This window comes from Hippocampus bargibanti, linkage group LG11, assembly GCF_051943395.1.
Source record: "Hippocampus bargibanti isolate YZ-2025 linkage group LG11, ASM5194339v1, whole genome shotgun sequence".
Lineage (NCBI taxonomy): Eukaryota > Metazoa > Chordata > Actinopteri > Syngnathiformes > Syngnathidae > Hippocampus > Hippocampus bargibanti.
Genome location: NC_142744.1, coordinates 22162333 through 22234421, shown reverse-complemented (window position 1 = coordinate 22234421; position 72089 = coordinate 22162333). Strand labels below are relative to the sequence as shown.

At 45.1% G+C, this 72089-nt stretch overlaps 1 protein-coding gene, 1 long non-coding RNA gene and 1 pseudogene across 6 annotated transcripts in view; 2 read left to right on the top strand and 1 right to left on the bottom strand.

The window, feature by feature from the left end:
* The first annotated feature begins 15382 nt into the window (after positions 1-15382).
* On the top strand, positions 15383-58551 carry LOC148891941 (class I histocompatibility antigen, F10 alpha chain-like). 5 transcript variants are annotated; one of them, XM_089007471.1, is made up of 8 exons: positions 15383-15525; positions 15603-15721; positions 29479-29745; positions 43152-43430; positions 49841-50143; positions 54083-54292; positions 55912-55988; positions 58413-58551. In XM_089007471.1, exons 2-7 carry the CDS (start codon positions 15670-15672, stop codon positions 55959-55961), a joined length of 1161 nt encoding a protein of 386 aa, XP_088863597.1. In that variant the 5' UTR covers positions 15383-15525; positions 15603-15669; the 3' UTR covers positions 55962-55988; positions 58413-58551. The 5 variants fall into 5 exon arrangements, with proteins under 5 accessions (XP_088863597.1, XP_088863599.1, XP_088863602.1 ...); XM_089007476.1 differs by adding an exon at positions 22025-22144 and having other exon boundaries at positions 15445-15721; XM_089007472.1 differs by lacking the exon at positions 58413-58551 and adding an exon at positions 56082-58353 and having other exon boundaries at positions 15445-15721.
* LOC148891942 (uncharacterized) lies at positions 29910-33417 on the top strand (annotated as a pseudogene).
* Positions 58552-69379: 10828 nt separating the features above from the next.
* Positions 69380-72089, bottom strand: part of LOC148891940 (uncharacterized) — a 5265-nt gene continuing 2555 nt past the window's right edge. Inside the window, exons 2-3 of the long non-coding RNA XR_016116521.1 lie at positions 70151-70216; positions 69380-69438 (exon numbers count right to left, since the gene is read on the bottom strand). This is a non-coding gene — a long non-coding RNA (uncharacterized LOC148891940). The remainder of the gene's footprint in view (positions 69439-70150; positions 70217-72089) is intronic.

Genomic DNA, 72089 nt, shown 5'->3' with positions numbered 1-72089 from the left:
CCTATAGTGTAGCCCAGGTAGTTGGTCTCGCCAAATGCCAACCTGCACTTTTTCGGGTTCGCTGCGAGACCTGCTTTTCTGAGGGAGTCAATCACAGCTTGCACTCGGGGTAAGTGACTCTCCCAGTCGGGACTCTGTATGACGACATCATCTAAGTATGCTGCTGCGTACCTCTTGTGGGGGGTGAGAATCCGGTCCATTAGGCGCTGAAACGTGGCAGGTGCTCCATGGAGACCAAACGGGAGCCTGGTGTATTGGTAGAGCCCCTCAGGTGTGGCGAAGGCTGTCTTCTCCTTTGATGCCGGGGTCAGGGGCACCTGCCAATAACCCTTTGTGAGGTCGAGAGTGGTGATGAAGCGTCCCTGTCCCAGGGAGTCAATAAGATCATCAACACGAGGCATCGGATTCGCATCAAATTCAGACACCTCATTCAACTTCCGATAGTCATTGCAGAATCGTATTGACCCGTCTGGCTTGGGAACCAACACGATCGGACTTGCCCAGGCACTTTGGTCCTCCTCAATTACTCCAAGTTCCAGCATCTTCCGTATCTCCTCCTGAATAGCTGCCTTACGGGCCTCCGGCACCCGGTATGGACGTTGGTGGACTGTTTTTCCCGGTGTGTGCGTATCTCGTGTTGCACAACGTCCGTGTGTCCAGGTAGGGAGGAGAAGACGTCTTGGTTACGCTCAACTAATTCGAGGGTCATCTGGCGTTGGTGTGGGGACAAATTTGGACCCGTCTGGACGTCTTCTCTGGCCGGTTCCTTCACCTCGCTGGGGGGTAGGCAACTAAACAGCGCCTCTCTGGCATGCCATTTCTTTAGGAGGTTAACGTGATAAATCTGCTCAGGTTTCCTCTTACCAGGTTGCCTCACCTTGTAGTTTACCTCCCCCACGCGTTCGATGACCTCAAAGGGCCCCTGCCAGGATGCCAGGAACTTGCACTCCACGGTTGGTACCAAGACCAGCACTCGGTCCCCTGGCTTGAACTCTCGAGGCTGGGCAGGTCTATTGTAGGAGGCTTGCTGCTGTCATTGGGCCGCTTCCATGTGCTCTCGCACTATCGGATAAATGGCCATCATCCTTTCCCTCGTGTCCCCCACATGCTCGATGAGGGTACGTTGTCGGCACGGCTGCTCTTCCCACGCCTCTTTGGCGATATCCAGCAGTCCCCGGGGTCTGTAAGAGTACAACAGCTCAAAGGGTGAGAAACCGGTAGAACACTGTGGTACCTCCCTCACGGCAAACATCAAGTATGGGAGCAGTTCATCCCAGTTTCGGCCATCTTCTTTGATAACTTTCCTCATCATGGCCTTGAGTGTTTTGTTAAATCGCTCTACCAATCCATCTGTCTGTGGGTGGTAGATGGAGGTTCTCAGCTGCTTGACCTTGAGCAGGGCACACAGGTCCTTCATGACCTTGGACATAAAGGGGGTTCCCTGGTCGGTCAGTATCTCCTTTGGGATCCCTACCTGGCTGGCGAGAGCAAACAGTTCCTTTGCGATCTGCTTTGTGGTAGCCTTTCTGAGGGGGACAGCTTCTGGGAACCGGGTGGCATAATCCATCATTACTAAAATATACTGGTGTCCCCTAGCACTTTTTGGTAGGGGTCCGACTATGTCCAGCCCAAGCCTCTGAAAAAGGGTCTCAATGATGGGTAAGGGAATTAGCGGGTTTCTGTATGTGGGCTTGGGCGCCACCTGTTGGCACTCGGGGCAAGAACGACAATAGTTCTCCACATCCTTGTGCACCCCTGGCCAGAAGAACCGTTGCAAGATTCTCTCTTTTGTCTTTTCCACCCCTAGGTGTCCCCCTAGCAGGTGTGTGTGCCAAGTCCAGTACTGTAGCTCGGTGTGGTTGTGGTACAAGAAGTAGTTCGCGTACTTCATCATTTTGCTTCGTAACCTGGTATAATAGCCCCCGATCAACCGCAAAATGGGGGTATGTGGTGCTTGTCCTTTCCCCCAGTACTACACCCTCTAAAACCTGCACATTCTTCATGGCGTTGGCAAGGGTAGGATCCTGTAATTGGGCTGTACCATACCGGCCTGTTAGAGGAAGCAGCTTCTGGGTCCCTGGGTTCTCATCACCACTGGAAGCCGGGAGATTTTCTGGCGCTGGAGTTTCCTCGGCGGTCTCTGGGCCAGACTCCGTCTCCGGTGGTGCATTTGCTGTCCCTAGGAGGGCCCAGGCTGGGGAGAGTGAATTAGAGGGGTAGGCTTGGGTATTCACTACACACGACTTACCTCTCGCCTTCCGAGGTAGTCGGGCCAGTCTTTCCTGTGTTTCTCTCCACAGTGGGTGAAAGGCCGGGCAGTCGCGTCCAATCAGGAGGGGGACAGGGAGAGAGTCAACCACACCGGCTACCGTGCGGATGATTCCCTTGGTTGTGGTCATGGTGAGTTCAGTAGTGTGGTACTCTCTGGTGTCTCCGTGGACGCAGGAGACTGCAAGGGTTTTCTCTGGAGACAAACTGGTTGGATCCACCAGCGTTTGGCGCACCAAGGTGACCAGGCTTCCGGAGTCCAGCAGGGCTTCAACATCCTGTTGATTCACCGTCACTGGACAGGTGGGGGGTCTTGTTAGTGAGCTTTCACTACTCCCCAGGAGGGAGGCATAGTGAGCAGGGTGGGCACTAGAAGAGTCAGCGGTCGGCATGGACTCTTCCGCTGGTTTTCCACACTGCCATGAGATGTGTCCCGTCTCTCCGCATCTGTGGCATCGTCTGGTTTCGGTGCCACTGGGCGTCCGCCACTGCCTGGGTGGACTTCTGACCCTACCTGGAGCAATCTTGGCGGGCTTGGGCAACTTTGGGCGGGCCATTTCAGTCCGGGATGGGGATGTGTTGCCGGTTTCCCTCTTGGTCGTTCGCAGCATCTCCGCTGTGGCCTGGTACTGCTCCACCGCTGCCACTGTTTGACCCGCAGTAGTCAGCGACTGCTGACTGATTATCCTTTTGGCCTCATAGGGCAGGGCTCGTAAGTAGCGATCCACGACAATGGCCTCGACCACCTCAGCTGCCGTGCTCCTTTCCGGCTCCAGCCACTTCCGTGCGATGCGGGGCAATTCGTGCATCTGTGCCCGTGGAGGTTGGTCTGGCTGGAAAGTCCAGGTGTGGAAGCGCTGTGCCATCCCGAACTTGGTGAGCCCATGTCTGCTGAGAATTTCAGCTTTTAAATAGTCATAGTTTTCTGCTCTGTCTGCGGTCAAGTCCAGGACAGCATTCAGCGATTCCCCTGTCAGGAAGGGTGCAAGCAATCCCACCCACTGCTGCTTGGGCCACTTTTCTCGAGTGGCGGTTGCTTCAAACGTATGCAAGTACGCCTCAACATCATCCGTCGCCCCCATCTTGGCTAAAAAATCCCCCGCCTTCACCCGGGGAATATTCTTGGCGGCCATTTGTTTCTGCAAGAGCAATTCCTCTGCCCTCAGTTCATTGGCTCTCTTTTGCTCCTCCAGGAGAGCCAAATTGGCCCGATATTGGGCTTCCTGACTTGCAAGCAGGGTTTTCAAAATGTCTTCCATTGTTGTAATTGAGGATTTTTCAATTTAGAAAAACATAACACAACCCATCAATGTCCATGCACTTACTAACGCTTGTCCAATGCCCGTATCCTCCACCATATGTGATATCATGAGAGGCTAGCTCTCAGCGGGACGGGACAAGAAGTGCAATGGACGACAGGTTTGGATACAAACAAAAGGTTTTAATGAAGGGTTCCAGGGGGAATTCACAAGCAACAAAGGTTCAAATAGTGTCTCTTCCAATACTTGTCAAAATAAAGTCTCTTCTGATACTTAAATCCAAATAAAGTCTCTTCTGCTACTTAAATCCAAATAAAGTCTCTTCTGAGGTAAAACTGAAGACGGAGTTCTTTACAAGAGTCTCTAGGCCTCACCCCTCTTGACGTCCTCGTCATGTAGCCTAGCCACCTTAGCTAGGTTCAAATCCAGTGTCCAGTCGTGTGGTCCCAACCGGCAATGAGTTCCACGCAGCAATCAACTTCTCCACAGAGCACAGCAATCGAGCTTGTCTTTCCCCAAAACTGCACACTCAGAGGCTCTCTGCCTTAAGAGCCCTGCTTTCCAATCAAGCCCTGATCAGCTGCAGGTGTGTGGGTTTAATTGCTGCCTTCCACCAGGTGGGGCCAAGACTCTCTCTAGGTGGAGCCATCTTAGGGGGATGTATTTGCCCTCCAGGACACAGCCTCTCGTGACATCACTATATATATATATATATATATATATATATATATATATATATATATATATATATATATATATATATTGTCCAAGGTAATAGGACAATTATCCTTCAAATTGATCTCTCTGTTGGCTGATTTACGTCTTTAATTGATATTCTAAAAAGATAAATTGTGGCTGGATGAATGCACAATTGTTATTTATTTTTTTTAGAATGGTTGTCTCGTTCTGTCAAAGAATCATAGAAACTTTTTTTCAAGCCCTTCCAGACACCAGCAACATTGCTGGCTTGCAGCTGCTTGTCCATTTTCATCCTGTAGGCATTTTTCCCCTCTCTGATCTTTCTCATCAGTTGAATCTGCACGGCCCTCAGTTCCTCTCTTTTGCCTGACACAAAAACCCTTTTCTTTTTCTTCAGGAGGGCCTTTATGTCGGGATTAATCCATGGTTTGTTGTTGGAAAAACAGCACAGTCCTGGTGGGTGTGGTGTTTCTCTCACACAAGTTTTTGTCATCAGTGATGGTGTAAGTGAATTAATTAATGTCGTCCCCATTAATCTCAGTGAAGAGCTCCCACCTGGTTTACTCAAAGCTGCAGCGCCTCTTCAGCTTCTGTGGGCCATCTTCTGACCGTGTGCCTCACAACTGGTTGCTGTGCACCAGGGGGTTGTACAGAGGCTGGAGCTACACCATTTGTGGTCTGCTCTACCAAGTGAGGGGAGGGGTACGGTCTGTATGCTTCCTTGGCATTAGCATAAAACCAGTCCAAGATGTTATTGTCTCTGGTAGCACAGGTGACACAATGTGAATGTTGGGTGGGAGGACTGCAGGGAGACATGATTGAAATCCCCAAGGGGGTGAGCAGGGCGCTGGGAGACTGAGTTTCCAGCCTGTTCACGACAGTCATCAGGGCATCAGAGGCTCCGTCACCATTTGCCGTTGGGGGAATGTACACTGTCAGAGCTATGGCGTATGAGAAATTCCATGGCAGAGAATGCGGCTGGAGGATAATGTCCAGCAGCTCATTGTCCCGATTGCATTCACAAATAGCAATTCCCTCTCCTTTCTGCTTCACCGCTCCCTACATTCCTGTCCGCACATACGAATTGGAAGCCCTCCAACTCAGCATGTGTGTCCGGTGTGATTGTCGATAGCCATGTTTCCGTGACGAGTAGAAAACTGACCTCCTGGTACTCCGTCTGGTGTTGCGTTTGCGCCGCAACCTCGTCCATCTTGATTTATATGATCTTACATTCCATAATGAATGAATTGCACACTTGTTATACTACCAATAGAGCAGCTGAACACTTTAAAATGGTTCACTGATTTTCTGCACCAATAATGTTTTCCAGTGGAATGTGTGGGAACGAGGTGTCCTGGCAGGCTGGAACGGCTGGAGCAAAATGTCAGGTGCAATGTGTGATAGAAGGGTTTCAGTTAGGAGGAAAGGAAAGGTGTATAAAACGGTGTTGAGACCAGCCATGATGTTTGGATTGGAGACAGTGCCACTGAATAAAAGACAGGAAGCAGAGCTGGGGTTAGCAGAGCTGAAGATGTTGAGGTTTTCTTTTCGGATGAAAATTTTAGTTCGCTGACAAAGCCTCTTGGATGAGAAGCGAAACGTCCAACACCTTCAAAGAAGTACAGATGAGTGCTGAAGAAACCTTTTCATCAATGGACCATTCTTCTACGACTGAGAGCTTACACAGATGTTTGTTTGTGGTGAAGTTTCTAAGGGACACCAAAGAGAAGTGAATTGCAATAGTCTATCCGGGAGGTGACAAGACCATGAACAAGGATAGCAGTGGTGTGAGGGGTGAGGGATGGGCGAAGACGCTTAATATTGCGTAGGTGGTACTATGCAGATCGGGTTATGTTATTTACATGGGAGTGGAAAGACAGTGTGCTTTCAAGGATGACACCTAGGCTTTTGACCTGATGAGAGGAAGAAACCGTCAAATTGTCAATAGAGAGAGACAAAATGTTAGCTTTGCTCAAGGTTGATTTGGCACCAACGAGGAGAATTTCAGTTTTTTTCACTGTTAAATTTGAGGATTTTATGGATAAAACAGGATTTAATTTCAGAGAGGCAGAGTCAAGGGAAAAAGGTGGAAGAGAGGCGTTGGTTTTGCTGGAGAGATAGAGCTGGGTGTCATCCGCAAAGCAATGAAATTGTAGACCAAATTTACAGAGAATATTGCCAAGGGGAAAAAGGTAGGTGATAAAGAGGAGCGGTCCCAGGACAGAGCCTTGGGGCACACCTGAAGATACAGGAGAGGATTGTGAAGTGAAGTAGTTAATTTGGATGAACTGAGAGTGGCCAGAGAGATAAGAGTGGAACCAGCGTAGGGGTGTGTCAGTGATCACTATGGAGGATGGGATAAGTAATGGTGTCAAAAGCTGCAGTGAGGTCAAGAAGGACGAGGATGGAGATTAAACCGGTGTCAACTGCCAAAAGATGATAATTCGTGACTTTTAAGAGAGCTGATTCTGTACTGTCGTGGGGACGGAAACCAGATTGGAATATTTTGCAGAGATCATTCTGGGAGAGGTGAGAGTGTAACTGGGAGTACACAACTTTTTTCTAGGATTTTGGAAATAAAAGGAAGGTGAGAAATGGGGCAAAGGTTATTGAAGTCATTGGGATCAGAGCCAGGCTTTTTAAGAATTGGTGTGACAGCCGCTGTTTTGAGGGGGACAGGGATGATTCGTGAGGACCTCAAGGAGCGACTAATGGCTGAAATGAATGGAAGGAGAGATGGCAAGCAGGATTTGACCAGAACTGTTGGGAGGGGATCTAATTGACAGGAAGATTTTATTGGATTTAGTTATGGGGTTCGAGATTGTAGAGGTATGAGGGAGATCAAAAGAAGATAAGAGATGAAAGGGGGTAGGAAGGACTCGTGCCGGCAGGAGACGCAGTCATCAATGACATATGTCTGTATTCTGTGCCCCTCTGCCAAGCCATTTATTGAGAATACATGCAAATTAAAGTGATACATTAGTAAAACATAATTGTCTTGATTATAATGCCACACCTCTGGGCGTTGTGAGCACCAACAGCTGCAAGCAGTAAAACATATATATTTTAATTGGTTGTCTTTTCCATGAACTGATAAGTTTGTAACCTGGCGCTTGTGCAGGATGTTCAAGCCGTAAATAACTTCGGTGATAAAGGAGGATCCCAAGCCCGAAATTCTGTGCAAGGCCGGACCTCCGAGATGGAGCCGACCGTTCACCTTGCCGTGTCTGTTTCACTCAGATTTACTGTGGCCATCTGCGCTTTGACTGTGGGCCCATTGTTTAGTTGGCCAACTAAGCACGGCACTTTTAAACATAACTTCTTATTCTCCATCAATGATTCTGTTATAAAGAGAAAAGCGAGCCTGAGTATTTCCAGTATTTGAGTCAATGAGTCCAGAGTAGTGATTGTGATTGTGATTGCTTGAGGGATACTGTTCTTGTAGAGAAAAAGTTGATCCATGTAAATATCTTTGTGAACAGTGAGTCTGGTTCTTCGATAAAGTCTTTCAAGTTGCCGTGTTTTCGGTTTCATTGAGCGGAGATGAGCGTTCAACAAGGGTTCAAAATGAGTAAATAGAACAGAGCGGGATTTGACAGGAGCGAGCGTGTTGAGTATATCGTTGAGGTCCAAGTTGTAGCGGGAAACCAGTTCGTCAGGAGAGGAGCTTGGGTCCAGAGATAATGAGGTGAACGTTGAAGCAAGGGAGTGTGGGTTGATGCCTTTGATGTTACGAAAGTTGACAGTACGGGGTGTTTTGATGCTGGAGAGTGTGATGGAAACTTTGCAGTTGGAGGAAGACAATCCAGAGTAGCATATGAGGTCAAGTGTCTGACCTTTTATGTGTGTAGGAACGTCCACAAGTTGGCTGAAGCCAAGGCTATCAAGTGAAGAAGTGAAGTCAATGGTTAGCAGAATAGATGGATTATCTATGTGTATGTTGAAGTCACCCAGGATAATTATCTTCCGTGAGAGAGAGGATAGGTGGGTGAGAATTGTAGAAAATTTGTTTGAAAAGTCACAGTGTGGTTTGGGGGGGCGGTAAATAGTGGCGACGATCGTGGTAGTTGGACCAGAAATTTGGCATGCAATGAATTCAAATGAACACGTTTCAGGGAGTGAGACTGGTAGGACTTTTCATCTGTCATGATAAAAAATGGCTAGGCCACCTCCACGGCTAGAATGGTGAGGTTTTGGAATATACACAAATCCCGGAGGAGTAGAGTCATTTAGCTGCAAAAAGTCACCGGGAGTTTGCCACGTTTCGTTAAGGCAAATAAAGTCAAGCTTATGGTCTATGAGGATGTCCTGGATTAGTTCCCCCTTTCCAGTAAGCGAGCGAATGTTTAGTAGGCCAAAGATGACAGCGGGGCAGTCCTTTGTGATGGTGGTGTCTCACCTTGCAAGGCTGTCTAACGCGCTGTGATCCACGGATCGGTGGTTATTCCTGCGACGCCGGCGTCGGGCTGACCAAAGGGAGGTGAAGTCCTTCGAGCCATCGACGGGGAATCTCCGACAAGACCAACGGTGGATGTATTTCCGTGGAGGACGACGGGCGATGTCAGCGAAGTGGAGAATCGGCGGGGAGCTCGTCCATTTTGAGCGGATAGCAAGGAGCTCGGCTCCTTGAATATTTGAGCCGTCCTTCCGTGGGTCGATGTGGTGGTGGTTAATCGACGATGGTGGAAGGCTCATTCAGCGGGAGTAGAGTGGCTCTGTCGGAGGATACTGGGGCCATCGTTCAACTGGTGGATGGATTGAACGGGCGGTTAGAGCCGACAGGTAGGATGTCGCAAATGATCGCTAATCGCAAGCAAATAATCGCTAATAGCAATCAAAACGGTCGAGATGGTTGATTGAAGGTTCAAAAACTGCAACGGGATGAGATCGATGTAATCCGATGGTGGCAGAAAATGGTGGCAAACTGGAATCTATATGCACAAACAACAGTCAGAACCCATCCCCCCACCTGAAGGCGGATGGAAGCAACCCTATCGTCTACCGGGGTGAATCCCAACGTACAGGCGGCGAGCCGGGGGACATTTAGTATGCCGACACGTGCTCTATGCCTCTCACCGTTGGCAACTCCAGAATGGAAGAGATCCCAACTTGTCTCGAAAGGGCTGGTACCAGAACCCAGGCTGTGTGTACAGCGCCCCATCTTCACTGTACACAGTGTTAGTGGTGCACTGCTTTCCCCTCCTGAGACGCCGGATGATGGACCACAATTTCTTCGAAGAGGTCCAGAAGTCGGTTTCCATGGCCTCGCCGAACTCTTCCCATGCCTGAGTTTTTGCCTTGGCGACTACCGAGGCTGCATTCCGCTTGGCTAATCGATACCTGTCAGCTGTCTCAGGGGTCCCACAGGCCATATAGGCCCGATAGGACTCCTTCAGCTTTACGGCATCCCTTACGACTGGTGTCCACCAGCGAGTAACGAGGGTTGCCACCTTACGGCCACAACTTCGATTGGCCGCCTCAGCAAGGGAGGTACGGAACATGGTCCATTCAGACTCAATGTCCGCCACGTCCCCCGGGACATGTGAAAAGTTCTGCCGGAGGTGGGAGTTGAAACTCCTTCAGACAGGGGATTCTGCCAGACGTTCCCAACAAACCCTCACAACACGTTTGGGTCTGCCAAGTCAGACTGACATCTTCCCCCACCAACGGAGTCTCCTCGCCACCAGGTGGTTATCGGAGGCAGTGATCCTCCCAATCACGTCCCTCCAGGTCTCACTGTCATTGCCCACATGAGCATTGAAATCACCCAACAGAACAAGGGAGTCCCCAGGGGGAGTGCTCTCCAGCACACCCTCTAAGCTAAGGTCTCCAAAAAGGATGGGTACACTGACCTGCTGTTTGGTGCATATGCACAAACAACAGTCAGAACCCGTCCCCCCACCCGAAGGCGGAGGGAAGCAACCCTTTCGTCTACCGGGGTGAATCCCAACGTACAGGTGGCGAGCCGGGTGGCAATAAGTATGCCGACACCTGCTCTATGCCTCTCACCGTGGGCAACTCCAGAGTGGAAGAGAGTCCAACCCCTCTCGAGAGGGCTGGTACCAGAACCCAGGCTGTGTGTGGAGCCAAGCCCAACTATGTCTAGTCTGAACTTTTGGAATTCACGACGGACATTCAGCACGTGGCCGGCAAATGTAACCCTGTGGCCGATTGCTTGTCAAGCGTGATCATGTGTCCAGTCCAGCTCGGGGTGTATTTTTCAGAGATGGCCACCGCCCAATCTGAGGATCCGGACATCCATGAACTCAAGGCAGCAGGCACAGCCCTGAAACTTGAGGAGGTGGCACTGTGTGAAGGGGGTCCCGCTCTCCTCTGCGATGTGTCTACGGGTCGCACTCGTCTCGTGGTTCCGCAGGAGTGGCGTCGGCGAATTTTTGATTGTATTCCTTCCCTCTCACACCTTGGCGTTCGGGCATCAGTCTAACTACTTGAGGCCAAGTTTGTCTGGCCTGGGTTACGGAAGGACGTCAGGAAGTGAGCAGCTGCATGCGTGGCATGTCAGCGCGCCAAAGTCCACAGGCACACCCGGGGAAGCCTGGAAACTTTTCCAATTCCGGCCAGGAGATTTGACCATATCGATGTGGATCTGGTCGGGCCCCTCCCTCCTTTGCAGGGTTGCACACATCTCTTCACTATGGTCGATCGGACCACTAGGTGGCCGGAAGCAGTCCCCCTGTCCTCCACGACCTCGGCAGGTATACCACGCGCATTTCTGTCATCCTCGGTCGCGCGTTTCGGCACGCCATCCGACAACACTTCGGACAGGGGCCCCCAGTTTTTGTCCGAGCTCTGGTCGGCCATGGCGCAGTCCTTGGGTGTGCAGATACACCGCACTATGGCCTACCACCCGCAGGCTAACGGGATGTGTGAATGTTTCCACTGGTCACTTAAAGCCTCGCTACGGGCCGCACTATCGGACGGTAACTGGATCGGGCAGCTGCCGTGGGTCCTGCTCGGGTTACATTCGGCCCTAAAAGAAGACCTTAACGCCGCTCCGACAGAGTTAGTGCTCGGTCAGCCATACGCGTTCCTGGGGAATTTCTGCCTGAAGCTTCGTGTGCACCTTCTTTCCACCTTTTGCCAGGAGAGCCCCTGACTCCAGCACTATTTCACCACTGCGTCGCCAAAATATTCGTTCCGTCTGCTCTTAGGTCAGCCCGTTTTGTCTTTGTGCGTCACGATGCCCACCGCTCTCCCCTCCGACCGCCGTACGATGGCCCGTTTAGAGTGCTCGAACACGGTGAAAAGAGTTTTTTTGCTCAATATGGGTGGGCGAAGGGAGGACATTTCAATAGACAGACTCAAACCGGCTAATTTAGTTGCAGGCGAGGACATTTCGCCGGCCCAGGTCCCATGTCGCGGACGCCCTCCGAAAACTCCAGCCTCACCGCAGCATGCCAGGGTTGAGTGTCGTTCTCCCACTCAGGTCTCACCCGGATCACCTGCCCGAATGATTTCACCTTCACCACCGAACGACGGACTGCGTAGTCGTTGGGGCAGGCTGGTCAAGCCCCCTGCAACATTTTCACCTTGACCTTCCTTCTGAGTGTTCTGGGGGGGCTGTAGCATGCCAGGGTTGAGTGTCGTTCTCCCACTCAGGTCTCACCCGGATCACCTGCCCGAATGATTTCACCTTCACCACCGAACGACGGACTGCGTAGTCGTTGGGGCAGGCTGGTCAAGCCCCCTGCAACATTTTCACCTTGACCTTCCTTCTGAGTGTTCTGGGGGGGCTGTATGGCGGGCACTAGGACCAGGCATCGCACCCCGCAGGTGCACAGGAGGGGGCGGGTTTATGTTACATATATTTCACAGCATTTTCTGTTTGAGTTAGATCCACTTGTTAGCCGTTGGAATAAACACATCTCCACATTCCGTCGTGTGTGCTCTTTCCCCAACGGCTACACTGGTATGATTATTTGAGACGATGTTTTCCTGCTTGGAATAGCATACATTGGGTTGAGAGCATGAGTTAATTTCTGTCATCAACGATGGAAAACGGCTGAAAATCACTTGCAATCATTGTACCAAGTTCTTCATCGAGTTCTGTTATAGCTTTTTTGTATAGAGTTGCTCAAGGAGCTCTGGGTTGTATGTATGTCTTAGAAGTTGTGACATTTCAGCAGCAGCATCAGATGCAGACACACCAGTAACTTTAGTTATAGCAGGTTCCCTTGCTTGTCTTTTATTTAAAATTGTACTGATGGGTGGACTGTGCCTGTGCAGGTTATTTGTGGATCCTGATCAATGGGATATTTTAACCTTGCACAGTCTACCACAGACATGGGCAAACTATGGCCCGCGGGCCACATTCGGCTTTTTAATCCAGCCCGCCGAATGTGTCCAAATTATAGTAAAAACAGTGTTTGATAGTCTGAAAATGTTAGCAGACAAGTCAGACGAGAAATCGCAAAAAAAAACATTGTCGCAAAGTATGTAGGTTTTTCTTAAATTAAGGCCGTACCAACCACAAACGCTACGTTGCTTAATTTACGGAAAATATGTGTGGCGGAAGGTTTTATTGAAGTTGTCTTTTACAGTCTTTGTGCACAATGCGTTGTTTGCGCTGCGTTGTCTCCTACGAGCCACTGAGCGCCTTTCATAACACTCAAGTACACTTTACAGTCACGGTTTAATGTAAATTTACTTTTTATAGCGACACGAATTTTGTTAGCTTCTTTTGAATCTTTCTTCTGGGGCTAAGGTTCTGTGCATCTACTTTGGAAAATGATATGCAAACGCACGACTTTGCTTCGGACTTTCCCAAGCGTTCTTGGGAAAGTCCGAAGCAGGAAGCAAGCTTCTGATTGGCTGCCGTGCCGAGTATGCAAATTTCAACTGTAGGTAGCCTATGTTTGTGTGCTTGGCAACGATACACGTGTACTGTTTGCGCGTGAAGGCGAGCGAGGGCGTCCGTGGCGAGTTTGTCGAGTGCGCGGTCAGGACAATCCATCCATGATTTTGCGGAGTTTAACACAAGTAGATATTATTGAGCTTGAGTATTTCGTTGTGTAACAATATGTATTGAATGTTGAATGTGATTTCTTTTTTGAATAAATGTTGATTTCTTTAACTTTCCACTTTCGATTGAAACTTATTAAAAACAGACGCAATCTTGACAAATCACAGTGCGTATGTTATTTTAAACAATTTACATTTCCTCCTCCCAGTATCTGCAAAACGTATGTAAATGCCATATCTTGCACATTCCTTGAGACAAATTTATGAACTGATAAGGGCTTTTTTCACATTTGAAAGACTGTTAATAAATCAATCAAAAAACTTCCTTGTCATCCCTTTGCTGATGTGAAGTGTACATTTCTCCACTGCGAGACTAATAAAGGCAAATCCAATCCAAATTGGGTTGTAGTGTTCTTACTGTGCTATGAGGTTTGCACACACTAGATTTAAAGGACAACCGACATCACTTCTTTGTTTCCTAACTGACATCAGAAAAATGGTTTATAGCATCTAAAATACCCAAAACATGCAGTATAATATTTTTAGTCAAATGAAAAACACCAATAAAAATGACTTAAAAAAAATCTAAACCCGAAGTGGCTAGTTTCAGAAGGTCCCGCCCCCTTGTTCGTGGTGTCACGCCAAGACGTCTTGCCTTGCTCGAGAATCAAAACAATGGCTCCAGATTCAGAGAAGATGCTTTCTTGTTACTCATCCAGTTATGAATATGATTGAAATAATTCTTAAGAGGGAAGCATAAATGTTTGCAATCGATTAAAGAATTTATTCCGTGTCATTTTGAGGCATAGGGGGTGAGGGGGGATGTCGCACCCAAAAAGGCAGAAGATGGCGACAATCTTCCGTGTGGAAATGGCTCAACATTTTTGTCACAACACACAAGGATTCACCATCGCGTTATTTATGTGTTTTCCTTCTAATTTTGCCATCAACACGGATCAACACAAGGTTTTCAGACCAAATAAAGTACCGCAAAATACATTGCGTGATCAAAGGACTGCTACAGTGTGTCCTTTCGGTCAGGGGCGTTCCTTCAGTGACTTGACGTGAGGACTCGTCACCAACTCAAAAACAAGTCTTCCGGAATATTCAGCGCGAGTCTTAAAATGTAAAATATAGCTATATGCGGTGGAATCTTTGTAAAATACACTCAATAGAAGTCATTTGAAGCGATTTGACAAATTATGGACACAACTTGTCCAGAGACGTCGGTTGTCCTTTAATGCGTTAGTATATCCGGCCCAAACATTCCCTCCAAATGCTCCCGTCAAATTTTAGAACCCATTGTGGCCCGCGAGTCAATAAGTTTGCCCACCCCTGGTCTACACTGCCTTTATTAACTATCAATAAAGTTGAGATGAGTCCATATTTCACTGCATTTTCTATCCATTTTCTCACCTTTTCACTTTCCACCGTGTTGTTTTTTCATTGTAATGCTATCGAGCTCTTGTTTCCCGTTCTCACCTTTTACATGTGCTAGTGCTCAGTGTGCCGCGGTTTCTCTCACCCAGGGGTCTCAAACTCAATTTACCCAGGGGCCGCTAGAGGCAGAGTCTGGGCCGCATCATGATTTCCACAAGAAAAGCACAGATAAAACATTCCAATGTTCTCAAAATCTTTATTTTAACACACAAAAAATGAATTAAATAAATAAATGGTAAAATGAATACAAAATAAATTAACCAGTTATAAATAAATAAAATAATTATAATGATCATAAGGCAGATACAGACGACTGAGAAAACCACAGGAAAACTAATTAGTTTAATACAGTTTCAAATGTCTGTATTAACAGTTCTTTAACCTTTGGCTTTCTTCACATAAATAAAATATTGAACATGTCCTAAACATGGCTTCTCTTGCCTACTTGTTCAGCTTCACACAAGTTTCATTCGTATCAATCATTCGGGCCGCACTAACATTAATCTTTCATATCAAGGCGGGCCGCAAAATATTATTTCGGGGACCGCAGTTGGTCCGCCGGCCGTGAGTTTGAGACCCCTGCTCTAACCCCCTCCCCCTTCTCCTTACTGCAGCATGTGTCTGTCATCCCCCATCCCTCCTCTACCACGGATCTTGACCAATCACGTGAGGCTTTAACAGAAGACAGCGTGGGAAATGGAGAAAACAGTCGTCTCCCATAAAAGGCTCCCAGTGAGGAGTCGGCTCCCGTTGTTTACTTCAAAGATCCGGATCTTAGAACCGGCTCGTTCGCGAACGACACATCACTCGCTAGCACTGACTAGCACTCGCAGCTCCAATAGCAGAACTTTGTTGCCGTAGTTTGTTGTCGTGCAAGGTGGGAAATCGAAACGATAAACACCACTTCATGATCTCATCCATTGACCCTGACCATTGTAAACGTTCTTTATACAGACGATGGCTTTTGTTTAATATCTTAAATTCTTCCACGCGATATCGACGTATGCTGTGAGCTTGCAACATGGACAAAGTGGCTTCATTTGTGCTCGTATGGAGTCACGTCGTTTCTGCCGGTAAGATCACAAAACAAAATAAGAGTTATTGGAATAGATTTCCTGCTATCACGTATTAGCATGTTGCAAAAATTTGTCCAATCAAGTGCCAGAGGTTTTCGTCATTTTCACTGAAATTGCAGGACTCACAGAATATTGAGTTTTAGGACCACATAAACATTCAACACAGCGTTAGAAACCTGATATTTGCCAGATTTTCCCCAACAAGCAGAGAAAATGAGCTTTTTCTGCAGAGAAGCAAATTCGAGCAGAAACGTGATCAAGGACCATATTTTTAACTTCGAGGAACACCTCAAACACCTGGTCAGTTTACTTCGATGAAACAACAAAAGAAAAAAATACTCTGGATGACAAAACTACATTTATTTAGATTTATAACAGATTCAGAACCAGATACACAGAACAAAAATCTATTTATAGATGTGTGCATGTGTTTGAGCTATGTACAAGTGTGTGCGTGAGCTATATACAGATGAGTGCGCGCGCGTGTGTTAAATACTGTCGTTCCATCTGCCTTTTCGCAATCTCTGTGGGAGTTTGGGGGGAATACTCCGTTTCGACCAGGCTCTGTAAAAATATTTATTAACATAATCATACTATACCAGTGGTTCTTAACCTTGAACTACAGAACCCCACCAGTTTCATATGTGCATTCGCTGAACCCCTCGTGATTGAAAAATATGATTTTTTTTCTAATTCAAGACATAGATATGTTTTACTGCTACACAAACTGAGCTGCACATGAACATCACCTTGTTCAAAGAAAACAACACAATGCATAAACTTTGCTACTAGGTACAAATCCAAGAGCAGGCAGAGTGTCCCTTTCATCGCATCTAGCTCTCTTCACCTTGAATTCAGCAAGTGTCGTTATGTGGCCAGACAGCAAACAGGTGAAAAAAATGATAAAAGTTCACTTAGCCAGATCCAGGAAGGATATTTTGAGTTTTCTTTATTTGAAGTTGTGGTGGATGTCGGTTTTCAGCAGACCACAGGTAACTGTGCTCTCCAGGCTGTCCTTTCTCCCTCTTCTTCCTCCTCGAAGTGACTTCATCAGTCTGTCGATGAGAAGGTTTCTTCAGCCGTCATCTGTACAAAAGTGAAGGTTTCGGACGTTTCGCCTCCTATCCAAGAGGCTTCGTCAGCGAACTAAAGTCTGACTGGTCGTATCGGCCCCATTTATATATCCCTAATGTCCAGACAGAATTGGATCAAAAATTTGTCAGACAGAGATCTCTCAGAGACAGAAAAGGCGGTACTTACCAAAGGTTTAAATTTCTCAGTGACTCCTAAAACTATACCTACAATAGATTACATCACAGCTACTGAATCTGCTATTAAAAATAACAAACTTTCGTATGCAGAGGCAGATGATCTACGCATTAAAATATCAGCTCTTCTCAGTAGTGCCAAACTTCCTCCGTCCAACATAACATTAGAAGAGAGAAAGGCGTTAACTACTCTACAAAAAGACAAAAATATTACTATTTTGCCAGCAGACAAGGGCAGATGCACAGTGCTTCTCAACACATTGGATTATGAAGACAAAATAAATAGGTTAATCAGTGATTCTAACACGTATGAGCAACTAAAAAGGGACCCTTCCAATAGATACAAGAAAGAAATGATTGACTGTCTCCAAAAGTTATAGAAAGGAAAACATATAGACAAACATATGTATTTTAGATTATACCCGGGAGAGGCCACGCCATGTATCTATGGCCTGCCAAAAATACATAAAGAAGGGTTCCCCCTCAGACCCATTGTTTGTAGCATTGACTCCTCTACATACAATGTAGCCAAATATTTAAAAACGATTTTAGCTCCGTTGGTTGGTAACACAAAATATCACGTAGAGAACACCACAGAGTTTGTAGAGAGGATCAAAGACCTCATATTGGAACCTGAGGAAACTTTGGCATCATACGATGTGACTTCTCTCTTTACATCTGTCCCAACCCCAGCAGCAGTCTCAGTGGTGAGGACGAGACTACTGGCGGATGTTTCTCTGCATGAAAGAACCAAACTTAAACCGGATCACATCTGCCAATTATTAGAAATCTGCCTTAATACTACGTATTTTCAATTTCGGGAAAAAATTTATAAACAAATTCATGGTTGTGCTATGGGCTCACCAGTTTCACCCATAGTGGCTAATCTTTACATGGAAGAGATGGAGAAACAGGCCCTCACATCCTTCCCAGGGACAAAACCTAGACACTGGTTTAGATATGTGGACGATACTTTTGTCATAATTAAGAAACAAGAAATTCAATCCTTCACAGATCACCTCAACTCTGTAGACTTCAACATTAAATTTACTCGTGAGGACATTCAAGAGAACCAACTAGCCTTCTTGGATTGTAAAGTAATTATAAAAGAGGACAGAGCGCTAAAAACAGAAGTCTTTAGGAAGGCTACGCACACTGACCAATACTTACTTTTTGACTCTAACCACCCTTTACAACATAAACTAGGAGTTATCAGAACCCTCCAGCATAGGGCTAAACTAATACCAACTAGCACTGAAGGTAGAGAAAAGGAGTCTAAACATATCAGGAGCGCACTCACTAACTGTGGGTACCCTCAGTGGTCATTTAACAAATGTCAGAAAGAAAGAATAGGGAATGAAACCAATAATTCTCAAGATACAAAAAGGAGAGGAGTAGCAGTACCGTACATTGCAGGAGTTTCTGAAAAATTACAAAGAGTCCTTTGGCAACATAAAATTCCTACTTATTTCAAACCGATAAACACGTTAAGGCAAAAATTAGTGCATCCAAAAGATAGGCTACCAAATGAAAAACAAAGTAATGTAGTTTATTCCATACATTGTAAGAATGAAAATTGTAAAGAGCAGTACATTGGGGAGACTCAACAAATTCTCAAAAAAAGACTTTATCAACATCGCAGGGATAATATAAGTGGACCTCAATCGGCAGTACATTTGCACCTAAAAGCTAGCAACCACTCATTTGATGACAATGAGGTTAAAATCTTAGCGAAAAACATAGATGGTTTGAAAGGGGGGTAAAAGAAGCGATTCTTATAAAACAACAAAATCCTTCATTAAACCGGTCTGGTGGGGTGAGGTTCAATTTGGATCGTTCATACAATAGCCTGCTTAGGCAAAACAGGTTAGGCAACTTTCGTAATGCTGATGAGGGTCGTTATGCTGATGAGGTGATACCGGTGGGAGTGGGGGTAATAGGCCAGTCGTTAGTCAGGAATGTAGGAACAATCAGTGGGGCCACAGGGAAGGGTCCTCTGCCCCCCCAACCTGAGAGTAGGGACCTATCATAGCGGTGTCCGGCGCCACCATGTCTGGAGCATCTAAAATACCCAAAACATGCAGTATACAGATACAGACGACTGAGAAAACCACAGGAAAACTAATTAGTTTAATACAGTTTCAAATGTCTGTATTAACAGTTCTTTAACCTTTGGCTTTCTTCACATAAATAAAATATTGAACATGTCCTAAACATGGCTTCTCTTGCCTACTTGTTCAGCTTCACACAAGTTTCATTCGTATCAATCATTCGGGCCGCACTAACATTAATCTTTCATATCAAGGCGGGCCGCAAAATATTATTTCGGGGACCGCAGTTGGTCCGCCGGCCGTGAGTTTGAGACCCCTGCTCTAACCCCCTCCCCCTTCTCCTTACTGCAGCATGTGTCTGTCATCCCCCATCCCTCCTCTACCACGGATCTTGACCAATCACGTGAGGCTTTAACAGAAGACAGCGTGGGAAATGGAGAAAACAGTCGTCTCCCATAAAAGGCTCCCAGTGAGGAGTCGGCTCCCGTTGTTTACTTCAAAGATCCAGTGGTCATTTAACAAATGTCAGAAAGAAAGAATAGGGAATGAAACCAATAATTCTCAAGATACAAAAAGGAGAGGAGTAGCAGTACCGTACATTGCAGGAGTTTCTGAAAAATTACAAAGAGTCCTTTGGCAACATAAAATTCCTACTTATTTCAAACCGATAAACACGTTAAGGCAAAAATTAGTGCATCCAAAAGATAGGCTACCAAATGAAAAACAAAGTAATGTAGTTTATTCCATACATTGTAAGAATGAAAATTGTAAAGAGCAGTACATTGGGGAGACTCAACAAATTCTCAAAAAAAGACTTTATCAACATCGCAGGGATAATATAAGTGGACCTCAATCGGCAGTACATTTGCACCTAAAAGCTAGCAACCACTCATTTGATGACAATGAGGTTAAAATCTTAGCGAAAAACATAGATGGTTTGAAAGGGGGGTAAAAGAAGCGATTCTTATAAAACAACAAAATCCTTCATTAAACCGGTCTGGTGGGGTGAGGTTCAATTTGGATCGTTCATACAATAGCCTGCTTAGGCAAAACAGGTTAGGCAACTTTCGTAATGCTGATGAGGGTCGTTATGTTGATGAGGTGATACCGGTGGGAGTGGGGGTAATAGGCCAGTCGTTAGTCAGGAATGTAGGAACAATCAGTGGGGCCACAGGGAAGGGTCCTCTGCCCCCCCAACCTGAGAGTAGGGACCTATCATAGCGGTGTCCGGCGCCACCATGTCTGGACATTAGGGATATATAAATGGGGCCGATACGACCAGTCAGACTTTAGTTCGCTGACGAAGCCTCTTGGATAGGAGGCGAAACGTCCGAAACCTTCACTTTTGTACAGATGACGGCTGAAGAAACCTTCTCATCGATGGACCACTCCTGTACGACTGCGAGCATCATGGGGTAGGAGTGGGACACAGCAGTGGTCGTCTTTGAATGTCTGCACGCGGCCACCACAGACTAATAGTCCAGAGTCCTGGTCTTTGTAGGCCACCAGCCTTTTCGTGGTTGAATTTGGGAAGTTTACGCCCTCTTGTGCTGAAAAAAATGTCTCGCAGGGCATCTTTCCTTTCTTCCACAGAGATGGCTCCTTTGGAGGAGACTGCCTCCCACTTTGGGCCGTCCAAGGCTTGAACTTGTTGAGAGAACTTTTTTGCCGCCCTCCAGACCATTGCAACTGTTTTGACCAGTCTGGTCAGCACACTGAACCGTTTGACATCCAAAAGGTTTTGGACAACTGACCCTCTTGGCGGTCTCCTCTTTTCTGTTTGGGTGTGATTGGACTCTTTTTCCAGAGACTGTTTCTAAGCTTGGGACCTTGTCAACACAGCAGCAAATGTTTTTCTCTGCAACTTGTTGATGCTCTCTCTGGCGGTGGTTGCTAGTTCCTTGGCAAATTTGGTTGGCCATTCACTTTCTGGTAGGCTCAAGAACAGGGGTCCATTTTGCCACTCTGGATGTGCATCCAGATCCTGAGGGCTTGCTCCTCTGGTGATGACATCTGCAATGTTTTGTGACCCAGGGATCCACCACCAGTCCTTTACTGCTGTGCTGCTTTGAATCTCTCCGATCCGATTAGCAAAAAAATGTCTGATAGCCATAGCTTTCCCGTTGTATTGCTCCAAGGACTATTTGACTGTCAACAAAATGAAACCACTTTCTGGCTTGGATTTGGCTGTGCAGTTCGAAGAATTTTCTGAGTCGTGAGGCAAGCACTGCCCCACACATTTCTGCTTTGACAGCATCACCTTTGTGGTCCAAGGGAGTTAATTTTGCTTTGGATTCGACCAGTCTAATGATGGGACCCTGGTCTGTGGTCCATTTCAAATACATCACTGTGCCATAAGCATGCTCACTTCCATCAGAGAATGTGACCGCAGAGGGTGGTTCAGTAATGAAGCATTTGGGAGTTAGAGCCCTAGTGAACATTATCGTACTGAGTTGCTGGTACTCCTCGAAAAGATCGATTGCATCATCTCTGAGTCCATCTAAGAGTGCAATGTCCCATGTGTCTTTGACTGGACAGCTTTCAGCCTTTGCCTCTTGAAATGCCCTCCGCACCAGAATGGCTCCCTTTTGCTTGGTAGGAGTCACAAGGCCAACTGGATCGTACAGTCCTCACACTTGACTGAGAAGTTCTCTTCGCGTCAAAGGGTTGGGTGTCATGGCTCTGATCTCGTCTTTCAGAAGGTGTTCACGCAGCCGCATCTTTTGTTTCCTCTTAGAGAAGTTGATTCCAATTCTGACATGGAGCTGACATATCGTCTTCAACTCTGTAGCTCAGACCATGTGCTTTGTTGTCATCATTGCCCATCTGATTTGGTAGGATGATGGTCTTTGTCCTTTCCTCATTGGATTGGATTGGATTGGATTGGATTGGATTGGATATGCCTTTATTAGTCTCACAGTGGAGAAATTTACATTTCACAGCAGCAAAGTGATGAAAGGAATGAAAGCATTACATTACAGCGCTCCTTCCTCCCACTTTGCCCAGAGAAGACCCATGGCTTCAGCTCAAAACCTCCGGCCTTCAGGATCCTCTCCACATTGGCTGTGATGGCGTTTAGCTGGACAAGGTTGTTGTGTGAAGTAAGGATGTCGTCAACGTAGCTGTCGTTATGAATCACTAGACGTTCCTCTTCGAGGTGGGCAAAGAGAGGGAGGTTTGCAGTTTCACGCATTGCCAGTTGCGCTATGCACCCTGCAGGTTTGTCTCCTATGTTCACTCTTGAAATCGCATATTTCCCCAGGTCCTCATTCTCAGTATCTCATCAGAGGAATCTGTGAAGATGCACTTCTTGGTCTTCCAGCCAGACGGAGTTCTTTTTTATGTCTCCCAGGGCAGCATGAACTCCACATCTGAATCTGAGCAGTACAGCTCGAATCTGGTTAAGGACATCAGGGCCTTTCACCAGCAGGTCATTCATGCTGACACCTCTGCACCTTTGACTGCTATTCCAGACAATTCTTATTGGAGTTGTAACCGAGTGTGGGTTTGGAGCAATGAGGTGACTGAGATACCAAACTGGTCCATCCCAACTGGTGATGGTGCCTTTGGGTAGTTTGAGGGCTGCTTTTCTATTTACCATATCATGGATTTGTGCAGCATAAGCCACCTTCCACTCCGTTCTGTTGGCCAATTGTTTTTCTGTTCTCAGGAATGTAGCCTCAACAATTTTTCCATTGTTTGGAAAGGAAATGGGGTCCTCCACCCAGGGATACCTGTCATGCCAGTCTGGCTCTTTGCTGTGGTGGTCCTCTGCGACATAGGTGAGGCCGTCCCTTACTACTTCAAGTTCCCGTTCTTCTGCGAGAGTCATCTCTTTGCCGCCTGGTGGACATTTTCCGCAGCGGCATCCTCCACACTTTGGATCACATGCTGCACCAATACTGTCCCATTTCCACCACTCTAGGAAGTCCCGGTAGGTGGTTGAAGTGCTTGACCTCTGGAGCTTGGCGTGAACATGAGTGTTGGGAGGGTTTGTTCTAGCTGGGCAAGTGAGTTCTTCGTACTTTAAGGTAGCAGACCTCATTGATCTTGCAAAGTGAGCCCTGGACATGTGGGCGGACACAGTAAGGTCTTCAAAGAGTCCAGGATGAGAGCCTCCGACTGTCATCCCCAATGGCCCGTCCCACAGCACAAGGTCTCCAATAACTCTGATCCGTTTAGGTGCTAGCTGGCCCTCTCTGTGGCTTATAAGCAGATTGACTTCATCTGGTCTTGTCAGAGCTCCAAGTGGGACATCCGGAAAGGGTTTCTGTAGCCGTTTGGAGTCAACACTTTTGTAAATATTGCAATATTGCAATATTGTCTAGACCATAACAGACCAATTGATGCGATTTAAGAGTGCCTTTTGGAGTCCTCACTCTGATCTTCAAGAGGTACCGCTTTGTCTCCACAATGGTCTTCATTCCTCCAACAGCGTGTACGATGAGAGTGATATGTCTTCGCTCCTGAGGTTCAGTTTGTCTGCAGTCGTGTGGGTGATGTAATTGGTGTCAGACGCCAGGTCAATCAGTGTTCCAATCTTTTGTCCAGCATTTGCGGTGACTTCCAATAACATCATCATCACTGGCAGTTCCTGCAATCCACTTCCTTCTAAAAGTCCTGATTTAGCTTTTGTGTTTAACATCTTGGTTGCAGCATTGGAGAAGGCATCATGAAACTGCCTTGCCACCTCTGGGGAAAGCCTCTTGACAAAGTCTTCTTGTTCCTCTGTGTACGTTTTCCTGCTTTTGCCATCCATGGAGCCAGGTTTGCTCTTCTTCTGTGCTGAGCTGCTTTTCTTGTTCGGACAGAGGTAGAAATGATGCTCAGGTGCATGTTCATCCTTGCAGGCATGGTTGGTGCATAGGAAGTCATCTTTGCAGTCTGAACTGACATTATGGACATCAAGACATCTGTTGCATGCTCCCAGCTTCTTAACAGCAGCTTTCTTGTCTGCAAGCTGCAATGCCCGGAACTGCATGCAGTAGTAGAGTTTCTTCCTGTGCTTCCCATCTCCGCAGACAACACAGCCATTGCGGTCATCACATGCCCTGGTGGTTTTTCGTCCTGGCATATCTTGGCTCAGGCTTCGATTGTCCCTTATTTGGTTCCTCATCCAATTGTTCCAGCTGCTCATAAATACTCTCTTGCCCTTTCAGGAAGTCCAACAAACCGTCAAACCTGTTGACTGGAGTTACAGCATTACTGGGATCTGCTGCATACATGAGCTATTCCTTTCTGAGAGGTGCTGGGAGTTTCCCCTCAATCAACCTGGTCATGAGTGGGTTTTTGATAGCGCCAGTGTCCCCGAGCTCACTGAGATCTTGAAGTGCTTTCTCCACAGCTTGGATTAGCTCCACTACTCTTCGTGGCTGGTTGCTTTTGACGGTTTGTATTCTCTGCAGCTTCTCCACAATCTCTATAGCAATGGACGTCCGGTTGCCACAGCGATACTCCAGAACACGAAGATGTCATCAGCAGTGATATGGGTGGTGAGAAGAAGGTCTTTCCTGATCTTGTCTTCAACACTGTCCAGCAATTGGGCCCTTTGCACTTCCCTGGAACCGGTTGGCTCACCTTGTCTTTGGAGCGCTTCCCAGTCCCTTTTCCACCTGTGGAAGTCACGTTTGATTCCGGTGAATTTAGGAAGGGTTGTTGGCTTCAACTTGATGGCTGGTACGGGGTGACTGGACGTAATTGGTTCCTTCGTGACCTCTTCCTTTACCCCGTCTTGTATGAAGTCAGCCTTTTTGGAGACAAGCTTGGTGGCTTGAATTTCCAGGGCTTTTAAGGTTGTCAGGATTTCAGCTACTGTATCTTCAGGAATCCATTGTCTCCACCGGCTATATACCTCTTTTGCAGTCTTCATTAATCCTTCAAGGTGGTTCAGCAAGAACTGGTATCCATCCAGGTTCATATCCTCAGGGTCCACAGCAGTGGTGCGTCTGCACTCCTCCTCTGTTGTCAGAAGAGCTATGGATACTTCATTTTTTCCAAACTTGTTCCACAAGACCTTCTGAAATAAACCTTTGACACACATTCTATTGAAGTATTGTCCAGATCTTCTTGCTGCACTTCAGTGAGTTCTGTTTCCCCATCTCTTAGCTGTATCAGGAGTTTGGCCTCTACCTTGTCATTGGCTTCCATAACTGTGTCAGCTGCTGCGATGAGCGTCTTAAAACTGTCTCTGAGCTCCTCCTCAGACAAGTCATCATGGTTCCTTGTGAGGCTGTTAACCAGGCGGGTGAATGATGCTTTTGCAGTTGTCCTCTCAGTCTTAAGCTGGTCAACTGCCTTCTTGTCGGCCATACTCACAATTCAGGTGGAGTTGGAGGGAACTGGGTGAATTTAAGCTGTTTAATCTTTAGTCAGGGGGCCAGGACTATCCTGGTTTCCAGAACTTCTTTTTTTTCACTGTTTTTTCACTGTTGGCCAGTGGGGGGGGGGGGTTTACTGTGGTCCAGTGGGGGGAACCGGTTTTTCACTGTGGATTTTCACTGCGGTTTTTCACTGTGAAGTTATGTTGGTTTTTTGAGTTCTCCCCCTAACTTGAAAAGGGTTTTGACTGTGTTAACAGGTTCTCTCACCGTCAGCCACCCTGGTCTTTACACAGTTGAACTCCACTGTCTTGGTAAACTCCTAGAGCAGTACTTGAACCGAACCGAACGCTGAGCAGTGTAGCAACTGACTATTTTAATGAGTGGTTTCTTCTGGTGAGAGCCTTCCTGATTTCTGAATGGCTTTCAGCTGCTGGCACACCTGCCTTCATTCCAGCTCTCTCCTCTGGGGGAAAAATGGTGCCACTCATCTTTGGACTACAGCTTCGGCCATATTTGTAGTTTACCAAGTGTGATGTCACGAGAGGCTGTGTCCTGGAGGGCAAATACATCCCCCTAAGATGGCTCCACCCAGAGAGAGTCTTGGCCCCATCTGGTGGAAGGCAGCAATTAAAACCACACACCTGCAGCTGATCAGGGCGGGATTGGCAGGCAAGGCTCTTAAGGCAGAGAGCCTCTGAGTGTGCAGCTTGGGGAAAGACTAGCTCGATTGCTGTGCTCTGTGAAGAAGTTGATTGCTGCGTCGAACTCATTGCCAGTTGGGACCACACGACAGGACACTGGATTTGGACCTTGCTAAGGTGGCTAGGCTACATGAGGAGGACGTCAAGAGGGGTGAGGCCTAGAGACTCTTGGAAAAGAACTCTGTCTTCAGTTTTACCTCAGAAGAGACTTTATTTTGATTTAAGTATTGGAAGAGACACTATTCAAACCTCTGTTGCTTGTGAATCCCCCCTGAAACCTTTGATTAAAACCTTTGTTTGTATCCAAACCTGTCGTCCATTGCACTTCTTGTCCTGTCCCGCTGAGAGCCAGCCTCTCATGATATCACACAAGACACTCATCTTTGGGCTACAGCTTCGGCCATATTTGTAGTTTGCCAAGACAATGCCTTTCTGTGCTTTGCTCATGTATTGATCCATGTGTCCACTTATCTTAGCCGCAATGATGCCTGACATCAGCTTCCATGTTGTGGAGAGCCAGGTTATTGGCGGATAGTTGTAGGTGTGGGCCATATCTGGGCCTGGTGCCGTCCAGTTTTTCATGCCTGAGACTCTTTCTTGTATATCTGCCGCTGTGATAGTAACTGGGTTCTGTTCAGGGAAGTTGCTGTGCTCCTCTTTCAGAGTCACCAGCCATTGTCCACTGCTGTTATGTGCGACCTCCTTCTCCCATATGCCTTTCCAGTATCTTTCAGTTTCCAGCTTTGGAGGGTCTGCTCTGCTCTTCGAACCCTGCCACTGAGCGTACACTTTCGCAGGTTGTGTTGCGAACAGCCTGTTTATTCTTCTGGCCCCATTCTCTTTTGTGTACCTCTTTAGGCGACTGGACAAGGCCTGGAGCCTTTGTTTGGGAGTTTCGAGTGCTTCAGGTATGGTTATCTGCATGTACCTCTTGGGTATTGGCCTTTTATTCACACCTCTCTGGGTCTCCGTCAATTGACTCACAACTTTCCGAGCCGCCTTGATCTTAGCCTCCAACCGTCTTTTCCATGGTGGGTAACAAATCTCGTGCCTCTCATGGTGGCTCTTGTAGCCAAGCATCTCTAGGATCACTGATGCTGAGGCGTATATCAGCTCATTGGTTTCCGTGATCGTTCCGGTCGGGATCGTTCTCAGTGCTGCATTCACAGTTTCCATGAGACTTTCAGGTGGTACATTACATAGCCGTTGTAATTGGTTTCTTAGTTGCCCAGTTTTCATTCTTGCCATGATCTTATCTCTCAAGTGAGTTGCTGCTTCGCTCAGCATTTCATTGGGGCTGGCCTCCCAATCTCATCATTCATTGGGGCTTGCCTCCGAATCTCTGGCTGAACCTCTTCCTCTAATGTGGCAGCCTGGGGCCCTTCACCTCGGAATTTGTGTTGTACCTCATCAATCTCAAGTTGTGATAGCAATTGCCGTTTGTGGATATTGGAACACTGAGCTACTAGTTGTTTCGTGGTCAACCGTGACTGTGGGTTTCGAAGTAACCATTGGATTTGCCTTTATTAGTCTCACAGTGGAGAAATTTACATTTCACAGCAGCAAAGTTATGAAAGAAATGAAAGTAGAAAAGCAAAACACAAGACCTGCTGGAAAGGCAGCCACTCTCGCGGCGCCGTCTTGAAGTAAAAAGAACAAAAACAAACTAAATAACAAATAACATGACAACACAAAGACATAGAGAGACATTCATTCTTAAGCACTTTCTGTACCCTCTTTGTTACATAAAGCAGTTCCAGATGAAAGAGGAGAAGATCAAAGCGTATCTTCACCAGTGGATCAGGGACATCATGGTGGAATGTGCACGTCAACTACAAACTAAATGTTGAAAGCAAACACGCAGCTGTAGCATCCATTGACGAAAAGAGATTGTCTCACATCTCCTGTCCCCCATAAATCAGCTTCAATTCCATCCCACGACAGTTCCATATACGCATCGGCATCTGCGCTGACACTCCTTCCTTCTTATCGCGGGCTCCTCAAGCCATGTATCCATCCAGCCGCAGACTGTCCAACAGCACCGACCTTCCACTGAAGAAAGCGGGGCTGTGAAGATGCTGCCCATTACAGGCGCAAAAAAACACAATGGCCCCAGAGCTGTCCAGCGATGACAGTCGAATGGTGCCGACATTCCTCCCTTTCAAAAACAGTACTGGCATATTCATGCTGCCGAAAAGGCGCAACCGCTCAGCACAGTCTCGTCCTTGATGAATGTCGTGGTCAAAAATGCTGAAAAACAATCCGTATCCGTTCCACACGACGCACAACACAAAGTGACAAAAGAAAACACAAAAACAAGACAAAAACAACAAAAAAAGCAAGGCTCATCAGAGCACTTGCTGACGGCTGCCTACTCGGGCACCATCTTGGACTCCTTTCCATTCAGCCCCCATTCTCCGCATGTAACCCCTAGGGTTGCTTGAGTAGTAGCATTCCAACAGAGCCATGTTATCGCATCTCGTCCATCTCCGCTTTGTTCCAGTAGCCCATTTTTCATCAAGGTGCTCTGGTTCCCCAGCACCTGACGCAGACCATGTTTTGCCGGGCGACGACTGAGCTGGCATGTCATTCCATTTATTGTCTTTCATCATTGTATGTAGGTAGGCATTAGTGTAAAGGGTCTTGCCCAAGGACCCACACTGGATGATGTCTTTGTGCTCATTTTCGATATAACCGGACTATCGATATATCCGATCCTGCGGCATGTAAATTTTCTCCTTGCGTTCATAGAAATAGAATCGTAATAAGCAGTACTATCGATATAACCGATATCGATATAACGAGACCTTACTGTGTGTATATATATATATATATATATATATATATATATATATATATATATATATATATATATATATTTTGCCCTGCGATTGGCGAATGGGCGGTGGCGACGTGGGCCGACGCGGCGTTCTCTGCGCACCGACCCCGTGTGCCCGAGCGCCAACGGCCGAACGAACTGTCATCGCGTCGCCGGCATCGCGGCGGAGAGAACGGGGCGTCGGGCCCACTGCTGCCGAGATGTCGCCGACATGATGTCGCCGACACGATTTCGCCGATGTGATGACATTAAACGTTCCTCCTCTTAGTTCTATACCATTGGCACTCCATTTCTCTCTTTTCCTATGGGCACACCTCCCTCCTCTCCTTCTTCGACCAACAGTAGTCCATTTTTCCACCGGCACCCTGAAGGTCAACAGTGCCAATGGCGGCCGTTGTTAACCCGGGCCTTGACCGATCCGGTATGGGATTCAGGGGTTTTATTTGCATATTGAAATATATAATTGTATAATGTATGAAATGGCACACACCTCCCGAGTATCAATCAATTAGTTGTCAAAATATTGATGACATTTTTGATCTGTCATGCAAAGAAATGCTTTTTATTGTTTGCAGACCTCCACTCTCTGTGGCACGTATACACGGTGACCAGCAACATCCCACGTCTTCCGTCCATGATGGCGGCGGTGGTGGTGGACGGTGTGATAACGGAATACTATGACAGCCGCACCAAGAAGGCCGTAGCCAAACAACACTGGATGGATGCCATCCTCCTCGAAGATCCGAACTACTGGCAAAAGCAAACGACTTTCTGGGAACGACAGGAACACTATGGAAACGTCAACATGCGAATACTTCAGGAGAGATTCAACCAATCAGATGGTGGGTAAACTTCCATTCCGACCTCCTTAGCCTCGACACCCTGATAATTGATAATTGTCAAAAAATGTAAATTTCTTGAAGGAACCCAATTTTATATATATATATATATATATATATAGCGTCCCGTTTATTTTGTGTTGCCAAAGGACTCTGTAGTTTTTCAGAAAGAAACTATATACAGTAAAGTCTCGTTATATCGATATCGGATATATCGATAGTCCCGGTTATATCGATACTATTTCTATGCACGCACAGAGAAAATTACATGCAAACAGGGTCGGATATATCGATAGTCCCGGTTATATCGATATTTTTTCGGACTCCTTTGAATATCGATATAACGAGACTTTACTGTATATACAAGGGGAGTTGGTCAGCGACATGAATGGGAGGTGCAGAGCAAATCGGTCTTCCCCCTCAGAGTAGCTGAATCTACGCCCCATTAAAGCTTCCGCTATCAGCAAAGACCGACCCTCAGAAAAAGGAGTGCCCGCTTGCAGTTGGACAGAGAGTGTGGATCAAATCGCGTGACTCTGCTGGCTCTCAAGCAGTTAAGACCAAATACGACCAGTCCGACATCGTTGAAGAGATTTTAGACAGAAACACAGTGCGCCTCAACACGAGAGGTGTCCAAGGGACTAAAAAGCCAGGGAATAAAAACCAAGATCAAGAACCTTTAAGATGGAACAAACCGTACCCCCATTTATTCAGTTGGCCATGGTAAAGGGGGCCATTATCACACGGAGGACCTGGAATGGAATAAAGGCCGGAAGAGCTTTAAGGCTCTTGGAGAATACCCGCCGGGGATTTTTATCGGACGCTGTGGAGGACTTTTCGTGGAGACAGGCCGACGTCGGCTGTGTTGTCTGCGGGAGTGGGAACCCAGCTACTGCAAGATGGAATGATCACGGCCTTACTGAGTCAATCAACCTCCAAGCAGGAGGGGAAGTAGGCCCACTGGACTCTTTCATTTGCTACACCTGCAGGATAAAGTATCTACCTTGCGTTCCGCGAGAAAACGGCTGTTAAGATTGCCCCCTGCAAATTCAAAGGGACGTTAGCCCCCCCGGTTGTGATTAGTGACGAGAATGACGAAGAGAAGCTTGCTAAGAAAAAACATGACTCCTGAGTAACAGAACCAAAGATTGCATTACCAAAATAAGTTTAAACCTTTGATATATGACATTATATGGCATTTCACCTAAATGCCCTTATGAAGAAATTCACGATTTTGACCAATTGGATTTACAATTGCACCAGCCTGAAGGCGAACAAAACAGTAAAAGGTATATTAGAAACATGGAGCGAAGAATACAAGAGAGATTATAGCCGAACATGGTGGGGATTCACAGGAAATTAGGAAAGGAACGACGCTACGGCTGAGGAAGCAGCAGAGGAAGATGTCGAAATGGATGCCAGTAACTGACAAAGGGCGGTTCCTGAAGAGAGCAGAGCCAAGTGCCCAGGCGACTCCAACGAATGGGGAACCAGCTAAGAAGGAGAAGCTGAGGATAAGGGCAGTGCCACCTCACATATAAAGACCAGCGCTCTGCGAGTAGAAGCTCAGACGGGTTTCTGCTCTGGCACTACGCACATTCCGTGGTGGGAGGTAACCTTACGAACCAATGGCTTGCGGTAACAATTCAAATAACACCTTCGAACGACCAGGTGCCTTGAAGGATGTGCGTAATGAATTAGAATATTGGCTATTTGTCTTAATTTGGTTAAATTATAGTTGTACTGGTCAATGGCAATTCAATCAACCAACGCGGCCGATAGTCCTGATGGTTACAGTAGCAAAAGTCCTGATTCTTAGATTCTGGTATTGCACCTACACCTTAGGACTTGGCTGCTTCGTGGTATACATGCATGGAAGGATTACAGTCAAGTATGACACACCGACAGGCATTGCAGAGACATTTGTATTACTTTGTTGGGTAGTGTTAGACATAGCTTCAATAATAATTTTCGAGATAATATACGGAGCGATAATATTAGAAGGAACATTGGCGATAGAATTGGCCTTGTACATTATGACCTTAGTCATTCGATCACAAAGAAACCCTTATGGAAGCGGCAACAAAGTTTGGATAATGTAAACAGCGAAATTGATAATATGGGGTAGTATATGGGGTGTTATATCAATACTCCTTTGGCTAGGTTTCAGTGACCAATTGGTTCTAATTGCCTGGTTTTTTACATATGTTCCTTTCTTTACCCTCCCACCTCGGAATGATAATACGGTACGAGTACAAGTTACTCCTTTCATGAGCCGTAGGGCTTCGTGGCCACGGCATAATTGTAAATGCCAAACTGGGTTTGAGGAAAACGAGCACTCCCCTGTGGGGGATACCTTACTGTCATGATCTGGTTGGCGACCAACGGGTGGCACTGTCGGCCGCGCCAGCACCTGCACAGGTGCTGGTCGTCCCGATCAGTGGCGGACTGCCACGTTCGGATTGGCGCCCAACGGATAGCGACGTCAGCCCTGCCTGTAGCCTCGCAGGTGCTGGTCGTTTTAATCAGTGACACTTACAAGGACTCCCGGCACGACCTGGTGTTGGTTCATTATTTGTTGCATGCTTTGTCTGCAATCGCATGCATTGTATGCTGTGCATGTGTTTGTTTAACCTTGGCGGACTTTTACACTTGGTTTTCTTTTGATACTTTTTTCTGTTCAGATCATTTTGATGTTTTACATTTTGTTCCTGCTGACCTTTATTTTAATACAATTTGTCAAACAACCTCCTGCTCCCTCCTGCCTGATTTATGGGGTCCGCACCCGGCATCACCACCTTGCAAACCGTGACACTTACGACAAGAAACACCCAAAATTGCACAAAACATGGTGTAATAAACATGGCCACATTGACTTTGTGTATGTTACAGGGTGGCCCTCTGCCAAGATGTGCCCTGTGCGGGACCACGTCGATTCGATCTGCGTGGGTCGTAGGGAAGACCATTATGGGCTATTGCTGTTTCCCTTCTCCGTTGAGTCGGGAACGTGAATTTTGGCTTGTGCCAGATGGGTTACACATGAGTCGTATTTATAGAGCCCAACTAGATGCAACACCAATTTGGAAGTGGCCTGGATTTGCTGACCTGGCTGGCAAAGGTACTTTGTTACAGATAACCAAGTGACCCTCACATCCCGAGTGATGAATTCGACCCAGTGGGAAGAATATACCCTCTGATCCGTATGACTTGGCGCTTACCTGACGGCTCCTTTCAAATGATGACACACAGTGACAGTGGCTGCTGCATTGCAGCTAGCCCCACAGTTGTACCATGGTACCCTGTGTGGCAGCTCCCTGCGGAGGTGGAGGTAACGGTTAGAACAGGGTATAAGGTGAAGGATGTGTCCGATGATGAGGGAAGGCCGGATCGGGGCAGCAAGGTTGCCATAGAGGGTACAACCCCTTGGTTCGTGCCCTTGTCTGACGATATGTCCGACGTTACGATCGACTATACGGCTTCCACGGACCCTCCTGACTCTAGTTTCTCACCGACCTCGCCTCCCCTGTGGGTTCCCAAGGAGGTCCCACCCCCTTCCCCAGCTTATGAAATGCTGGTGGAAGCACTGTCCGACTTGGCTCCCCAGCCTCTGGTGAGACAACTGTTGGCACCTGGTCTGATGATACCTGGGGTATCATCAGACAGTCCTTAAACCAAGGAGGGTGTGTCAAGGTAACGCGCCTCGTCAGGCAGGAGAAGAGGCCCAAGAATTAAGGAAATGAAATTGGATGTTTTAAGTCCTGGTGCAAATTCCCAATTCGACCACTAGATGGGGACAGAGGGATCCTAGGAGCCTGAGACCAGATCAGTATAAACCAGAGTCATAAGATGGTAAAAATGCAATTACTAAAATGAGCATTCCAAAGTCAATGCCTTATAAAAAGCCATTCAAAGATGATTATAGAATTTGACAACTCACAAGAAATTGACCAAGTGTAAAAGAAGTCCATCCATCCATCCATCCATCTTCTGCCGCTTATCCGGGGTCGGGTCGCGGGGGCAGCAGCTTCAGTAGGGAAGCCCAGACTTCCCTCTCCCCAGCCACTTCTTCCAGCTTGTCCTGGCGGATCCCGAGGCGTTCCCATGCCAGCTGGGAGACATAGTCTCTCCAGCGTGTTCTGGGTCGTCCCCGGGGTCTCCTGCCAGTGGGGCATGCCCGGAACACCTCACGAGGGAGACGTCCCGGGGGCATCCTAATCAGATGCCCGAGCCACCTCATCTGGCTCCTCTCGATGTGGAGGAGAAGCGGCTCGACTTTGAGCCCCTCCCGGATGACCGAGCTTCTCACCTTATCTCTAAGGGAGAGCCCGAACACCCGACGGAGAAAGCTCATTTCGGCCGCTTGCATCCGGGATCTCGTTCTTTCGGACACAACCCATAGCTCGTGACCATAGATGAGGGTTGGGACGTAGATCGACCGGTAGATTGAGAGCTTTGCTTTTTGGCTCAGCTCCTTCTTCACCACGACAGATCGGTACAAAGTCCGCATCACGGCAGACGCCGCACCGATCCGCCTGTCGACCTCTCGATCCCTTTCACCCTCACTCGTGAACAAGACACCCAGATACTTAAACTCCTCCACTTGAGGCAAAATCTCCTCCCCGACCCGGAGAGGGCACTCCACCCTTTTCCGACTGAGAACCATTGTCTCAGATTTGGAGGTGCTGATTCTCATCCCAGCCGCTTCACATTCGGCTGCGAAACGCTCCAGCGAGAGTTGGAGAGCTCCACTTGAAGGCCCCAACAGTACAACATCATCTGCAAAAAGCAGAGATGCTATACTGAGGCTACCAAAACGGAAACCTTCAACGCTTCGGCTGCGCCTAGAAATTCTGTCCATAAAGGTTATGAACAGAATCGGTGACAAAGGGCAGCCTTGGCGGAGCCCAACCCTCACTGGAAACGGTTCCGACTTACTGCCGGCAATGCGAACCAGACTCTGACATCGGTCATATAGAGACCGAACGGCCCGTATCAGCCTCTCCTGTACCCCATACTCCCGAAGTACCCTCCACAGAACTCCACGAGGGACACGGTCAAACGCTTTCTCCAAGTCCACAAAACACATGTAGAGTGGTTGGGCGAATTCCCATGCGCCCTCGAGGACCCTGCTAAGGGTGTAGAGCTGGTCCACTGTTCCGCGGCTGGGACGAAAACCACACTGTTCCTCCTCAATCTGAGGCTCGACTTTCCGACGGACCCGCCCCTCTAGGACCCCTGAATAGACCTTTCCAGGGAGGCTGAGGAGTGTGATCCCTCTGTAGTTGGAACACACCCTCCGGTCCCCCTTTTTAAAAAGGGGGACCACCACCCCGGTCTGCCATTCCAGAGGCACTCTCCCCGATGACCACGCAATGTTGCAGAGGCGTGTCAGCCAGGACAGCCCCACAACATCCAGAGCCTTTAGGAACTCCGGTCGGATCTCATCCACCCCCGGGGCCTTGCCACCGAGGAGCTTTTTAACCACCTCGGTGACTTCAGTCACAAGGATCGGAGGGCCCACCTCGGAGTCCCCAGACACTGCTTCCTCCAAGGAAGGCGTGTTGGTGGAGTTGAGGAGGTCTTCGAAGTACTCTGCCCACCGGTTCACGACGTCTCGAGTCGAAGTCAGCAGCGCCCCACCCTCACTGTACACAGTGTTAGTGGTGCACTGCTTTCCCCTCCCGAGACGCCGGATGGTGGACCAGAATTTCCTCGAAGCGGTCCGGAAGTCGGCTTCCATGGCCTCACCGAACTCTTCCCATGCCAGTGTTTTTGCCTTGGCGACCACCGAGGCTGCATTCCGCTTGGCTAGTCGATACGTGTCAGCTGTCTCAGGAGTCCCACAGGCTATATGAGCCCGGTAGGACTCCTTCTTCAGCTTTACGGCATCCCTTACTACTGGTGTCCACCAGCGAGTACGGGGATTGCCTCCACGACAGGCACCAACCACCTTACGGCCGCAACTCTGATTTGCCGCCTCAGCAAGGGAGGTACGGAACATGGTCCATTCGGACTGAATGTCCCCCACCTCCCCCGGGATATGTGTATAGTTCTGCCGGAGGTGGGAGTTGAAACTCCTTCTGACAGTAAAAGAAGTGATTTTTATAAATAGGGAAAGCGTTCCTTTTCTTCATACATATTTCCTCTTTATTTAACCAGTCGTTGTGAGACAACAAATAGAGGAACAAAAATATTAATCAAATGCTTATGCAATGCTTTGTAACCACTTTGAGTGAAGAATATTGCCTTGTGATCATCGCAACCTCCCAGCGATGTCATATGATGTGTAACAAAAGAAAGAATTTAAACGGGAGTGAAACGCTAGCAATATGCAAATGCATATATATTATAACCAGTTGCAAAACAAGAAGAAATTGTCTTTCATCGGAAGGCTAAATCCGCATACAGGATATGAATCAACCCACATGAGACGCGAGGTCCAACTAGGTGAAACCGGTTCTAACCAGAAAAGGACTGCGCAAGCATGACCCTTCCCTCTGGAGAAGACCGCCTTCATGTCCTGGATTGAACTGTCGTCTCTTCGGAGAAGACCGGCCTCGTGTCCCGAAATGAACTGTACTCCCTCCTCCCTGCTTGGATGAAATGGGGAGGAGATAGAACGTTCTAGAATTTTCCAGGACCTCATGCAATGAATCATGTGACGAATGATATAAAACAGGGACAATTGCAAAATCGGCAGGAGAGAAAAAAAGGAGAAAGAGAACGGGTGCGGTCAGCGAGCCTTCGTGCTCCTTGACCAGGAGGGCGGCAACCCTTCTCCCTGAGACTTAGAGGAGCCCGAGTGAGATTGGACCACGGATGTATTCAGGCTCTGGAGGGCATGGATCGGCCCAACGGCATCAACACAGACCTGAATCTCCGGGGAAATGGCCAGGAGCTATAGAGATTCTGGGGATTCGAGAGCTAGCGGGCGAGATGTGTCCAACGGCACGGGCTCAGAGTCTCTTCTTCGTCGATTTCCTTTCCCTTTTGGTCTCACGGGGGCGTCTTAGAAAAAGTGTAATTTTAGTTTAGCCGAAATTATGGATTTATCAATTTTTTCAATTTTGAATTGGATTTACTTTGAAGATTTTGATTGATGGAATAACGAGAGATTGCCTCACAGGAGCGGGCTCGAGGTCGTTCCGGAGTGGGAAGGAATCAAGTTCCACCAATTAATAAGAATTAACCATTAAAGAATTAGACAAGTTGACTCGGGAGAAATCTGTAAAAAGTCACTCGATGATAGACAAAAGCATAACCGCATAGAAAAGATGATTTAATTATAATTTGTATTGGTTTATTATTTTATTTTAATTGATTGTTATTAAAATTGTGTTTTATTCATGTATCCTTTCTATCATGGGAGAATCGACAATAAAAAATGTAATCGGCATTAAAGGGTTCTGAATTCCGGGATCGCAGTTGTGAAATACCGGTTCCGCATCGTGCAAGAAGGGAAATAAACCCGTTCATTACATAAGCGCGACCCGTTACCGGGACGGCCGATCTACGGGGAAAAAATCAAAATAGGGCGGGAGGAAGTAGGAGGATATATATATATATATATATATATATATATATATATATATATATATATATAGAGAGAGAGAGAGATATTCTCGGGAGTCGGAAAAAGTGTCGATATGACCGGACGATCGATATATCCGTCCTGCGCCGAACTGGGGGGGCAACACATAAATGATTTGATATGACATGTCATTTTATCATTGGATTCATGGATTGTGTATCTAGCATGCTTTTTGTACAATAGTGAAGTAAAAAATAAACCAGCATGTACAAACATTAAAAACAGTGATTGTTGCAAGCGATAAAGATATCTAAATGCAACACAATTAAATACATGAATGAAAAACCAAAACTGCAACGTTTACATTACTTACGTTGATGAAGTATTCTGCTGCACGTCAAACTCTTTCGTGATAAAGGATTTGCTTGTTGGATTGCCCTCCACAGCCACAATTGCCTTGTACGTTGTTCGGATATCACAATTCTTACGTTTCCCCATGGTTTAAATTGGTGTTGAACAACAGTACTGGATATAAGCTCTGCTACACCGTTTTTTATTGTGCTCGCGTCAACAGATAAACACGGAAGCTGGTCACGAGACTGGGGCTTGGGAGGAGCCGACAACGGGGTTCGAGAGAGTGTCTGAATATGAATGGCTTATGAATGGCTTAGCTGTGGCGTAACAACAGCTCCTGTTTGTATCTGTATGTGATAACTGCTACATTTTGTTATTAAAAAGACCGACCCGCTATAGCAGCGACATCATTTCCCATGCTGAGGGGCATTACAGGATGTTTCAAATGCTATTGCAGCATTCATGAAAGACGTGAGCTCTGTTACGAATTTTTTTATTGTGACAGAAACACGGAAGCCGGTTACGTGACTGGGGGATCTTTAATACATTATGGCATGTACAGTAATTTTCAAAATCATCACGCTTCAGCAGACAAAACAATAAACATTGTTGTAAAAAACGATTGCCTTCATATACAGTACAGTACAGTGTACATGTACATAACACTGCAACAGGTAAACTGCAACGCTTACATCTTATTATGCATCGATGAGAAGGTTTCTTCAGCCGTCATCTGTACAATTTTGAAGGTTTCGGACGTTTCGCCTCCTATCCAAGAGGCTTTGTCAGCGAACTAAAGTCTGACTGTTCGTATCGGCCCTATTTATATATCCCTAATGTCCAGGCATGGCGGCGCCGGACACAGCTATGATAGGTCACTACTCTCAGGTTGGGGGGAGCAGAGGACCCCTCCCTGTGGCCCCACTGATTGTTCCTACATTCCTGACTAACGACTGGCCTATTTCCCCCACTCCCACCGGTATCACCTCATCAGCATAACGAATGTTGCCTAACCTGTTTTGCCTAAGCAGGCTATTATATGAACGATCCAGATTGAACCTCACCCCACCGGACCGGTTTAAAGAAGGATTTTGTTGTTTTATCAGAATCGCTTCTTTTGCCCCCCTTTCAAACCATCTACGATCTTTTGCTAAGATTTTAACCTCATTGTCGTCAAATGAGTGGTTGCTAGCTTTTAGGTGCAAATGTACTGCCGATTGAGGCCCACTTGTATTATCCCTGCGATGTTGATAAAGTCTTTTTTTGAGAATTTGTTGAGTCTCCCCAATGTACTGCTCTTTACAATTTTGATTCTTACAATGTATGGAACAAACTACATTACTTTGTTTTTCATTTGGTACCCTATCTTTTGGATGCACTAGTTTTTGCCTTAACGTGTTTATCGGTTTGAAATAATTTGGAATTTTATGTTGCCAAAGGACTCTTTGTAATTTTTCAGAAACTCCTGCAATGTAAGGTACTGCTACTCCTCTCCTTTTTGTATCTTGAGAATTATTGGTTTCATTCCCTATTCTTTCTTTCTGACATTTGTTAAATGACCACTGAGGGTACCCACAGTTAGTGAGTGCGCTCCTGATATGTTTAGACTCCTTTTCTCTACCTTCAATGTTCAATACAATACTTCAATATTAGTTTAGCCCTATGCTGGAGGGTTCTGATAACTCCTAGTTTGTGTTGTAAAGGGTGGTTAGAGTCAAAAAGTAAGTATTGGTCAGTGTGCGTAGCCTTCCGAAAGACTTCTATTTTTAGCGCTCTGTCCTCTTTTATAATTACTTTACAATCCAAGAAGGCGAGTTGGTTCTCTTGAATGTCCTCACGAGTAAATTTAATGTTGATGTCTACAGAGTTGAGGTGATCTGTGAAGGATTGAATTTCTTGTTTTTTTGTTTTTTTTTTTTTTTTTTTTTTTTTTTTTTTTTTTTTTTTTTGTTTTTTTTCCGATACGACCAGTCAGACTTTAGTTCGCTGACGAAGCCTCTTGGATAGGAGGCGAAACGTCCAAAACCTTCAAAATTGTACAGATGACGGCTGAAGAAACCTTCTCATCGATGGACCACTCCTGTACGACTGAGAGCTTACACAGACGTATCTTATTATGCAATTTACAAAAGCTTCAATCTTGTTCTGCTTCCTACTTTCACCTTTTAACACAAACGATTCAATCTTGTTTAACATTTCTAAAAAACCTGATGCATTTTCTCTGGATTCTAAATAATAGTGTACGTCCGTAACACCTTGCAACGCTTGTCATGATCTGGTTGGCGACCAACGGAGGGCGCTGTCGGCCCCGCCTGCACCTGCACAAGTGCTGGTCGTCCCGATCAGATTGGCGATCAGCGGGTAGCGACGTCAGCCCTGCCGGCAGCCTCGCAGGTGCTGGTCGTTATAATCACTTACACTTAAAAGGACAGCCGGCACGATCATCCGTCGTCGGTTCATTGTTTGCTGCATGCATTGTGTGTGTTTGTTTAACCTTGACGGACTTTTACTTTTGGTCTTCTTTTGCTACTTTGTATTTTTTTCCATTCAGATGATTTTGATGTTTTACATTTTGTTCCTGCTGACTTTATTTTAATACAATTTGTCAAACCACCTCCTGCTCCCTCCTGCCTGCTTTTTGGGATCCGCACCCGCCATCACCACCTCGCAAACCGTGACAACGCTTGTGTCTTTGTTGGTTCTTCATCGTCATCATCCTCGTCATTGTGGGAATTTTCTGGGGCATACTTGGCTTTGATTTCCTGTTGGATTCTTCTCAACAGCCACGATTGCCTTGTATTTCGTTCCGAGGTCACAATTCTTTCGTCTTGCTATGGTTGAAGACCATTGTCGTGCGGCGAGACAGCAAGCAGGTGGAAAGAGGATAAAAGTTCACTCAGCCAGATGCAGGAAGGGTATTGTGAGTTTTCTTTATTTGAAGTTGATATCAGTTTTCGGCAGACCCCAGGTAACACTGCTCTCCAGGTTGTCCTTTGTCCCTCTTCTTCCTCCTCGAAGTGACTGGCTCAGGCTGGCTTTAAAGGTGCTTCACCTGAGCTTTCGGCCAATCAGGTCCCAGCGGCAATTGGCCATTCTCAGGTGGTTGCAATCACCTTCTCAGAGTCAATTAGTGGTCGCCCAACTCTACTGTTCTGGATGGGGAGAAATGCGCACCTTTCTCCCATCCAAAATACAGAAAACACATTTAACATTTCTTTTGGCATCATGACATCATTCACCCCCTCTCCTCAGAGTTCAGACATTCTTGACAAATAATCAGCTATGACATTTTTCAAATAAAGAAAACTCACAATACCCTTCCTGCATCTGGCTGAGTGAACTTTTAACAACTTTCCACCTGCCGCACTGCAAGACACGGGAGCTGGTCACGTAACCTCATGTAACCAAGTCACGTGACTTGGTCACGTAACCTCACGTAACCAAGTCGCGTGACCAAGTCGCGTGACCAAGTCGCGTGACCAAGTCACGTGGCCGAGTCACGTGGCCGAGTCACGTGGCCGAGTCACGTGGCCAAGTCACGTGGCCGAGTCACGTGGCCAAGTCACGTGGCCGAGTCACTTGACCAAGTCGACCAGCGGCGCGACCAATACAGATTTCGATAATGGTGGTACTGTTTAGAAACCCCTAAGCAAATATTGATTCACCTTAAACTGCTTTTGTATCGATATAAACATAGCAAAATGGCCGGCGGGAGATGAAAAAGAGCACCGTAGTAATCGGATTATCGTAAAAACCATGAATCGTACTAAACTGAACTAATTATACATAAAAAGACTAGAAATGTGCACGGGAAATGAAAATAGTATCGTAATAAGCAGTATTATCAATATAAACGATGATATATATATATATATATATATATATATATATATATATATATATATATATATATATATATATATATATATAGTAAAGTCTCGTTATATCGATATCGGTTATATCGATATCGGATATATCGATAGTCCCGGTTATATCGATACTATTTCTATGCACGCACGGAGAAAATTACATGGAAACAGGGTCGGATATATCGATAGTCCCGGTTATATCGATATTTTTTCGGACTCCCTTGAATGAGACTACTATATATATATATATATATATATATATATATATATATATATATATATATATATATATATATATATATATATATATATTATACAGTAAAGTCTCGTTATATCGATATCTGTTATATCGATAGTACTGCTCATTACAATACTATTTCTACGAACGCAAGGAGAAAATTTACATGCCGCAGGATCGGATATATCGATAGTCCGGTTATATCGATATTTTTTCCGACTCCCGAGAATATCGATATAACGAGATTTTACTATGTGTGTGTGTGTGTGTGTGTGTTTGTGTGCCGACACAGCAATAAAGATCGATAATATGAAATATAAAATGATTAAAATGACACTAAAAGTTATAAGATTTTAAATGAACTGTCACATTTTGGTACATAATAGTATTCAATAGAATACGTTACTTAAAAACAACAGATTGACGTCGTATAAATCTCGCGTGAGCCATTTTGAATGCTTTTCGATTTAAGACCGCTTGATTTACGACAGTTTTGTTTGGAACGGAACCCGGTCGTAACTCGGCTGTTACCTGTGTATATCCCTTTACTGCCTGAATTATTTTCTAGTTCGAAAAAAAATCTTCAGTTTCTATGGTCATTGATGGATATAATATATACTAGTAGCTTCATTTTTTATTTTTTTCCAATAATAAAGAAAATTTTATAATGTGGCTAATTAGGTAGAATCGTCATGAAAGACCTCAATTGAGTGGGTGCCTTTTTTGGAACACGTCAAATGCAAATTTAATGACTAGACTTTTATCCAGATGACAGTTTTTATTTAAATAAAAAATACAAAAAATACATAAAATACATAATTTACATAAAATATTTACATATAATATTTACATAAAAATACATACAGTAAAGTCTCGTTATATCGATATTCAAGGGAGTCCGAAAAAATATCGATATAACCGGGACTATCGATATATCCGACCCTGTTTGCATGTAATTTTCTCCGTGCGTGCATAGAAATAGTATCGATATAACCGGGACTATCGATATATCCGATATCGATATAACGAGACTTTACTGTAGTTCCTTTTCAGATACAGAAAACTAGCTAATAATCATGGAATAATGCAAAGCAGTTCTTGTGATGATTCAAACAAAGTTTGCCACCGCGATGCCGCCGACGCAATGTCGGCGACGGCGAGGGACCCTCCCCCCATTCTCGTCACACTGGTCGTGCGCGCCTGAGCCGAATCTAACTGTGCACATTTAACACAATTGTTTAATATGGTGGAATGAGAACAATTTCCGCGTCACTTTCAAAGTTTTGAAGAGCGAGATGCTATTTATGGGTTATAAATAATGTGAAAACATGACACGACATGATCATTTCAAGAGCTGTCCAATGAAACGAAATAAGAGTTCTGAGTTAATGCCTCACCTCTACGCGTGCCTGGTTAGGCGTGCACGTATTTCAGGTGCTGCACGGCTGCGAGTTTGACGACAAGCACCCCCCGGTGTTTGGATTCAACCATCACAGTTATGACACCGACAACACACTGGTTCTGGACATGAAACGTCGGCAGTGGATCTGGCTCCAGCCTCAGTTGGAGAGCACTAGCCGCAAGTGGAACAGCAACGAGGGGTGGCTGGATTTCATGAACGATCGTCTGCTCAAGGAATGTCCTGAGCGCCTCCGCATGACACTGCAATCTGGGAAGACCATTCTACAGAGGACACGTGAGTTGCTCAATTCCTTCACATAGCAACTATGTGGATTTTGTTTTCGTTCTTTAAAATGTGATTATATTCATGTATATTTTTAAACTCAAAATTCTAATTAGCAGGGGTCAGGAACCTTTTTGACTAAGAGAGCCATAAAAGCAAAAAAAAAAAAAAAAAATAAATATATATATATATATATATATATATATATATATATTTTGTTATATAGTATAACTTATCTTGTTTTATATCCTTTCACCCCCACCCCAATGACATTCTTTTATTTTGTTATGCTTAGTATAACTTAGTCTTGTTTTCTATCCTTTCACCCCCATATATATATATAAGGTTTTATGATTATGATATATATATATATATATATATATATATATATATATAGTGAGACCTCAACTTACTTATAATGCAAACTTTTCATCATACGAACGTCAAATTTATGAATATTAAGCCTCATAATAAGAACTATTTTCATATTACACACTTCGGTGGAAGTGTGTATACATAAATACATAATCTTCTGCGGAAGAACACGAAAGCACACGACCTTCGGCTCTGGCGGAGTGATCTTCGGCAACCGAACAGCCCTCCAGCCGACGCTACTTTGCACACCCCCTCTCATTGAATGCACACGTCCATCGCCTCCTTGCAGCTTTTTGCTTATACTTTTACGATTATGGCACCGAAAAAAAAACCCACCTATTTTATGCGAGAAAGCACGGCTAATTCACGCCGATATCGCCATGCGCCAACCTGGAAGTTCGGCGCTTATTCAGGATTTTAAAGCCCGTAACAGATGGTTCGAGAACATCTGAGGGCGAGGAGGAGAAGGCAATGTTGACAAAGTGGAATGATGTGCAGGCTTTTACTGAACAGTTCCATCCAGAAAAGACTGGCTATGACAATCATTAACATGATGAACGATAATGTGATGCCTCAGCCTCGTAACAGCTTACAAGTCAGAAAGCAACAGGTGTCAATTAAGAGTTTTTTAATCAGCAAAAAGGATGAGGAGTCTCCAAAGAAGCAAAGAGAAGCCACACCAGAGGTTAAGTTACCAACAGTCCTTCTGTGACTCGCCTTCCATAAGTCATCAATGACCATCAAAAAGGTAAATACAGCTTTATTTTACAGCACAGTTTATTTCTTTCATTACAGTCCTCATGTAATGTGCCTCTCTTTCCAAACAGCAGGATTATTCCCATTTTAATGGTTTCCTATGGGAATTTTTTTTTTCGAGATACACACTTTTCACCTTACACACTCTGTCTGGGAACCAATTAAGTTCGTAAGTTGAGGTCTCACTGTATATATATATATATATATATATATATATATATATATATATATATATATATATATATATATATATATATATATACAGTAAAGTCTCGTTATATCGATATTCTCGGGAGTTAAAAAAAATGTCGATATAACCGTACTGTCGATATATCCGTCCTGCGCCGAACTGCATTAACAAAAGCCGCCAAAAGAGGGCATGCAAGCGCCATATAAGAAACGGAGCTGGCCATGAGCCAGATGTGGAATAAAATGTGACAAAAGAAGGCAGGCGGGGCGAATAAAATGGCACACTCGTGATCGGAAACCGGAAAGCAACAAACTTACGAGATCCCGTCTAACAATCACCTCGTGCAAAGCAAACTCTTGGACTTGCCAGTACAAGACACAGCGAGGTGCTTTCGTCGTAATCATGTCACTGGTGAGGTGACAGCGACTCGTTGAAATGAAATGAAATTGAAGTGTCGCGAGCAGCTGTCAACTCGCACGTGACAATTTAGCGTGACTAATGACACGCTGTTCCGGTGTGTGTGAAAACACTACCTCTGATTGGCTTACCATGACACATGACACATGATTGGCTTACCATGACACATGACTCTACCGTTTAGCCAATCACAATCACTTCTATCGCATCTTGCCAGGGGGGTGCGTTCAAGTGCAGCAACACAGAAACGTTGGCAAGTGTTTGTCTTTGCTCATTCTGTTAGACAACGCTTTCCAAACAGCCTAGAGTCATAAGAAGTCGTGCGCTATTCTCGAACCTGAACGCACCCCAAGTCTTGGATGACAAATAAACAGAGTAGATGAGTACGGCTGGTAGTTCTTCAATTTATTCACAGTAACGCACCACATTTGACTGTCGGTATACGCAATGCCGACTGAAAAATAAGTGGGTATACGCCATATACCGGTGTATACCCTCAACTACACCTCTGGGTCGTACAAAGTTACTCATACGGAAGTGACACAGCGTGAGACATGTGTCAGGCTGAGATTCACATGACAGCCTCGGTGTGCACATGTGACGCCACAAACGCACACCTCGTTCGTGTTTCTCAATGATCTCCTTCTCGGCTGAACACGAGCCTGCGGTGTATTTTTTTTCGGTACCATAATAGTAAAAATATCTCCAAAAAGGTCCTTGGAGGCGATCGACGTGTGAATTCAGAGAGAGGGGGTGTGGAAAGCTGGGTGGAGCCGGGTGGAGCGCTGTTCGGTCGTGTGCTTCCGCCGAAGATCCAAAGATCACTCCGCCAGCCGTGGTGGGTGTGTATCGTGAAAAGTAGTGCGTATTTATTTCAAGGTTTAATTTTCATAAATTTGACGTTCGTAAGACGTGTTCGTAAGACGTGTTCGTAAGCTGAGGTCTCACTGTATGTGTGTGAATGAGAGGGAATGAGAGGGACCCAAGTACAAGAGTGAGGTTCCAGGGATATTACAGGGAGAAGAGATAAAGAAGTTGGAGTAATTTACTTGGGGTCAATTGTCGAGAACAATGGAGGGTGTGGAAAAAAGGTGAAGAAGTGAGTGCAGGCAGGCTGGAACGGCTGGAGAAAATGTCAGGTGTGATGTGTGATAAAAGAGTTTCAACTAGGATGAAAGGAAAGGTGTATACAATTGTGGTGAGACCTGCCATGATGTTTGCACTGGAGACAGTGCCACTGAAGAAAAGACAGGAAGCAGAGTTGGAGGTAGCAGAAATGAAGATGTTGAGCTTTTCTTTGGGAGTGACCAGGTTGGATAGGATCAGGAATGAGTACATTAGAGGGACAACTCATATTAGAGGCTTTGGAGAGAAAGTCAGAGAGGCCAGACTGAGATTGTTTGGACATGTCCAGAGGAGGGAGAATGACTATATCGGGAGAAGGATGCTGAGCCTTGAACTGCAAGGCAGGAAACCGAGAGGAAGACCGAAGAGGAGGATTATGGATGTTGTCAAAGAGGACATGAAGGTAGCTGGTGTGAGAGAAGAGGATGCACAAAACAGGGTAAGATGGATTGACACAGATTCAATGTGGCGACCCCTGAAGGTAAAAGCTCAAAGGAAAATGAAAGGTCAGAATGTATTCTTTCAAATAATTTTGTGACAATACCCACCATTAATGTGAATGGTTTTCCATTCCTCGTGATTGGTAAAAAAATCCAATCCAGCTAAACTGTCAGAATTAAAGTCAGCTTGCCGAGTCCAGGCGCCAAGTGACTGCTCTCGCCTGCCACTGCTCAGTAGCTTGCACGCTTGCTTTCTGCTATCGCTCACAGAGTACAGTGAGACCTCAACTTGCGAACGATTTATAATACGAACGTCAAATTTATGAAAATTAAGCCTTATAATAACCACTATTTTCATAATACACACCCACCACGGCCGGTCCATCAATCACACGACCTTCGGATCTGGCGAAAGTGATCTTCGGCTGTAGCACACGACCGAACAGTGCTCCAGCCGGCGCTACTTTCCATACCCCTTCTCATTGAATGCACACGTCGATCGCCTACTTGGAGCTTTTTGCTGATAAATTTACTATTATGGGACCGGAAAATAAACACCACAGGCTCATGTTCAGCCTCAGTTCAAATGTGGTGCGTTACTATGAATAAATTGAAGAAACTACCAGCCGTATACGTCTACTCTGCTCTGTCTGTCTTGTTTGTCATCCAAGACTTGGGGTGCGTTCAGGTTCGAGAATAGCGTACGACTTCTAATGACTCTAGGCTGTTTGGAAAACATTGTCTAACAGACCAGACAGTCTGTCTGCATGTTTTCCAAGTCTCCCTGTTACAATACACCTGATTCAAATGAGCAGGTTCAGTATTGTAACAGGGGGGCGGCCCGGTAGCCGAGTGGTTAGCACACCGGCTTCACAGTGCAGAGGTCGCCGGTTCGCGTCCCGGTCCGGCCTCCCTGTGTGGAGTTTGCATGTTCTCCCCGGACCCGCGTGGGTTTTCTCCGGGTCCTCCGGTTTCCTCCCACACTCCAAAAACATGCATGGCAGGCAGATTGACCACTCCAAATTGTCCCTAGGTGTGAGTGTGAGAGTGACTGTTGTATCTCCTTGTGTGCCCTGCGATTGGCTGGCAACCAATTCAGGGTGTCCCCCGCCTCGTGCCCGAAGACAGCTGAGATAGTCTCCAGCAACCCCCGCGACCCTAATGAGGAATAAGCGGTACGGAAAATGAGATGAGATGAGATGAGATGAGTATTGTAACAGGGAGACTTGGAAAACATGCAGGAGGGTGGCCCTCCAGGACCAGGAGTGCCCACCTCTCTAACTGAATGAGCGGTGACAAACACTTGCCAACGTTTTTGTGTTGCTACACTTGAACCCCCCCTGTCAAGATGTGATAGAAGTGATTGTGATTGGCTAAAGGGTAGAGTCATGTGTCATGGTAAGCCAATCAGAGCTAGTGTTTTCACACACCGGAACAGTGTGTCAATAGTCACGCTAAATTGTCACGTGCGAGTTGACAGCTCGGGCGTGGCTGCCGCTCGCGACACTTCAATTTAATTTCATTTCAACGAGTCACTGTCACCTCACCAGTGACATGATTACGACGAAAGTGCATCGCTATGTCCTGTGCTCCAAAAGTTTGCTTGTGCTCCAAAAGTTTGCTTTGCACGAGGTGATTGTTAGACGCGAGTGAGCCATTTTATTCGCCCGGCTTCTTTTGTCGCGTTTTATTCCGCGTCCGTGGAATCATCGAACTCGCGCCTTTTGTTGTCATAAAATCTCTGCCAGCACCTACGGGACTCGAAGTGAATGTAGATGACATCGAGGAGCTTGTTGCTGACCATAATGAGGTCATCAACACAGAGAATTTGATTTGCCTTCAAGAGGACAAGCAGAAGCAGGCCATTCAACAGTTGATGTGCAGGCTTTTATTGAACAGTTCCATTCAGAAAAGGCTTTAAGAATCATCAACATGATGAATGATAATGTGATGCCTCAGTTTCGTAGGACCTTACAAGTCAGAAAGCAACAGAGGTCAATTAAGAGCCATCAATGACCATCACAAATTTAAATAAAATGAATTTATTTTACAGTGCAGTGTATTTCTTTCATTACAATACAATATTACATTTATTATGCATAGGATAAGTTAGGTTGTGTGTAGTTTTATGGCTTATTTAGTTGAAAAGTATATTTTATGGAAACCCGGGAACGGATTATTCCCATTTTAATGGTTTCCTATGGGAAACCTTGCACACTCTGTCTGGGAACCAATTAACTGTATATTGATGCGAACGTAGGATGGGGCGTGTCAAAGTGCCACTGACATTGGACTGTTTCATCGATTATATTGTTTCATTGCAAATTAGGATCACGGCAGAACCTGTTCTTTCCACAAAGACAAATCCTTCGGCCCATTCAACCTGAAGTGTACAATACTCGTGATATTTTTATCTTTTTGCCATTTTATTTTTTGGTCATTAACTTTGAGCTAATGACCAAGTGTGCTTATTCAAAAGAGGTGTTTACCTGTTTTGACAGCAATGGCAGCATAGGTCAGTATCATCTAATCACAATTGCTACTGAAGCCAACTAGGCCAATATCATCCACTCAAAATTGCTATTTCAGCCCACTGCAGCCTCAACAGGAAACGAGCAGCCATAAATCGAGAATATTTTTATCTGCGACCCAGATGCAACCATCACAAGAGCCATTTATGGCTCGATAGCCATAGGTTCCCGACCCCTGCATTAAAAGAACTGCAAGCAGCCCGTACATCAACAGAATACATGGAAACCAATAAAACCAACTCTGTCAATCAAAAACAATTAGAATCTTGACTCACAGCCATCTCCCTAAGATCAGATGATGAAATTTGGAAAGCAATTATTCAAGACACCTGATGGATTTCCATCCAAATGTTATAAAACCGTATGTGAAAAAATGACAGAATTGCTACTGACTACTTTTTATTGGATTATATTTTAGTACAAACTCCCCTGCCTTGTCGACATTGACATTGCCAGAATTAAAATTTACTCCAGTTGAATGTTGATAAAATGTTGAGTTGAGTTTCAACTCAGCGCATGTTGTATGGCGGCACTCATGTTGCAATATAATTCCAAAATAATTTACTTGATTGTGTCTCACCTCATCAGAGCGGCCCGTAGTGTCTCTACTACAGACGCGGCCATCGATGCCGGTCACATGTCACGCCACAGGATTCTACCCCGACAAAGTGGACATGTTCTGGATGCGTGACAGCGAGCAGCTTCACGAGCATGTGGTGCATGACCAGTTACTTCGTAACCATGATGGAACTTTCCAGCTAAGCGTCAGCCTGAATGTGGGCGCGATGCCGCCCTCTGACTGGCACCGCTACACTTGCATCTTCAGGCTCACCGGTCTACCCAAGGAGATCATCACCACGTTGGATGCCAAAGCCATCAAAACAAATTATGGTAAGAGGAATGAGCAGATATAGACAACAAGCGAGTCATGCCATTAGCTTAGCAATGATAGCCTGAGGATACATTTACGCTATTTTTGAGCCACTGTAGACAGTGTTGATTGATAAAATATCAGCTGTCTCACATGGATGAAAATGGGTGGATAAATCTGCTTAATTTTTGTTCCACAAATCCAATATACAGTAGATCAGAATGCCTTCCATAAAGCTGAAACTCTTTTCAACCCTCAAATCCAACATCAAAAACCATTTATTTAAAATCACATTTGCAATTTAAATTAACCTTGTAAATAAAATGTATTATTATTATTATTATTATTATTATTATTATTATTATTGTTGTTGTTGATGGAGAATAAACAGACGATGATTTTTACAGACCGTCCGTCTTTTTTAGAATATATTGTGATATCATGAGAGGCTAGCTCTCAGCGGGACAGGACAAGAAGTGCAATGGACGACAGGTTTGGATACAAACAAAGATTTTAATCAAGGGTTTCAGGGGGAACTCACAAGCAACAAAGGTTTGAATAGTGTCTCTTCCAATACTTGAATCAAAATAAAGTCTCTTCTGAGGTAAAACTGAAGACAGAGTTCTTTTCCAAGAGTCTCTAGGTCTCACCCCTCTTGACGTCCTCCTCATGTAGCCTAGCCACCTTAGCAAGGTCCAAATCCAGTGTCCTGTCGTGTGTTCCCGACTGGCAATGAGTTCCACGCAGCAATCAACTTCTTCACAGAGCACAGCAATCGAGCTTGTCTTTCCCCAAGCTCCACACTCAGAGGCTCTCTGCCTTAAGAGCCTTGCCTGCCAATCCCGCCCTGATCAGCTGCAGGTGTGTGGTTTGAATTGCTGCCTTCCACCAGATGGGGCCAAGACTCTCTCTGGGTGGAGCCATCTTAGGGGGATGTATTTGCCCTCCAGGACACAGCCTCTCGTGACATCACAATATGTACAACTCACTGAATCTTATCTAAAACGTATTGTCCTGATAGGAATGCCACCAAAATCCTGGCCAGCACACATTTCATAAATGCAATCAAATAAATACGACATTCATATCTGCACAAAACAGGGTAAGATGGAAGGCACTGATTCGCTGTGGCGACCCCTGAAGGGAAAAGCCAAAGGGAAAGGAAAGGTCAGAATGTATTCTTTAAAATAATTTTGTGATAATACTCACCATGAATGTGAATGGTTTTCCATTCCTCGTGATTGGTAAAAAATCCAATCCAGCTAAACTGTCAGAATTAAAGTCAGCTTGCCGGATCCAGGCGCCAAGTGACTGCTCTCGCCTGCACACTGCTCAGTAGCTTGCACGCTTGCTTTCGCTATCGCTCGCACAGTACATTGATGCGAACGTTGCATGGGCCGTGTCAAAGTGCCACTGACATTGGACTGTTTCGTCGATATTGTTTCATTGCAAATTAGAATCACGGCAGAACCTGTTCTGTCCACAAAAACAATCCTTCGGCCCATTCAACCTGAAGTGGACAATACTCGTTATCTTTTTTTCTTTTCACCGTTGTATTTGTGGCCATTTCATCTGTCATATCTGGGAATGCTTTGCGTATGCTATCTTACACAGGCTCCCTGCGAGATGAGATTAAATGAGATAACATGTATTTGTCATACAATGGAGAAATTCCTAGTTCACAGAAGCAAAGTTATGCTGTTGGCTTGCTGATGTGGCAAGCATGTAAACACCGCACAAGTTCCTAACATCTCTGCAATGATGAAGCTTCAATCAGACTTCTATAATGATCACAAAACGAAAATCGGTAGATATACCGGTATAGGCGCAAGTCTATTACGATTAGCGCAAATTGCTACATGATCGGCGCCACATATGACATACTTCTGTTACAATAGCTTAAGAAACAAATTTAGTTCAACAGCAATTGAATACTGTTCATTTTCCTTCAGAGGTTTTAACTTGTCATCATCCCTTACTGTTATAGCCATAATCACCTTGCATTTGTTTCGGTGCGTTCCAAAGTCGTGGTCGAAGATATCTCAGGCTTTTCTGTCTTCCGCCTGAAACTGCCGAAAGAGATAATCAAATATTCATTTACCCATTGTGCATATATATATATGAGTAGAGGCAGAAGTACACGGGAAAACTACATGTTGTGCCAACGGCGCCATCTGAAGGAAATCAGTGACTGCAAAGTTGTGGTTGGTGAGAGTGTACCCAGAAGGCATACGTTGGTGGTGTGTAGGATGACGCTGGTAGTGAGGAAGATGAAGAGGGAGATGTGCAGGGTTGTAGTAACTACAGAGGAATAAAGTTGATGAGCCACACAATGAAACTATGGGAAAGAGTAGTTGAAGCTAGAGTCTAGCTTCAACTACTCTTCAACTACTCTTAGTCTAGCAGCTAGACTAAGAGCAGAAGTGAACATTTGTGAGCAGCAGTATGGCTTCAGGCCAAAAAAGAGTGACAGATGCAGTGTTTGCTTTAGGACAACCGACGTCACTTTTTTGTTTTTTCAGAAAAATGTTTCATAGCATCTAAAATACCCAAAACACGCAGTATGATATTTTTAGTCAAACGCAAAACACAAATAAAAATGACTTAGTGTTCAAAATCTGAAAAAAATTGAGCGAATTGGGCATTTTCAGAAAGTCCCGCCCCCAGTTCGTGACGTCACGCCAAGACGTCTTGCATTGCTAGTGAATCAAAACAATGGCTTCAGATTCGGAGAATGTGCTTTCTTGTTACACATCCAGTTATGAATATGATTCAAATAGTTTTGAAGAGGAAAGCATACATGTTTGCAATCGATTAAAGCATTTATTTCTGCCATTTTGAGGCAACATTGGGGGGAAATCTCTCACCCAAAAAAAGAGGCACAAAATGGCGACCTCCTGTGGCCACCTCCGTTTCCACAGGCTGATAAATTCCGTATATGGCGCTTGGACGCCCTCTCCTGGCCTTCTGGTGGCTTTTGGGTGCAACACGAGGTCCCCAGACCAAACAAGTACAGCAAAATACATTGACGTAATGGAAGGGCCGCTACAATGCGTCTTTTTTACGGTCAGGGGCGGTCCTTTCGTGACATCACGTACAGACTCATCACCAACTCAAAAACAAGACTTCCTGAATATTCAGCGTGACTCTTAAAACGTAAAATATAGCTATATGTATGCGGTGGAATCTTTGTAAAATACGCTCAGTAGAAGTCATTTGAAGCCATTTTACAAATTATGGACACAACTTGTCCGAAGACGTCGGTTGTTCTTTAAGAATGCTGATAGAGAAGTACAGACAAGGTCAGAAGGAATTGCATTGTCTTTGTAGATCTGGAGAAAGCGTATGACAGGGTGCCCAGAGAAGAGCTGTGGTGTTGCTTGAGGAAGTCTGGAGTGACAGAAAGGTATGTCAGAGTGGTACAAGACATGTATCATGACTGTAAGACAGTTGTGAGGTGTGAGGGAGGAATTGAAGGTGGAGGTGGGACTCCACCAGGGGTCAACTCTGAGCCCCCTTCTTATTCACTATGGTGATGGACAGGCTAACAGACGATGTTAGACAAGAATCTCCTTGGACCATGATGTTTGCAGATGACATTGTGATCTGTAGTGAGAGCAAGGAACAGGTGGAGGAGAAATTCAAGTCAAATTCTTTGACTTGAATTTAAATTGTTGATAAGTTACAAAAATAGATTTTACTCAAATAATATTTTTTCATTTGCAATTTAGAAATACCATGATCCAATGAATGTATTTTAGTTTATTTCAAACATTTTTGTGTACTTCTTGCAATCTAGTTCGATCAGGCTCCATCAATTTTAGTATTTGGCTGTCTTTTCAGACATTTTTGGGCCAACTGCCTCCCCCCCCCATTTTTTAATTTCCCAGATCCCAGATTTCCTGCCGAGTACCACTGCCGAGTGTGTTGCTTACTTCACTTTGTATATGGTGTTTCAGTGAAGCCTGTGGATCACACCATCATCATTGTGGCCGCCATCACGTTCACTGCCATCATGGCCCTATCTGTAGGAATCGGCATTTTTGTTTACAAGAAACGACGAGAAGACGAGAAGAGACGACGAGAGCACCGTACCGGGACGTCAGTGCAGAAAAATGCAGATTCCCCATGCTGCGTGTATACTGACGTGGGGGAAAATATCCTGCCTGGTGAGTGAGATCAGGCATCATCAATCATCAGTTATATCAGGGGTCGATAATATATTTGAACCAGAGCGTCATGAAAGCAAATACAGTGATACCTCGGCTTATGAATGCTTTAGCTAACGAACCTTACGAACGTGACATTCGCGAGAATATAATCTTGGCATACAAACTATTTTTTGGGAAACACACAGAGCGCAACAATGAGTGATGTGTTGTTCGCGAACGAGTCGGTTCTTGTAGCTCCTTACAAGGTTAAAGCCGCACGTGATTGGTCAAGATCCGTGGTAGAGGAGGGAGGGGACTAACGCAGCAGGACACACGCAGCAGTGAGGGGAGGGTTACAGAAACAGAAACACACGCACAAAAGGGAGACGACAGCTTGAAACAAAAAAAACGGGTGAGAAAATGGATAGAAAATACAGTGAAATTTGGACTCGTTTCAACATTATTGATAGGTCAAAGGCAGAGTGTAGGTTAAAATATCACATCAATCAGGCTCCACAAATAACCCGCACAAGCCATCTGTACAAATTGAAGAGAACATACAAGCAAGGGAATCAGCTATTAATGAGGTTTCTTGTGTGCCTGCCTGCATATGTTGCTTTTGCAATATTACAACTTCTAAGATGTACAACCCAGAGCTCCTTGAGACACTTTATGCAAAAAGCTATCCATTCCATCAATGACCATCACAAAGGTAAATTAAATGACTTTATTTTACAGTACAGTTTATTTCTTTAATTCCAATACAATAGTACATTTATGATACCTAAAATAAGCTATATTTTATCTAGTTTTACAGCTTATTTAGTTGAAAATTATGTTTTATGGGGACCTGGTAATGGATTATTTTGATTTTAATGGTTTCCTATGGGAAATGAATGTTTGGAATACACCTTTCGCCTTAAACACACTTTCTGGGAACCAATTAATTTCGTAAGCCAAGGTATCACTGTAAATGTATTTCGGTGACGCACACACACGCTGGAAACCAAGCTACAGCCATGAGGGCTATATAAATCAATTTGTATTGTATTGTATTTTATGTACAAAACCTCCATTCATTCATTTAGCATTTTTTTCCCAAATGTTTTTTTTTTCTTTGGAAAAAAAACTGATTAAGGGCACGATAATCAAAGAGCGAAATAGCGAGGGATCACTGTATTGGCTTCATCCTCTTATTTGTCAAAGGATTAGGCTTCAGCTAATGATCCAGCCAGGTGATTCAGAAGAGGGGGCGCTTACCTGTTTCCCACGGCAATGGTCAATGAAGGGCAGTATCATTCAAATAAATTTTCTACTTCTGGCAACTACAGCCGTGAACAGGACATGGGCAGTGAAAAATCGATGGATGGATGAAACAAGCAAGAATATTTTTTTTCCGAGAGCCAGATACAATCATCAGAAGAGTCACATCTGGCTCGTGAGTCATATGTTTTCAACCCCCAAGTCCATCCATCCATCCATTTTCCGTACCGCTTATTCCTCATTAGGGTTGCGAGGATGCTGGAGCCTATCTCAGCTGTCTTCGGGCACGAGGCGGGGGACACCCTGAATTGGTTGCCAGCCAATCGCAAACCCCCAAGTTAGATGTTATCAATAAGAATTGCATTTTGTTTCAGATGGTATTGAAGATGTCCACCAGAGGGAGACATCACAAAGTACACTTTGAAGCTATGCCGTGGTCACATGATACCAGGTTAGTCGATACCACTAAATCCTGAAAAAAAACTATTTGTTTTATTTTTTTGTTTATTGGTTTTTCAATTAACCAGTCTTTATTCATCTGCAGGTGAAACCCAAAGATTAGATTAGATTAGATAACCTTTATTGTCTCACAATGGAGGAATTAACAAATCACAGCAGAAGTTATTCAAAGAAGATCAGTAGTTCAGCGCTTCGTGGACTCAGTTCACTGTGGTTTTATTGCTCTTGTTTGTGACTGTAAAGTGTCCTTGAGTGTTCTGACAGGCGCTGACAATTAAAATGTATTCCAGTGATACCTTGGCTTACGAACGTAATTGGTTCCCAGAAAGTGTGTGTAAGGCAAAAAGTGTGTAATACAAACATTAATTTCCCAAAGGAAACCATTAAAATGAGTGAATAATCCGTTCCCAGGTCCCCATAAAATATAGTTTTCTACTAAATAAGTCTTAAAACTAAACAAAATATACCTTAATTCATGTATAATAAATGTGCTATGGTATTGTAATTAAAGAAATAAACTGTACTGCCGGTAAATATGCGATGGTATTGGAATTAAAGAAATAAACTGTACTGCCGGTTTCATCAGCATTAAACACTTGATGAGGAACGTAGCCTTCTACCATCTTGAGGAATGATTCCTTCGGCAGCTTTATCGTTAGAACTGGCTGCCTCACCATGACGAATGACACTATGAATTCCTGTACGATGCCTTAAGTTCTTGAACCATCCATGGGTAGCCTTGAAATCATCAATGGATGACGAACTTCCAGGTTGTCTCTTGACGATATCCGAGTGAAGTTGCCGTGCTTTCTCTGCGATAATTTTACCTTGTTCCTCATCAATTGTGTTCTGTTTAGCTGGGTCGATAGCTTTTTGCATCAAGTGTCTCAAGGAGCTCTGGGTTGTATATCTAGGGAGTTGTGATATTGCAACAGATGCAGGCACACACTAGAAACCTCATTAATAGCTGGTTCCCTTGCTTGTCTTTTCTCTTCAAATTGTACAGATGGCTTGTGAGGGTTATTTGTGGAGCCTGATTGATGGGATATTTTAACCTTGCAGTCTATACTCTGCCTTTGAACTACAGTAAAGTCTCGTTATATCGATATCGGTTATATCGATAGTACTGCTTATTACGCTATTATTTTCATTTCCCTTGCACATTTCTAGTCTTTTTATGTATAATTAGTACCGTTTAGTACGCTACCCGGTTATTACGATAATCCGGTTATTACGGTGCTCCTTTTCATCCCCCGCCGGCCATTTTTGTTGTTTATATCGATATATCCGTCGCGCCATTGGTCAACTTGGTCACGTGTCTTGTTACGTGAGCCGCCATCGGTCGCGCCATTGGTCGACTTGGTCACATGAGCCGCCATCGGTCGCGCTATTGGTCGACTTGGCCGTGTGACTTTGTCACGTGACACGCCATCGGTCGCGCCATTGGTCAACTTGGTCACGTGTCTTGGTTACGTGTCACGCCATCAGTCGCGCCATTGGTCGACTTGGTCAGGTGACTTGGTTACGTGCCCAGCATCCGTGTAGCAGAGCCATTTTCATTTTCAGACGCTAGCTCGTGTGTAGCAGACGAGATTGAAGTGTTTGTGTTAAAAGGTAAAAATGGGAAGCAGAAGAAGATTGATGACTTTTTTAAATTGTATACATAATACAGTAAGATGTAAGCGTTGCAGTTTCCCTGTTGTGTTATGTACATGCCCACTGTACTGTATATGAATGCAATCGTTTTTTGCAACAATGTTTCTTGTTTTGTCTGCTGAAGCGCGATGATTTTGAAAATTATTAACATTCCATACTGTGTATTAAAGGATAGCCGATGTCACTTTTTATTTAAATGCAAATAAAAATGACTTCACGCCAAGACGTCTTGCATTGCTTGTGAATCCAAACAATGGCTTCAGATAATATGCTTTCTTGTTACACATCCAGTTATGAATATGTTTCAAATACACTGTAGTTCTGAAGATTAAAGCATACATGTTTACAATCATTAAAGAATTATATGTGCCATTTTGAGGCAACATTGGGGGAACATCTCACCCAAAAAAAAGGGAGCTAATGGCCAGCTCCGTTTCTTATATGGCGCTTGGCTGCCCTCTTTTGGCGGTTTTTGTTTAATGCAGTTTGGCGCAGGATCGGATATATCGATAGTCCCGGTTATATCGATATTTTTTCGGACTCCCTTGAATATCGATATAACGAGACTTTACTGTATCAATAAAGTTGAAACGAATCAAACTTTCACTGTTTTCTATCCATTTTTTTTCACTTTTGTTTTTTTTTCTTTGAGTGTGATCAAGCTCGGTCGTCTGCCTTTCCTGTTTAATGTGCAGCTCTGTGTTTCTCGACCCCCCCCCCCACCCACTGCTGCGTGTGTCCCCACCCTCCTCGACCACAGATCTTGACCACGTGCGGCTTTAACCGAAGACTGGGAGCGGGGAATAGAGGACAAAAAAAGTTGGCTGCCATTTCCGACTCCTTGTTAGGGGCTCCAAGACCTGGCTCGTTCGCATGCAATAAACACCCATTTAGCTCTGTCTGCACTTTGTTTGTACTTTGTCGCGTTATCCATTTTCTTCACTCTGAAATTTCTACATAGTTGCCTGGTTTAGACGAAGTGCGGAGTACTTACTTGTGTGTGTGTGTGCGTGTTTGCAACAGTATGTATTTGCACCAGTATGTATTTGCAGTGCCTCGACTGGGATCACCACCTTATCGCGGTGAGGCACTTTGCGCATCTCCATGACCCCAAGAGCTGCGGTCGAAAACGAAATATAATTAAACCCAATACTATGAACCTGGCTTCCTGGAATGTTTGCACCCTCCTCGATCCTCGAGACGGGATGGAGACACCTTGAAGACGAACTGCCCTCACTACACATGAGCTTAGGAGGTACAACATTGATATTGGCGCACTCAGTGAGACTCTGTTCTCAGGTAAGGATTCACTCATCAAAGTTGGTGAGGGCTACACCTTCTTCTGGAAGGGTGTCCCAGAGAATGAGCAAAGACTCCATCGATTTGGCTTTGCTGTGAAAAGCAGCTTACCCAGTTACATCCTTGAGTCCCCCAAGGCAACAGTGAAAGTCACCAAGACAATATGCAGATCATTGTGCTCTGCTGGCCCACAGCCCAGCTGCCATGCAACATGCCCTTGATATCATGTCCTCCGTCTACCGATCACTCGGTCTCATGATCAATGTCACCAATACGGAGGTCATGGCAAAAGAGAGTTATCCACCCCCCGTGTTCACCCTCAGTGGCACACCCCTCAAGGTTGTCCAGTAATTCAGCCACCTCGGCAGCATTCTAACGCCCTCCTGTCTAGTTGATGATGACATCCAGACCCGCATCAATCAAGCCTCCAAAGCTTTTGGCAGATTGCGTACTCGTCTGTTCGAAAACAACCACTTCAATAACTCCAACAAAAGTCGCAGTGTGTGTGTCCACGCTGCTGTATGGCGCAGAAGCCTGGACCATCTATTGGCGCCATATGAGACGCCTGAATGCATTCCACATCAGGTGCCTCCAATGCTAAAGAAGCATGGTCTGCCACAGGAGGACATTTCTACACGGCTGTCATCAAATCTTCCATCAACGTTTGGTTCGGGGCCGCCACAAAAATGTACAAAAGCCGATTTCAATGGACAGTAATGACAGCGGAAAAAATCATGGCACCGCCCTACCCACTCTCGAGGACTTGCACACTGCAAGAATCCAAACGAGGGCGCGGAAAATCCTACTGGACCCTCCGCACACTGCCCACCACCTTTTCCAGCTACTCCCCTCAGGCGAGCGCTACCGATCCATGCGCACCAAATCCAGCAGACATCTAAACAGCATCTTCCTCCAAGCCATTAACTCTTTAAACAGTAACCCAAATAGCACCGTATAGTGCAGGCATGGGCAAACTACGGCCCACGGGCCACATACTTAGGCTTTTTAATCCGGACCGCCAAACTTGTCCAAATTATAGTAAAAACAGTGTCTGAAACTCATGACAAAAAGTTAGCGGACAACAGGGCAGACAACTCTGAAAAGTTGCCTGCCCGACCATAAAGCTGCCTGCCCCATTTTTCACATTTTTAAACACAATAAGACGACGCAAAAAAAAAAAATCATTGTCGCAAAGCATAATGTTTTTTTTTTTTTTTTTAATTAAAGAAGTACCTACCACGAATGCTCCCTTGCTTAATTTACGGTAAATATCCCTTGCTTGTCTGCTACAAGCGACTAACCACCTTTCATAATTCTCAAGTACATTTTACAGTCACGGTATAATGTACGTTTACGTTTTGTAGCATCATAAAATGTGTTAGCTTCTTTTGAATCTTCTGGGCTGAGGTTCTGTGCATCTACTTCGGAAAATGTAATCAAATGCACAACCTTATAACACTCAGGAAAGTCTGAAGCTTTGAAGTAGTTTTTAGACACTTTAAGTCAGGGGTGGGCAAACTTTTTGACTCGCGGGCCACAATGGGTTCTAAAATTTGACAGAGGGGCTGGGCCAGGAGCATTTGGAGGGAGTGTTTGGATTGGATTGGATATTGGATTGGATATGCATTTATTAGTCTCACAGTGGAGAAATTTACATTTCACAGCAGCAAAGTGATGAAAGGAATGAAAGTAGAAAAATGAAATACATGAGCTGCTGGAAAGGCAGCCACTCTCGCGGCGCCGTCTTGAAGTCAAAAGAACAAAAAAAACTCAATAACAAATAATATGACAGCATAGAGACAATATGACAAAACAAAGACACAGAGAGACATTCATTCTTCAGGACTTGCTGTACCCTCTTTGTGATGACATGAAGCAGTTCTAGATGAAAGAGGAGAGGATCAAAGCGTCTTTCCACCAGTGGATCAGGGACATCATGGTGGAATGTGCATGTCAACTACAAGCTAAATGTTGAAAGCAAACACACAGCTGTAGCATCCATTGACGAAAAGAGATTGTCTCACATCTCCTGTTCCACATAAATCTGCTTCAATTCCAAGCTGCAACAGTTCCACATACGCATCGGCGCTCTGCGCTGACGCTCCTTTCTTCTTATTGCGGGTTCCTCAAGCCATGCATCCATCCAGCCGCAGACCGTCCAACGACACTGACCTTTCCGCTAAACAAAGCGGGCCTGTGAAGATGCTGCCCATTACAGGCGCAAAAAAGCACAATGGCCCCTTTGGTGTCCAGCGATGGCAGTCGAATGGCTCCGACATTCCTCCCATTCAAAAACAGTACTGGCATATTCATGCTGCCGGAAAGGCGCAACCGCTCAGCACAGTCTCCTCCTTGATGAATGTCGTGGTCAAAAATGCTGAAAAACGATGGACGGATATACTAAAGCTAAAGCATTAAAAGACAACCGACACCATTTTTTTGTTTCCTAATTGACATCAGAAAAACGTTTTATAGCATCTAAAATACCCAAAACACGCAGGCTGATATTTTTAGTCAAATGCAAAACACCAATAAAAATGACTTAAAGTGGCTAAAAACTACTTAAAATTGAACCCGGAAGTGGCCAGTTTCAGAAGGTCCTGCCCCCTTGTTCGTGGTGTCACGCCAAGATGTCTTGCCTTGCTAGAGAATCAAAACAATGGCTTCAGATTCGGAGAACATGCTTTCTTGTTACTCGTCCAGTTATGAATATGATTCAAATAGTTCTGAAGAGGAAAATCATAAATGTTTGCAATCGATTAAAGAACTTATTCCCTGTCATTTTGAGGCATCTGGACAGAAATGTAGCACCCAGAAAATGCAGAAGATCGCGCCAAAGCTCCGTTGGAAATGGGCTGATTTGTCTCCGGAATTTGTGTTAGCGAATATCAAATACTGTAGTTGTCTTAGTGCAACACACAAGGATTCACCATTGCATTATTTATGTTTTCCTTCTAATTTCGCCATCAACACGAATCAACACGAAGTTTTCAGACCAAACAAAGTACCGCAAAATGCATTGACGTGATGAAAGGACTGCTACAGTGTGTCCTTTCTCGGTCAGCGGCGTTCTTTCCGTGACGTGACGTCAGGACTCATCACCAAATCAAAAACAAGACTTCCGTAACATTCAGCGCGAGTCTTAAAAGTAGAATATAGCTATATGCGGTGGAATCTTTGTAAAATACGCTCAGTAGAAGTCATTTGAAGCGATTTTACAAATTATGGACTCAACTTGTCCAGAGCTGTCGGTTGTCCTTTAAATGTAGTGTGTGCAAACCCCACAGCACAGTAAGAACACTACAACCCAATTTATTAACTGTCTTTCAAATGTGAAAAACAGCCCTTATCAGTTCATACATTGGTCTCAAGGAATCAAAGTCAAAGTCAGCTTTATTGTCAAACGTGCTAATATGCATGACATACAGCACAAATGAAATTAATGTCCTCTCGGACCCAGCGTGCAAGACATGCAAGGCACTTATAACGTGGCTAAAAGACATATAATTGACAACAGACAATACTTGTAATTTCTGTATGTAAAGTGAGGTAGTGTCGTCTGGAAAGTGAGGCAGTGACGTATGTAAAGTGAGGTAGTGACATATGTAAAGTGAGGAAGTGACGTACATAAAGTGACGTAATGTCGCAATTGCAAAAACAAACAACTAGAAAGGGTTGAAGTGAGGTCTTGCAGAAAAAAATGAGAAAGAACAAAAAAATAGAGTTCAGGATGATCGTACAGCATGTAGCGTGTACTCAGAGTTCGGTGAGTGTGGCATTGGGAAGGGGCAGGCTGGGCAGGGCTGGGAGGGAGCTGAGTCTCCGGACTGCCTGGTGGCATAAACTGTCCTTGAGCCTGCTGGTCTTGGCTCGGAGACTCTGCAGTCTCCTACCCGATGGCAGCAGGCTGAAGAGGCTGTGGGAGGGGTGTGTGGGATCGCCAGCGATCCTGATGGCTCTGCGGGTGAGGCGGGTGTTGTAGATGTCCTGAAGGGGGGGGGGGGGGGAGAGACACCGATGATCTTCTCAGCTGTCCTCACGATGCGCTGCAGAGTCTTACGGCAGGACACGGTGCGGGTGCCGGACCACACGGTGATACAGATGGTCAGGATGCTCTCGATGGTACCGTGGTAGAAGGAGGTCGTGATGGGGGTCAGGTCTCTTTTAAGCTTGGAATATGCAAGATATGGCATTTACATACTATTTCGCAGATACTGGGAGGAGGAAATGGAAATAGATTAAAATAACATACGCACTGTGATTTATCAAGATTGCGTCTGTTTTTAATAAGTTTCAATCGAAGGTGCAAAGTTAAAGATTTTTTTGGAAAAATGGAACCACTTTCAACATTCAAAACATATTATTACACAACGAAATACTCAAGCTCAATCATATCTCCTTGTGTTAAACTCCGCACAATCATGGATGGATTGTCCTGACCGTGCGCTCTACATACTCGCCACGGACGCCCTCGCCTTCACGCGCAAACAGTATACGTGTAGCGTTGCCAAGCACACAGACATAGGCTACCTGCAGCTGAAATTTGCATACTCGGAACGGCTGCCAATCAGAAGCCTGCTTCGTGCTTCGAACTTTCCCGAGTGTTATAAGGTTGTTATTTTGTCATTTTCCGAAGTAGATGCACAGAACCTCAGCCCAGAAGAAAGATTCAAAAGAAGCTAACAAAATTTATGACGCTACAAAATATATTATACCGTGACTGTAAAATGTACTTGAGACATATGAAAGGCACTTAGTCTGCTCGTAGCAGACGGCGCAATGCTTGCATTGCAGACACACTGGAGAACAGGAGCAAAATCTTCAGCAAGGGATATTTACCGTATATTAAGCAAGAAAGCATTTGTCGTCAGTATACCTTTAATTAAAAAAATAAGAAGAAACGTTACACTTTGTGACAATTTTTTTTTGCTTTTTTTTGCTGTTAGTCGTCTTATTGTGTTTCAAATTGTGAACAATGGGGCAGGCAGCTTTATGGCCGAACAGGCAACTTTTCAGAGTTGTCGGGAGCAGGCAACTTTTGGGTATTTTAGATGTTATAAAACGTTTTTCTGATGTCAGTTACGAAACAAAAAGTGGTGTCGGTTGTCTTTTAATGCTTTAGGTTTAGTATATCCGTGCCAAACACTCCCTACAAATGCTCCTGTTTTCCTTCTAATTTCGCCATCAACACGAATCAACACGAAGTTTTCAGACCAAACAAAGTACCGCAAAATGCATTGACGTGATGAAAGGACTGCTACAGTGTGTCCTTTCTCGGTCAGCGGCGTTCTTTCCGTGACGTGACGTCAGGACTCATCACCAAATCAAAAACAAGACTTCCGTAACATTCAGCGCGAGTCTTAAAAGTAGAATATAGCTATATGCGGTGGAATCTTTGTAAAATACGCTCAGTAGAAGTCATTTGAAGCGATTTTACAAATTATGGACTCAACTTGTCCAGAGATGTCGGTTGTCCTTTAAATGTAGTGTGTGCAAACCCCACAGCACAGTAAGAACACTACAACCCAATTTATTAACTGTCTTTCAAATGTGAAAAACAGCCCTTATCAGTTCATACATTGGTCTCAAGGAATCAAAGTCAAAGTCAGCTTTATTGTCAAACGTGCTAATATGCATGACATACAGCACAAATGAAATTAATGTCCTCTCGGACCCAGCGTGCAAGACATGCAAGGCACTTATAACGTGGCTAAAAGACATATAATTGACAACAGACAATACTTGTAATTTCTGTATGTAAAGTGAGGTAGTGTCGTTTGGAAAGTGAGGCAGTGACGTATGTAAAGTGAGGTAGTGACATATGTAAAGTGAGGAAGTGACGTACATAAAGTGACGTAATGTCGTAATTGCAAAAACAAACAACTAGAAAGGGTTGAAGTGAGGTCTTGCAGAAAAAAATGAGAAAGAACAAAAAAATAGAGTTCAGGATGATCGTACAGCATGTAGCGTGTACTCAGAGTTCGGTGAGTGTGGCATTGGGAAGGGGCAGGCTGGGCAGGGCTGGGAGGGAGTTGAGTCTCCGGACTGCCTGGTGGCATAAACTGTCCTTGAGCCTGCTGGTCTTGGCTCGGAGACTCTGCAGTCTCCTACCCGATGGCAGCAGGCTGAAGAGGCTGTGGGAGGGGTGTGTGGGATCGCCAGCGATCCTGATGGCTCTGCGGGTGAGGCGGGTGTTGTAGATGTCCTGAAGGGGGGAAGGGAGAGACACCGATGATCTTCTCAGCTGTCCTCACGATGCGCTGCAGAGTCTTACGGCAGGACACGGTGCGGGTGCCGGACCACACGGTGATACAGATGGTCAGGATGCTCTCGATGGTACCGTGGTAGAAGGAGGTCGTGATGGGGGTCGGGTCTCTTTTAAGCTTGGAATATGCAAGATATGGCATTTACATACTATTTCGCAGATACTGGGAGGAGGAAATGGAAATAGATTAAAATAACATACGCACTGTGATTTATCAAGATTGCGTCTGTTTTTAATAAGTTTCAATCGAAGGTGCAAAGTTAAAGATTTTTTTGGAAAAATGGAACCACTTTCAACATTCAAAACATATTATTACACAACGAAATACTCAAGCTCAATCATATCTCCTTGTGTTAAACTCCGCACAATCATGGATGGATTGTCCTGACCGTGCGCTCTACATACTCGCCACGGACGCCCTCGCCTTCACGCGCAAACAGTATACGTGTAGCGTTGCCAAGCACACAGACATAGGCTACCTGCAGCTGAAATTTGCATACTCGGAACGGCTGCCAATCAGAATCCTGCTTCGTGCTTCGAACTTTCCCGAGTGTTATAAGGTTGTTATTTTGTCATTTTCCGAAGTAGATGCACAGAACCTCAGCCCAGAAGAAAGATTCAAAAGAAGCTAACAAAATTTATGATGCTACAAAATATATTATACCGTGACTGTAAAATGTACTTGAGACATATGAAAGGCACTTAGTCTGCTCGTAGCAGACGGCGCAATGCTTGCATTGCAGACACACTGGAGAACAGGAGCAAAATCTTCAGCAAGGGATATTTACCGTATATTAAGCAAGAAAGCATTTGTCGTCAGTATACCTTTAATTAAAAAAATAAGAAGAAACGTTACACTTTGTGACAATTTTTTTTTGCTTTTTTTTGCTGTTAGTCGTCTTATTGTGTTTCAAATTGTGAACAATGGGGCAGGCAGCTTTATGGCCGAACAGGCAACTTTTCAGAGTTGTCGGGAGCAGGCAACTTTTGGGTATTTTAGATGTTATAAAACGTTTTTCTGATGTCAGTTACGAAACAAAAAGTGGTGTCGGTTGTCTTTTAATGCTTTAGGTTTAGTATATCCGTGCCAAACACTCCCTCCAAATGCTCCTGGCCCGGCCCCTCTGTCAAATTATAGAACCCATTGTGGCCCGTGTGACAGGTTGTAAAGTATCTTATTTCATATTTTGGTCACATTCGCGTAGTTATATTGGGTTACAAATGATATATATCGAAAATGTTTATTTAAACAAGGAACGCCTGCTTCGGTTAGTTTTTCGTGTCGGACCGATTTAGATCGTTGGACAGGAAATTGTTGTGCGCATACGTTTGCATTACATCTGGGCTTTTTCGAAGTAAAGCACTGTTGAGTCAAGACGTATCGCACTGCTTGTCTTGTGTTTTTTTTTTTTCTGAATCCCACAACACCGTATCTCCCTTACCATAGTGGAGAGCGCAACATTTTGGAGGCACCGCTGGGATATTTGCGTTCGAGTGTTGTCTAATCGCCATGGGTAGAAGCTCGCGCCGAATATCCCCAATCAACCCAGTCGGAGTGGCGTCGCCGTTTACTGTTTTTTTTTTCTACATGTGCTCTGGTTGCATCTCTGTGCGTACATCCACCACTAGAGGGCACTGGAAGACTATGAAGTGAATCCGGCCAGTTGAACTGCGTGTACCTTCTCGAAAATGGAGTTAGAGGAATTACAGTTGGACATCAAAGGCAAGTTATTTGGACTGAATTTTCAACAGTTGTCAGAGTTATGTGCTGAAATCCAAATATCTGGACTGAAAAGAGAGCAACTTACGGGAAAGACTCGAGGCCAACTAATTAATAGTGTGTCAAACTACATTGAAAGAGCTGAATTAGAGCTAGAAGATAGAGGAATGTCAGATTTGCTACGTGTAAAGGACTTGATTGAAAGTATAAAAGATTTTGAACTAGGAATAGCCAAACCAAGTGAAAAAGGTGAAGATGCAGTGCGAAAGAGAAGCATAGTACCCCCAGACACTGCCCTCCTGGCGCAAAGATTTCAAGATATCTGGACAAATAGGTGAGCTCGGACAAAAAGATAAAATCACATTTCCTAATTTGGTCAGACAGATAGAAAGTGGGCTCAGTAAAGGCTACCAGGGGGATGAGATCATCGATCCAGTGGTTCGTGCCATAAGACCAGGTCTGCAGTTGAGAAGCTACCTCAAAGGGAAAGAAAACCTCACCCTACCTTCTTTACGAAGGATTCTCCGATCTCACTGTCAGGAGAAAGGAGCCACTGAATTGTACAAGCATCTCTCATCAGAAGTGCAGACTAATAAAGAGTCCCCGCAGAACTTTCTACTCCGTGCAATGGATCTTCGTCAAAGGATTCTTTCGCATCTCAAGAGGCAGAATCAGGGGTGAAGTATGATCCTACATTGGTCCAGAGTTTATTCCTGCACACAGTTCTGACAGGGTTACAGAGTGACAATGTAAAGAGTGACATGCAACCTATCCTCCTGCTAACCACCACATCAGATGAAGTACTGTTAGAAAAATTAAACCTGGCATGTGCAAATGAAAAGGAGCGACAGGAAAAAAAGAAAAATGCTGCTGCACGGGTGACAACGGTGAACACTGTCCAGTTAGATGACACACCAGCCCCGATTGGGAAGAAGACAGTCTTAAAGCAGAATACTGTTACTGTGCCGAATGAACTCCTTTCAGAGATCAAAGAGATGAGGTCAGAGATGATGCTGTTAAGGGAGCTGCGGGCAGAAGTGTCCCAGATCAAAGAGACTATTCAAAAACCAACAGCCACTTCTCAGCCCACCAGCGGGGGACCTGAACGCCTGCCTGATCACTACCCTGAACAGGTTGTCTTCACTCCACCTTCACCATATCAGGTAGATCCACCAGCCAGGCACTACTACACCCAGCACTCTCCATCAGCTCTTCAGCAGTACCACCCAGCACCAGGTCCCAGGCCGATGAGGGGGGCAGCACAGTTCCAGCAGCGGTTCGCCCCTCAGCAGTACTACATGCCCCGTCGCCCTCAGCCCAGGTGTTATTCTTGTATTCAGACAGGTGAAGAATATTGTCAGCACTGTTTTGAATGTGGAAGTAGTGAACATTTCAGAGCAAGCTGCAAAGCACAGACCTCAGCCAGGAACCATGCTTTAAACTAGAAAGGGTTACCCCAGTGGGACATGGTGTGACCACAGAGACAGATAGGTCCCAGTGTTACAGTGGTGCTATGAAAATGGAATGTAAGCCCCACACATGTGGCCCCGTTCAGAAGAGACATAAGCAGTCATTTGTCGAGCGTACAGATAAGAAACAGTGTGGCAAATTACCTTAGGTCAGGGAGTTAGTGGGAAAGAAATGTCTTATTCGGTGCTTTTTGGGTAACAAAAGGGTTGAAGCACTCTGGGACTCGGGGTCCCAGGTGTGTGCTGTAGATGAGTTATGGAAACAAACGAACTTACCTGACGTGTCATTGAAAAATGTGAATGAGCTTATTGACCCTGATAATACTCTCAATATTGTGGCAGCTAATGGAACGGATATGCCTTATGTAGGATGGCTTGAGATACCATTTAAACTTGGTGCTAATGATCCAGTGCTACTTGTACCAGTTTTAGTACTAAAAGGTGACCAGGAACAGTGTCCTATCATAGGGTTTAATGTCATTGAGCGTCTTGTGTTAGATAGCCTCTCTAATGAGACACAAACAGGGGATATAGAAAAGCTCTTGAAATCGGTTAGACTAGCTTTTCCCCACCTTAAGCGCAATAAAGCTGCCACTTTCATAAAAGCAGTTAGTGTGGGACAAGCGCATGAGTACCGTGTAAAAACAACAAATAAAAGATTCACTATAGCTAGGCATAGCTCACTTCTTATTCCATGCAAAGTACAGGCTAAGCCCTTTAAGGAAGATGGTACATTGGTTTTTGAGCCAAGTGAAAACCCACAGTGGCCAGATGGCCTCGAGTTTTGTGACTCGTTGGTCTCAGTAAAGGCAGGTTCTATTCCTAGGATAGTTGTTAGTGTCCAGAACCCTACCAACCATGACATTAGGTTACCAGTAAAGAATTTTATTGGTACAGTGCATTCAGTAGGGTCTGTCTACCCAGCTAACATATTTAAAAGAGACCTTCCTTCAGCGGTTGTCAATGAGGTCCATGTCCAGGATACCACCATCCTTCTCAGTGAGCAGTGGGACCCCCAATTGACCTTTCTCATCTGGACGAAGATAAAAGAAAGACCGTTCAGCAGATGTTGAGAGAGGAATCGGCATCATTTTCAAAATCGGACGACGACATAGGGTGTGTGGAAAACCTACAAATGGACATTTTGTTAAAAGACACTGAGCCCGTTTAGACATATATGTCTGTCCCAAAGCCACTGTACAGAGAGGTGAAAGACTATTTACAGGACTTGATAGCGCAGGGGTGGGTGGAAAAGTCCACATCCTCCTACTCATCCCCTGTCATCTGTGTCAGGAAAAAAGATGGTACACTGCGCTTATGTATTGACGACAGGGAGCTGAATCGGAAAACACACCCTGACCGGCACCCCATCCCACGGGTACAGGACGTGGTGGACAGCCTTGGGGGTAACACCATCTTGTCGCTGCTGTACCAAAGCAAAGCATACCACCAGGGGTTCATGACCAAAGGGAGCCGACACCTGATCGCCTTCGTGACCCCTTGGGGCCTTTATGAATGGATTTGAATCCCTTTTGGACTCATGAATGCACCAGCAGCGTTCCAGCGGTGTATGGAACAATGTCTGGAGGGGTTACGGGACGAAATATGTGTCCCCTATCTTGATGACATTCTTGTTTTCAGCGGGACATTTGACAACCACATTGAGGACGTCAGTCGAGTGTTGCGACGTCTCAGAGAAAACGGAATAAAACTCAAATCCCGAAAGTGTGACCTCTTCAAGGTACCTCGGCAGGATTGTCTCTGTTGAGGGGAGCAGAATGGACCCGGCAGATACAGCAGCAATGCGTGTCCTGAAAAACAAGCAGCCAGGCACTGTCGGTGAGCTTCGAGCCATTTTGGGACTATTAAGCTATTATAGGCAATACATCAGAGATTTCTCTTGTATTGCTAGTCCCTTGTATGATTTGCTTAAAGCCCCTCTGAATGTTGAGACTTAGTAGCACCAAAGAAAAAAATGAAAGTGAGACATAACAGTGTGTCTTCCAACACACGTATTGAGTGGAGTGATGAGCATCAGTCAGTGTTAGAGCAGCTAATAGACTGTTTACCATATTTTCACGACCCGTGTGAAAAGGCGCAGTCTCATTTATGTGTGCCATTTCTGTATTTAACTTACACATTGAGCGTACCGGCTGATAGGGCGCAAGTTTTATATACCGGTACATATCCTCTACTGCCATACGTACGTCTGCCCCACAACAACACGCAGGCATGCAAGTGTGCGTATTTAAAAAAACAGATCCGGAGCAAACCTGAGTTTGGTAGTGCTTTATTTATTAATTACAAAGTAATTACATTATGTAATCATCACTCAATAGGCGTCGGCATGGTAAAGAAGAGCACATTACCGGTACCGACTTTTCTGAAAGCTCGAGCCACCGTGCCAGCAGACACGTTAGCCCAAGCATCCACAATCCTTGTCAAAGTGTGGCGTAACATCCAGCCCTTTTCGTTTGCCTTGATAATGACGCCTGCTGGAAATGTCTCTTTAGGCAAAGTCTTTCTTTTAAAAAATCACAATCGGCAGGAGTTTCTCTCCGTTAGCATGGCAGGTAAGCACAACAGGAAACGAAGGCTTTTCGCTAGCTTTTCAGAATAATTCGCCGGCCGTTCCTCCACCTCCGGACCTTGCCCTATGTCCGCGTATTATGTCACGGCGGCTCGATTCCCATGTTCCTCGGCGTAGCTGATAGTCTTCAGTTTAAACTGAGCTTCATAACCATGTCTCTTTGCCATTTTCAGGGTTGTTAAAACAGCAATGTTCTACATAAAGCACATACCTGTTCGTTTATACACAAACCACGCCCACACACACCCCTCGTTTTCTTTACCGCATCCGACTCATGGTGGTCGCTAATACGTCCGCACTACAGGGCGCACCGCACATTTTGAAAAAAATCGGAGACGTTTATATGCGCCTTATGGTCGTGAAAATACGGTAGTTCAACCACCAGTTTTAGGTTTTCCTGACATCGCGCATCCTTTCATTTTGCATACAGATGCCTCCAACCGGGGTATAGGTGCTGTGTTGTACGACAAAATGGCAAACTTCGTGTGATAGCCTATGGCTCTCGGACTTTAACTGCAGCTGAGAAGAATTATAACTTACACTTGGGCAAGTTGGAATTTTTGGCGCTTAAGTGGGCGATCACAGACAAGTTTCATGATTATTTGTACTATGCACCATTCTTCTCTGTGTTTAGTGACAATAATCCAATCACTTATGTACACTTATGAACTTTTGACTGCTAAGTTAAATGCAACTGGGTGCAGGTGGGTCGCAGAACTTTCTGATTTTAATTTTACTGTTAAATATCGTCCTGGTAAGGAAAATGTTGATGCAGACAGTTTATCTAGGATGCCCCTTGATATGGTAACATATATGGAAGGATGTACAAAAGAAATGTCATATGATGCTGTGAGTGCTGCCGTACAAGCAGTTGACTAACAGAACGAGTCTAGTGCAGCTTGGTCTATGGGAATCTCAGCCACGTGTGCCGAGGTGTCACTAAACACACCGATAGCCCCATTGACTGTTGGACAGATCAAGCTAGATCAAGAGACTGACCCCATTATAGGACATATTATTAGATGCAAACTGGCAGAGACGAAACCGCAAGGTACTGAACTAAGAAAGCATTGTCCTCAAGTTGTTTGTCTTGT

Coding starts and splice junctions, on each gene's coding strand:
- LOC148891941 (XM_089007471.1), top strand. CDS start 15,670: ATGGACAAAGTGGCTTCATTTGTGCTCGTATGGAGTCACGTCGTTTCT. Junction 43,431..49,840: donor GACCATTCTACAGAGGACAC/GTGAGTTGCTCA, acceptor TCACCTCATCAG/AGCGGCCCGTAGTGTCTCTA. Junction 50,144..54,082: donor AGCCATCAAAACAAATTATG/GTAAGAGGAATG, acceptor ATGGTGTTTCAG/TGAAGCCTGTGGATCACACC.